The 70,665-nt window shown below is 48.0% G+C and overlaps 2 protein-coding genes and 1 long non-coding RNA gene across 4 annotated transcripts; 1 reads left to right on the top strand and 2 right to left on the bottom strand.

Moving 5' to 3' along the window:
* Nucleotides 1–42,443: 42,443 nt before the first annotated feature.
* Nucleotides 42,444–52,387, bottom strand: LOC111522340. Of its 2 annotated transcripts, XR_002725228.2 has the most exons (4): nucleotides 50,958–52,387; nucleotides 49,001–49,153; nucleotides 47,464–47,529; nucleotides 45,770–45,994 (listed from the first exon to the last, which is right to left on the bottom strand). It is a non-coding gene; the product is annotated as an uncharacterized LOC111522340 (long non-coding RNA). The 2 variants fall into 2 exon arrangements; XR_002725227.2 differs by lacking the exons at nucleotides 45,770–45,994; nucleotides 47,464–47,529 and adding an exon at nucleotides 42,444–43,414.
* Nucleotides 51,111–54,035, top strand: GSTP1 (glutathione S-transferase pi 1). Its single transcript, XM_023186337.3, has 7 exons — nucleotides 51,111–51,239; nucleotides 51,525–51,560; nucleotides 51,856–51,962; nucleotides 52,076–52,163; nucleotides 52,529–52,632; nucleotides 53,483–53,590; nucleotides 53,768–54,035. Coding segments are annotated over exons 1-7 (633 nt in total). The 5' UTR covers nucleotides 51,111–51,238; the 3' UTR covers nucleotides 53,957–54,035.
* A 14,097-nt stretch (nucleotides 54,036–68,132) lies between these two features.
* LOC111522227 (uncharacterized protein C11orf72-like) lies at nucleotides 68,133–68,889 on the bottom strand. Its single transcript, XM_023186097.1, is given in 2 exon segments — nucleotides 68,133–68,324; nucleotides 68,326–68,889. Coding segments are annotated over 2 exon segments (756 nt in total).
* Between the last annotated feature and the right edge of the window lie 1,776 nt (nucleotides 68,890–70,665).

Raw genomic sequence — 70,665 nt, 5'->3', positions numbered from 1 at the left:
GGAGGCAGAGGTTGCAGTGAGCCGACATTGCACTACCACACTCCAGCCTAGGAGACAGAGACTCCATCTAAAAAAACAAACAAACAAACAGAAAAAACAAAAAAAAAACAAAACCCCAAAAAACAATGAATGAGTAACCAAGGGTGGTCTATCACTACAATGGAATATTACTTGGCCATAAAAAGAAATGAAGTGCTGACACATTCTACAGCATAGATGAACCTTGAAAACATTATGCTAAGTGACAAACAGACACAAGAGGACAAATACTGTGTGATTTATGTGAAATGTCCAGCATAGGCAAATCCATAGTGACAGACAGTAAGATTAGTGGTTGCCAGGGGCTGGGGGGGTGGGGAGGAAAGAGGAGTGACTGCTAATGGGCATGGGGTGTCTTTTCGGCATGATGAACGTGTTCTGGAATTAGATAGGGTGATGACTGCACAACACTGAATATATGGAAAACTACAGAATGCAGGCTTTGCAAGGGTGAATCTTATATAACAATAAAGCTGTTTAGGCTGGATGCAGTGGTTTACAGATGTAATCCCAGCACTTTGGAAGGCCAGGGTGGGCGGATCGTTTGAGCTCAGGAGTTCAAGACCGGCCTGGGCAACATGGTGAAACCCCGTCTCTACTAAAAATACAAAAATGAGCTGGGCATGGTAGCATGTGCCTGTAGCCCCAGCTACTCGGGAGGCTGAGGTGGGAGGATCGCTTGAGCCCAGGAAATCGAGGCTGCAGTGATCCAAGATCGTACCACAGAACTCCAGCCTGGGTGACAATGCAAGACCTGGTCTCAAAACAAACCAAAATCTGTTTATATATACTCTAAAACCCACCAAAAAAGTGCTGATGTGCACATGCTGTGGAGGTGGGGGATGGACTGGGAAAAGCTGTGCTTCCGGGAGCAAGAGGAGGCAGCCCCAGGGTAGTCAGGGAGCTAGACCACAGGTAAGGCCCGTGGAGCCAGAGGGCTGTGGCTAAAAGCAGCCACCCGGAACACCACAGCACCCTGGCGGCAAGCTACCTGGAGGTTCAGCCCGTCTGGTGGCGGGAAACGGGCAGCCCGCTGGACAACAAGGGGTCCTCTCGCTCTCTCAGGTCTGTGATGCTTCTGCACGAAGGAGGAGCGGATGCTCCAGGCCAGAGCAGGTTCCTCTGAGCCTTGGTCTCCTCACCTGTATAATGGGAACAGGACTCCCTCCCTCCCAGGTTGCGTGGAGATGAAATGAGATAATTTTCTGTGAAAGCTCTTTGTAAGCTGCTACATGCTAGGCAGATGTTCCTCCAGCTGTGAGTCAGGGATGAGAGCCCAGCCCTGGCGCCACCTCCTCCTCCCCCCAGGCCCAGGCAGCTGGGAGCTCAAATGAGGAGGAGGGGAAGCGCGCCCAACCCTGAGCGCTCCGTGCAGGGGGTGCCCCTGATCAGGGAGATGTTTTTATTTTTTTCCCCAGGCTTTGGGTGGGCGGTTCTGCACCTGAGAAGGACACTTTCTTTCCTCCTTATGGCTCTGAGCCTTCCGGGGGAGGGGCAGCCAGGAGGAGACCCGGACTGGGGGCCAGGTGAGCTTGCAAGGAGGCAGCACTGGGCTCCGCCTGGTGAGACGCAGCCCTCCCGGGTCCAGGAAGCCCCGTCCATCCCAGCCCCTGGCCAGCCGCATTTGAAGGCTGCGTTTGCCTTCATACTCAGTCCAGAAATGGTTTGCAGACTATGGGGGGCGGAGGGAGGGGGGGAGAAAAATAACCTTTTCCTCAACATTCATGAGTTGTTAGTTGGAATGGACCCCTGTAACAGAAGACCAAAAGAAAAAACAACAATCATGCAGAAGAAACCTCAATGAAGAGTAACTCCAAGCAGTGATGAGATTTCACTCTCATGGTGTCTTCAACAAAGAGCAATACATTTTAGAGAAATGACAGGAAAAAAGAAAAAAGCAGCTTTAGGCTTCCAAGAGCGACTACTGTGGGAAGGTAAATCTATGGCAAGAAACTAATGGTGGGGAGTTTATTTGCAGGTTCTGAAAGCAGACAAGGAGGGTCTCCAGGGATTATAGGAATATTATCAACTTACATAATTGCGTGTTTTATAGCCTCCTGTCCTGCAGCCTGTTTTTCTCCAAACCCCATGTGGCAAGTGGTCACCTTGTTGGTTGGAACCAGCTTCTGATAGACCCCAGCAACTTATAGAAGTGAACTTGCCTCATGACCATGCTAAAGTCTCCAGCCTGGAAGGACCTATAGCTTCATGACCATAACATGTGGCCCATGGGCTGATGTTAGGGAGCCTCGGAGAGCCAGGGTGATACCATTTTTAAATCACATCCATCTTGGTATTTTATTTATTAAATTAGAGACGGAGTCTTTCTCTGTGGCCCAGGCTGGAGTGCAGTGGCGTGATCTCGGTTCACTGCCACCTCTGCCTCCCAGGTTCAAGAGATTCTTCTGCTTCAGCCTCCCGAGTAGCTGAGGTTACAGTTGCCTGCCACCACACCTGGCTAATTTTTGTATTTTTAGTAGAGACGGGGTTTCACCATGGCCAGGCTGGTGTTGAACTCCTGACCTCAAGTGATCTTCCTGCCTTGGCCTCCCAAAGTGCTGGGATTACAGGCATGAGCCACCACGCTGGCCGTTTTTGTTTTTGTTTTTAAATAGAGACGGGGTTTCACTGCATTGCCCAGGCTGGTCTCCAATCTATGGCATCCTGGGCTCAAGCAATTCTCATGCCTTGGCCTCCCAAAGTGAAATCGAGACTATCAAGACATTGGCTGAGCACAGTGGCTCACGCCTGTAATCCCAACACTTTGGGATAAATGTGCTTTGATAAAATAACACTTTAATGGAGTGTCAAGGATAGTTTTCTTCAAATCAATAAAATAATTTTTGTCATTCTGTCAGCCCATCTGCATGTAGGGACAGCTTAGTTTAGCCTTTGCATAGACAAGACATATACATATATATAAAACCTAAAACAAAGACGGTGCACCCTTACTGTTGCTTTCTGAGGATGCCCTACCCTGTAATGGAGTAGCTTTCAATAAACTCTCGCTTCTCACTGCACTCTTTGACTCATCTTGAATTCCTTCCTGTGTGAGATCCAAGAACGCTCTCTTGGAATCTGGATCAGAATGTCTTTTTCCGGTAGCATCTTCTGGTGACCACCACTAAGAGACTGATATGGTTTGGCTGTGTCCCCACCCAAATCTCATCTGGAATTGTAGTTCCCATAATCCCCACGTGTCATGGGAGGTCCCCGATGGGAGGTAATTGAATCATAGGGGTGGTTATCTTCATGTTGTTCTCATGATAGTGAGTGAGTTCTCACGAATCTGGTGGTTTTATAAGGGACTTTCCCCCCTTTTTGCTTGGGACTTCTCCTTGCTGCCACCATGTGAAGAAGGACATGTTTGCCTCTCCTTCCACCATGATTGTAGGTTTCCTGACACCTCCCCAGCCATGCAGAATTGTGAGTCAATTAAACCTCTTTCCTTTATTAATTACCCAATCTCAGGTGTGTCTTCATTAGCAGTATAAGAACAGACAAGACCCTATGCCAAGGAAATTCAGTCTGCAGCACTAATTGGCCACCTCTGGAAAGTGGGGTCTGTCTTGGTGTCATATTAGGCAAGGCTAATATTTAAGTTAGAGTCCTGGTCCATGGGGTTGGAGTCCTTGCCTAAGGGGTTAGAGTCCTTGGGGCATAATAAAAATAGAAGGAGCCCTGCAAGACATTTGCCAGTGTGTGCCGTGAACTAATCTACCTTGTCCCCTTTGCCGGGTGTGAGAAAGCTACAGTTCTTGTCATTTCCCAGCTTGTTGCCTTTACTTTACTGTGGACTTAGGGCAGCGCTGCATGGCTGGCCCACAGGTTCCCTCACCTCTGATTACCACTTCCAAAGCTGTTTCTCTCTTTTCTTTTCTGCCTGCTTTGAATCTGCTATTATTAGGCTACTGGTGTTGAGATAAAACTTGCTGTTCAAGGTTACACGGAGATTTTGTTCTGGCTAAAATGTAAACATGAGAAATGCCTTTGAATCTGAAGGAAAAAAAAGGTGAAAAGGGCTTTTTAAAAACCAAACTTGCGGCTGGGTGTGGTGGCTCATGCCTGTAATCCCAGCACTTTGGGAGGCCGAGGCGGGTGGATCACAAGGTCGGGAGATCGAGACCATGGTGAAACCCCGTCCCTACTAAAAATACAAAAAATTAGCTGGGTGCAGTGGCGGATGCCTGTAGTCCCAGCTACTCAGGAGGCTGAGGCAGGAGAATGGCATGAACCTGGGAGGCGGAGCTTGCAGTGAGCCGAGATCACACCACTGCACTCCAGCCTGGGCGACAGAGCAAGACTCCATCTCAAAAAAAAAAAAAAAAAAAACACCAAACTTCCATGAAGTCTGCTTTACCCAAAATGTTGGTCCACAGCTTTCTTTGGATAGCTTGTCAGATGTCTGGGTCATTCTCAGTTAAGAAAAGTTTATGATATGGGAAAATATGTTTCTACAGTTGTGGGATGGTTTTCTCTGTAAAATACTAACATCTGACAAACAGTTCACGGTTTCTTGCTTCCTAAGTTCTCGGAGTCACGGATGGGTGAGTGCTCTTTGTTGTCCCTTCCCTTTCCTTCATTGTCTCTTTTCGTGCTCAGCCTGCTGAGCCCCAGGGGACACAGGGATGCTTGTGTTCCTTTATATTCCCTGGGGACTGGGGGTTACAGGCTCCTCCCCACTCAGAGTTGTTGGATCCTGTGGGCTATGCCTGCCAGAGAGCCCAGAGTTGTAGGGTCCTCTGGCTTGGGTGCCACCCTGTTGCATGGGGCTTTTGGCCTTTATGGGTCCAGGGCTGCCATGTCACCCTGTCAGATAAACTGAGGCTCAGAGGGATGTGTGCCAGCACCTACTGATTCTCCATCCTCCTTGTCCCTTTTTTTGGCTACATGTTTGCTGTCTGTGCCTCACTAGTGCCACATGTTGCCCTGCACTTCCATACCCTGGAGCTTACACCTAGCATTTCCCTTCTGGTCTTGATGATTTTCGTTCTTTGGGTTGTTTAATATGGCATCTCTCTGGGTGGCACTGGAGACCAAAAGCCTCCCAGGAACTAGTCTCATTGAGAAAAAGAGTAATTTTGTCCAATTCAGAAGTTATCTAAAAGTCAATTAAGGCTTTTGTTAAACAAAGTAGAAAGGAACAGTAAGTAAGGGAGAGTGAAGTGCGAAGAAAGTTATGGACATGCAGATGTATTTTTGGTAAGGAAGATTATAAAGAAAAGAGAATAATTTTGTATGAGAAAGGATCTTGTATGGTAAATTTTTGTCCTAAAGTAAAATGACTGATTATTTAGGAGGTTTAGAACAAGGCAGAAAGTCCAAGCATGTTGTAGACGGTCTGTGTAAGTCATGATAAGCTTTGTGAAGGGGAATTTATGAAAGTGATTTCGGATGTAACTAAGTTGGTTATAATTAAAAGGAAATCATTTATAATAGTCCTTCTAAGATTGGTCCCCTATGTTACAACAAGGTGTTTTTTTTTTGTTTTAAGTATGGGTTTGCTCTCAATAAAATTGCAAGATATTTTACTTGTATTTTATAACCTATTTCTTTTGAAAACTCAGAATCATATCTCAGAAGTTCAGCTTTTGCTATGTCTCGTTTTTCTCTCCTTGAGCAGGATAACTTGGTTCTGTACTCTTGGCTTTTCTTGGTATGTCTAAGTTTCTAATGTAATCAGAAAACTTCTCACACTGTTTCTGAGAGTCAGGTATTCCCCTACTATATGCATAGTTTTGAACACACTCTTCCTATGTCCGGTTAAATTCAAACACTTTTTTCATTGAGTTTGAATTCCAGTTTTTGTAAATGGGCTTCCCAGAAGGAGAAACAGTCACTGCAGAAGGGTTTTATTTGCTTTTGTGGTAGCTGGCTTAAGAAACAAGATTTTGGCTGGGCATAGTGGCTCACGCCTGTAGCCCAGCACTTTGGGAGGCCGAGACAAGTGTATCACGAGGTTAGGAGTTCGAGACCAGCTTGGCCAATACAGTGAAACCCCATCTCTACTAAAAACTAAAAAAAATTCGTTGGGTGTGGTGGTGCATGCCTGTAGTCCCAGCTACTTGGGAGGCTGAGGCAGAAGAATTGCTTGAACCTGGGAGGTAAAGGTTGCAGTGAACTGAGATCACACCTCTGAATTCCAGCCTGGGTGACAGAGTGAGACTCCGTCTCAAGAAAAAAAAAAGGAAACAAGATTTTGTAATTCCTCTGTTGTCTTTATTAGGTTTTGGATTGCTAAAAAAAAAACCCTGAGATTTAAAAGGTTTTAGGTTTTATCCACTCTGTAATGGATAAAACCTTTACAATGTAGGTGTCAATATAGTGAGACCTATTGACAATGTAGTGGTCAATATAGTGAGACCCCATCTCATGTTTTTGTTACTGTTTTTTTTTGAGACAGAGTTTTGCTCTTGTTGCCCAAGCTGGAGTGCAATGGCATGATCTCAGCTCGCCACAACCTCTGCCTCCCAGGTTCAAGCGATTCTCCTGCCTCAGTCTCCTGAGTAGTTGGGATTACAGGCATGCACCACCACGCCTGGCTAATTTTTTGTATGTTTAGTAGAGACAGGGTTTCTCCATGTTGGTCAGGTTGGTCTTGAACTTCCAACCTCAGGTGATCTGCCCATCTCAGCCTCCCAAAGTGCTGGGATTACAGGCATGGGCCACCACGCCTGGCCAGTTACATGGTTTTTAATTACCACTTTGGTTAAATGAGTAACTATTTATTTAGCAATGACCTGTGCTTCTGTTTTGATCAAATGTTTTAACCTTTTAACATCTTTAACAAACATCCTCAAAATCAAAATCTTGTTAAGTCTCTAACTTAGTTTTATTGCTGGGGCTTATTAAAGCTATAAAAGTTAATTGCTGCAAGGTTGTAGAATTTTTTTAATACCTTCTAGTTAGACCATGAAGACCAGTATCACCACTTTCAGCCCCTTGAAAAAGGTCCTTATGAGGTGGTATTAACTAATCCTTGTACTGTTAAATTGTAGGGCTTTGACTTCTGGGTATACACATCTCATCTAAAGAAGGCATCAACTCCTGCCAAGTATCTGATGCCAAACTCAAGTTAACCAAAGCCTTGTCTTTAGAACTGGGCAAAGGTGACAAAGTAAACTGCTCTCATGAAACACAGGAACAGGCCTGTATTCAAAAACATTAAGATCCATTTAATAACTTTTCCTCTATCTGGAACAATCTAATTTATTATATGCCTTGATGCTAAAAAATTTAAATGTTTGGCTACTTGTGTACTTCCTTTCCTGCCATTCTCAAAACTAGGTAGGGCTGGCCAGGTGTGGTGGCTCCCGCCTGTAATCCCAGCACTTTGGGAGGCTGAGATGGGAAGATCACTTGAGGCCAGGAGTTTGAGACCAGCCTGGTCAATATAGTGAGACCCCATCTCATTAAAAAAACAAAAAGCAACTAGGCATGGCTTATGACCTTTTGTTTAAAATGTTGTTAATTTCTTATATTTTGTTTACCTCCAGAATTTGAAATGATTCAATCCCTCCAGGCCCAAAGACTATCATATGAGATTGTAAAAGCTGATTTTGAGGGATAAAATTAGTTCAGACCCTCCAAATCAAAGATGGAAACTTCAGGGAATCACTAGCTGGGTACACCTGTCCAAGATTAAACTGGTTTTTGTTTGTTTGTTTTTCTGGAGTTTTGCTTTTGTTGCCCAGGCTGGAGTGCAATGGCACAATCTCAGCTCACTGAAACATGAAGCTAATCAGGAACTAGTTCTCGGCTCACTGAAGTTATCAAAGATTAAACTTCAGGGAATCACTAGTGGAGTACACCTGTCCAAGATTAAACCTGTTTTTTGTTTGTTTGTTTGCTTTTTTTTTTTTTTTTCTGGGGATTGCCCAGGCTGGAGTGCAATGGCACAATCTCAGCTCACTGCAACCTCTGCCTCCTGTGTTCAAGCAATTCTCCTGCCTCAGCCTCCCGAGTAGCTGGGATTACAGGTGTGCACCACCTTCAAAGATGGGCACACAGCAGCTGAACAAAACGCTTGTTTTGTTTGTATAATTAATTGCTACAAACCAAGATTACAATGGCTCAATGCATGGAGTTTACAGATAAGTTAATTTTATAACCTTGCATTTTGGCTTTTGAGTTTTGGCTCTTACATTGCTTAAAGGGGGTCCTAAAGTTGATGAATGCCTGCCTACCTCCATTCCCACCTGACCTAGAATGTTTAATTGACTATATATCTTTTGACTCTAAGTCTCTTGGCCATAGAAGTCCTACCAAGGGACGTAATGGACCCAGGACAGGTAGCACACCACCCTGGCATCGATATAGGACAAAATAAAAGCTTGGCCAGGCCGGGTGTGGTAGCTTGCACCTGTAATCCCAGCACTTTGGGAGGCCGAGGCAGGCAGATCACCTGAGGTCAGGAGTTCGAGACCAACCTGGCCAACATGGTGAAACCAAGTCTGTACTAAAAATACAAAAACTAGCCAGACATGGTGGTGTGTACCTATAATCCCAGTTACTAGGGAGGCTGAGGCAGGATAATTGCTTGAACTCGGGAGGCAGAGATTGCAAGGAGCCAAGATCACACCATTGCACTCCAGCCTTGGTGACAGAGCAAGACTCTGTCTCAGAAATAAATAAATAAGAAATAATAAAACCTTGGCCATTGATGCTGCCTCTGGCATACCTTGACAAAAAAAGGGGATAGATACACTAAAGAAATAAATAAAACCCTAAAACCCTCAACAGAATGGACCCTTCTCTTGGTCAAAGGGAATTAAAAGAAACCTTTAAAAATGTAAAAATGACTGGGCATGGTGGCTCATGCCTGTAATCCCTGCACTTTGGAAGGCTGAGGTGGATGGATCACGAGGTCAGGAGATTGAGACCATCCTGGCTAACATGGTGAAACCTCGACTCTACTAAAAATACAAAAAAATTAGCCGGGCGTGGTGGCGGGCACCTGTAGTCCCAGCTACTTGGGAGGCTGAGACCTGGGAGGTGGAGCTTGCAGTTAGCTGAGATCATGCCACTGCACTTCAGCCTGGGTGACAGAGCGAGACCCCATCTCAAAAAAAAAAAAAAAAAAAAAGTAAAAATGATGTAGTTTAGGCCATGATGGGAAGCTGGGGTTCAGACCAGACTCGCTATACCTTTTTCCCTTGGAATTCAGGCACAGCTGACCAGCATTAACATTAAAACAGAGATTATAAGACTGACAGAACAGATTCTATTGAAATAAGATATCAAATTATAAACAGGATCTAAGACCATGCCAGGCAAGGGTTAAGTTTCTATCCCAAGGCAAACAGAGTCATATATTCCATGCATGTTTGTTCAATATACATGTGTCAGGACCACCTCCATAGACATTCATAACTTCCCTGTTCAATCATGAGGCCTCATCTTACTAAAAACTTAGAAAGAAGGCCCTAGGAGTGGTGGCTCATGCCTGTAATCCCAGCACTTTGGGAGGCCAAGGCAGGCAGATCACTTGAGGTCAGGAGTTCGAGACCAGCCTGGCCAACATGGTGAAACACTGTCTCTACTAAAAATGCAAAATTAGCTGGGCATGGTGGCACGCACCTGTAATCCCAGCTACTCGGGAGGCTGAAGCGGGGTACTTCAGCCGGAAGTGCAGATTGCAGTGAGTTGAGATCAAGCCACTACACTCCAGCCTGGGTGACAGAGCAAGACTCCATCTCAAAAACAAGACAAAACAAAACAAAACAAAACAAAACACCTTGGAAAGAAGGATTCTTCAAAGATCAGTTACAACCAAAATGGAGGGTCCCCTATTAGGTATTGTTAAGCGCTCCCTCTGCTGTTCAACTTCAGGGAATCACTGGCTGAGTACACCTGTCCAAGATGAAACCTGTTTTTGTTTGTTTGTTTGTTTCTTTTTGTTGTTTTGGGTATGGAGTTTTACTCTTGTTGCCCAGGCTGAAGTGCAATGGCACAGTGTCGGCTCACTGCAACCTCTGCCTCCTGGGTTCAAGCGATTCTCCTGCCTCAGCCTCCTGAGTAGCTGGGATTACAAGTGCGCACCACTACGTGCGGCTAATTTTTGTATTTTTAGTAGAAACAGGGTTTCACCATGTTGGCCAGGCTGATCTTAAACTTCTGACTTCAGGTGATCCACCCGCCTCAGCCTCCCCAAGTGCTGGGATTACAGGAGTTAGCCACTGCACCCGGCAGATTAAACCTGTTTCTTATGAGTCCCCACAGGTACCTGAGAAAGACGCCGCCACCTACACTTAAGGTCGGGTCTAGAAGATCTAAAGAAATAAACAGGTAAGTAACATCCTTCGTCCCTCCTACTTAACAACTCCCATCCCATACAGGTTTGCACCCCCAAGAGATACCTATGGCTATGTGGTCACCCATTTAATCAACCTACAAACAACTTGTGTCTTATTTGGGATCATGAAACCCATAGTTACCAGTGTATTGATAATGTTTTGTTCGGGGTCAATGCACCCTGGGACAAGCAAAGCCCTCAATATAAAATTATATAACATCACTGACCCGAGATCTAAGCAGGCAATTTGCTTTATATTGGCTGGGGTTGGGGTTGACATCAGCTTAATGGGCCCCTGGGAAAAATTTGCCTATCACCAGGCACCTCTTCAAAATTTTGCTTCTTCATTCTACACAGTCTCATAAAACAGGGGACACTTTAGATTAATCAAAATTCTCCCTTGATTCCCTCAAATATGTAGTAATGGATAATAGATTAGCACTAGATTACTTACTGCTTGAACAAGGGGCAGTGTGCACTATAACAAAAAATCTGACTGGGCATGATGGCTCACACCTGTAATCCCAGCACCTTGGGAGGCCAAGGCAGGTGGATCACTTGAGGTCAGGAGTTCAAGACCAGCCTGGTCAACATGGTGAAACCCCATCTCTGCTAAAAATTCAAAATTAGCCAGGCATGGTGGCGCATGCCTGTAATCTCAGCTACTTGGGAGGCTGAGGCAGGAGAATTGCTTGAACCCAGGAGGTGGAGGTTGCAGTTAGCCAAGATCGCACCATTGCACTCCGGCTTGCACAACAACAGTGAAACTTCATCTCAAATAATAAATAAATAAATAAATAAACCTCCTGCACTTATGTAAACACCTCAGGTCAGATAGAAGAAGATATACAGAAGATATATGAACAAGCTGCCTGGTTGCATAAATATAACAAGGCACCATTCCAGCTATCTGGTCAATCATTAAGATCGCCCTCTGGAGTCTCACTTGGTTTTTGCCCTTCCTAGGGCCTTTGATAGCTTATCTTGTTATTACTCATCTTTGGCCCTTTCTTGTTTAACCCCTTGGTAAAGTTCATGTCTTCTGTTAATAGATTACGACAGTTCCACATAAAGATGATGCTGGCACAAGGCTTCTGACCCATTCCATCTTTAAGCCAGGAAATAAACACATCCTACCTTTAGGCCTAGTAAATCAGGCATCCAGAGACTTTTCCTCCTCCAATACTATGGTGTCCACGTGAACGAGGACCTCCCCTGGCTCCTCAGAGGCCAACTGCAAACCCTTATGAGAGAATCCTGTTGCAAAGATCAAAACCCTCCATCAGCATGAAGAAGTTTCAGAGAACCATCTTCACTCCTCTCTCCTTTAGATTAAGGGTTCTCTCATAAGTAGGTAGGGGGAATGCTAGGGAAGCAGGAGCCTGGGAGAGCCCGAGTGACACCATTTTAAAATTAAATCCATCTTAAAACTAGCAAGGCACGGCCAGGCGTGGTGGCTCACACCTGTAATCCCAGCACTTTGGGAGGCCAAGGTGGTCGGATCACAAGCTGAGGAGATCGAGACCATCCTGGCTAACACAGTGAAACCCTATCTGTACTAAAAATACAAAAAATAGGCTGGGCATGGTGGCGGGTGCCTGTAGTCTCAGCTACTCGGGAGACTGAGGCAGGAGAATGGTGTGAACCCAGGAGGTGGAGCTTGCAGTAAGCCGAGATCCCGCCACTGCACTCCAGCATGGGTGACAGAGCAAGACTCCATCTCAACAACAACAACAACAACAAAAATTACTAGCAAGGCGCTTTCCACACTAGTCACGACCCATGGTTCTAAGACACTTACAGCTAAGGAATTGGCTTCGTACTGCCCGCAAGAACACATTCCTGCAGCCACAAAAAGTCCAGACGTCCCAATACCTGTAAACAACATATGCTTTCAAGATAATTAGTTATGCTTTGATGCACTCACGCACTAAAATGTCAAGGATAGTTTTCTTTAAATCAATAAAATAATATATTTTGTCGTGCTGTCAGCCCACTCACACTTAGGCTCAACTTAGTTTAGTCTTTATATGGATAAGAATCCTATATAAGAAGAACTTAAAACAAATATGGTGCATCCTTTCTCTTGCTTTCTGAGGACGCCCTACTCGGTAGTGGAGTGGCTTTCAATAGGCTCTCTCTTCTCACTGCACCCTGTGACTCGCCTTGAATTCCTCCCTGCGCAAGGTCCAAGAACCCTCTCTTGGGATCTGGATCTGGACTGCTTTTTCTGGGAACATAGGCATAATGACTCACTGCGTCTGCGCAGCTGGGACCTCTCCTCTGCATGTCATCATGCCCCCTCTCCCCTCTCCATCATCCCATAAAACCCTCCTGTCACTTTCCTGTGGGGAGATGCTGCTTTGGAGAATCCTGTCTGTGTTCTCCTTACTTATACCCAGTAATAAAACCCCTGTTCATCTAAACCTGCGTTCTTGAAGTCGTTTGTTACTCGCCAGGTGAAAGAACTACAGTTTTTCTCTGGTAACACATCCTTGGAGCTGAGAATCTAGAGTTGTCTTTAATTAAGGAGAATTTACATCCTGCCTTTAGGCAGGAGAGGAGAAGGATAGGTAGCGCTCTTTCTCTGTTCGTTGCTTCTTTTTCTTTTTCTTTTTCCTTTTTGAGACAGAGTCTCACTCTGGAGTCCAGTGGCCCGATCTCAGCTTACTGCAACCTCTGCCTCCCAGGTTCAGGTGATTCTCTGCCTCAGCCTCCCAAGTAGCTGGGATTACACGCATGAGCCACCACACCCAGCTAATTTTTGTGTTTTATTTATTTATTTATTTATTTTTTTCAGATGGAATTTCACTCTTGTTGCCCAGGCTGGAGTGTAATGGTGCGATCTCGGCTCACTGCAACATCGCCTCCCGAGTTCAAGAGATTCTCCTGCCTCAGCCTCCCAAGTAGCTGGTGGCACCTGCCACCACACCCAGCTAATTTTCATATTTTTAGTAGAGATGGGGTTTTCCCATGTTGGCCAGGCTGGTCGTGAACTCCTGACCTCAGATGATCCACCCGTCTGGGCCTCCCAAAGTGCTGGGATTACAGGCGTGAGCCACCGCGCCCAGTCAATTTTTGTATTTTTATTAGAGATGGGTTTCCCCATGTTGGCCAGGCTGGTCTCGAACTCCTGATCTTAGGTGATCTGCCCACCTCGGACTCCCAAAGTGCTGGGATTACAGGCGTGAGCCACAGTGCCTGGCCTGTTGGCTCCTTCTTAATTGCCTTCAGCTCAATAATTTTATGTCAAAGAGGCATATCTGGGGGTGACAAATTCTGGTTTTCTTCAACTACAAGTCCTCAAAGAGGAAAGAACAAGAGTGGAGCAGCACAGGCTCCTGGAGCCAGACCTGGGTTCATATCCTGTTCACTAGCTGTGTGACCTTGGGCATGTCATTTAACCTCTCTGTGCCTCAATTTCCTCTTCTACAAAATGAAGATCAGCTGGGCGCAGTGGCTCATGCCTGTAATCTCAGCACTTTGGGAGACCCAGGCAGGTAGATCACCTGAGGTCAGGGGTTCGAGACCAGCCTGGTCAACACGGCAAAACCCTGTCTCTACAAAAAATATGAAAATTAGCTGTCACCTGTAATCCCAGCGACTCGGGAGTCTGAGGCAGCAGAATCGCTTGAACCCAGGAGGCAGAAGTTGCAGTGCGCAGAGATCACGCCACTGCACTCCAGCCTGGACGACAGAGCAAGACTCTGTCTCAAAAAATAAATGAAGGTGGGGCGCGGTGGTTCACACCTGTAATCCCACCACTTTGGGAGGTCTAGGCAGGCAGATCACCTGAGGTCGGGAGTTTGAGAACAGCCTGACCAACATGGAGAAACTCCGTCTCTACTAAAAATACAAAAAATTAGCCAGACATGGTGGCGCATGCCTGTAATCCCAGCTGCTCAGGAGGCTGAGGCAGGAGAATCACTTGAACGTGGGAGGTGGAGGTTGCGGTGAGCTGATATTGTGCCATTGCACTCCAGCCTGGGCAACAAGAGCGAAACTCCGTCTCAAAAAATAAATTAATTAAATAAAAATGAAAATGAGCCTTAGGGTTGTTATACATGTAAAGCCCTCAACCTATTATTCAGGCCCTAAGAGTTTTTTGTTATTATCATCACAGAGAGAGGATGTGTAAATGGGTATGTCTATTTATTGGAACTGCATTCATCCATGCAATAAGCATTTTTGAGCACCTAGGGTGCACTGGTGCTGGGGACCCAGGAATGCGCGAAGTCCTCAGTCCTGGCCCTCTGTGTGGTTTGGGGGTGGGCATGGGAGTGCGTCAATGTGTGATGTTAGGTGTGGGTGCCTCTTGCAAAGCTACTGCCCTGCAGGCAGGGTACATCCATGCAGATGGGCAGGTGGCCCTTTCCCGGCCTTGTCCTCATCACGCCCGACGTCTCCTTGCCCTGACCTGCTCCCTGACTTGGCACATTCCTGGGGTGGGGCCGGGAGGGCTGTGGGGGCGGGGCAGAACAGTGAGTAGGAGGCCTCTGGGCGCCTCCCCACTTCCTGCTGCGCTTCCACTTCACTGCCTGCGAGTCAGTAGGGTCTGGACCGGGTAGGAGGCGGGGCCCAGGCTGAGTCAGCAGTCTAACCCAGTCTCTGGGGTCTGACCCCCTGGGCTGCCTGCCCCTGGGCTCCTTAGCTCCAGCGATGGGCGAAGCTCTTTCACGGTCTTCATCCTCTTGTCTGTCTCTCCTAGTGCCGCCCTACACCATCGTCCACTTCCCGACCCGAGGTACAGCCCCAGCTCCTTCAGGAGGACGAAGGGCACACGCCGCCGCCGGGCCGCTGAGCCCCTCCCTGGGCCAGTGCTGGGGCCGGAGGGGAGGGGGCGGGGCCAGGGCCGGAGGGGCGGGGATTGTGGGAGTGGGGCCTGGACCTGCCTTTCCCGCGTCGTCAGCCCCCGGAGTCATGTTTCGAAGGTGGCAGGAATCTGGCCCAGGGAAATTCTACCTCCTCTTTAGCGAACTTGGGGGTTCTAGGAAAGCCCAGGGTCCCAGGAGGGTGTGGCAACCAGGGAGGAGTGTAAGGGAACCCTGGGTGCTGCCAAGGCGCAGCCCACCCCAACTTCCGGAGGCAGCTGCATTGTCCCTCCGTGGGGCTGAGTTATCCGCCCGTGTCTCCCAGGCACTGTTGGGGCCATGGTCCCCTCCCTAAGAGGCACCCGAGCTAGGGTTTCTGTCCTGCCTCCGTGTCCTGCCCCCCACCCTTCTCGCCCCGTCCCAGGTTGCTGTGAGGATGGGTCTCTCCCTGTCCCCACATTCCCGTCCTGTCCACTCCCCCTGTCCCAGGGCGCCCCGAGGCCATGGCCTGCTGCTGGCAGGTCAGGACTAGAGTTGGAAGGAGGTGGTGACCAAGGAGATGAGGCTGCAGGTCCTACTCGAGGCCTCCTGTGTGAGTGACCATACCAAGAAGGGGCTGCGCCTTAGGGGTCAGGACTAGAGTGGAGGGCAACTGAACTCAATGCCCCTCATGGAGCCGTGCCACCCCCAGCTGGGCTTTGCCCTCCTCCTGTGAACCGGAGTGGTTCCAGTTGAGGGTGTGCGGTGAGCTGTGCACTTCCCCAAGTACCAGGAAGGATACCTCACCCTGTACCAGTCCAGGGCTATCCTGCGTCATCTTGGCTGCACCTTTGGTGAGTCCTGAGGCCTGGGGTGGCCCAGTTCAGAAAGGTACCTGACAGGCGCCTGGGGCCTGAGCTGCTGCACCTGCAGCCACCAAAGTCCTGCCCAGCTGAGAGGCAGGAAGGTGCAGGGCCTGCGTTCCAGAAGGACTCTGGGCTGTGGGGCTTGGGCTGTGGGTGCACATGAGCAGGGCAGGGGCTGTGCGGCTGGGCTAGCCCCCAACCAGGCAGCACCAGGTGGAGTCGCTGCGGCCATCTCCTAGACAACAGCTTACAGGAGTTTGGGTGCAGGCCAGAGGCCACTTTGGGTGGGGCCAGGGGCTTCCAAAAAGACCTTCCTGTCCATTTCTTCCCACTCTGGTCGTACCTAAATCTAGAAAGCCCCACACAAGGGTGGCAGGAGCCTGCCTGGCTCAAGAAGGTGCTCTCTCCCCTTTGGCCAGGTTGAGGGTCCAGGAAAGTCGGGTCCCAGGAGGGCATAGCAACCAGGAATGGGGGTGCAGAGGAACCGGGGGAGCAGCCAGGGTACAGGCCCATCCCAGCTTCTGCAGGACCCAGGAGAGAGAACAGAGGAGAACACCCCCGTTGGGTCTGCCACCTCTTTATGCCCTCATGTCCAAGTTCTCTTCTGGTCCCCACAAAAAGTCAGACTCAGGCCTAGGAAGACACAGAGCAGAGGCTTGGTCCTCTCTTTGGGGAGACAGATCTGGGGGGTGGGGAGGGTTTGGCATGTTTTGGGCAGGGAATTCCTGAGTGCCAGGGAGCCAGGGTGTGGCCCCAAAGACAGGTGTGGGCCTACGGCCTTTTCACCTTGTGCAGGTGGGAGTAGCAGAGGCTGGGAGAGAAGGCCCTCCAAAGCCAGGGTCAGAGAGAGGTCCTGGAGGCCCAGGTCTGACGCCTGTGGGCTTTGTGGGGAGAGGACAGAATCTCAGCCCACTGCCTGGCTGCTGACTAGGGCTCTACGACAAAGACCAGTGGGAGGAGGCACTGGTGGACACACAGTGAATGACAGGGTGGAGGACCGTCATGGGCGGGCGCTGCAGCCGCCTTATCCACCACGGTTCTGAGTGAGCTGGGGTGTGGCTGGTGCTCTGGGACAGTGTGGTCAGGGGCAGGAGGTCACCCTGGTCAGTCTCACCGCACACCTCCAACGGGAGTCACTCCTGTTCACAGGAGGAGGGCAAAGCTCAGGGTGTTTGGAAGCTGCCAGGCACCTGAAGCCTTTTGAGACCCTCTGGCCCAGAACCAGGGTTGACAGGCATTCATCATGGGCGACCAGGTGAGCGCTGGCTTCAGCCCCTCCCAGATCATTGTAGGTCCATTTCTTAGAAGGGCAAACTGAGGCCCAGAGTGGGCCAGTTCACTGCAGCAGAAGCAGCCAGGGTTCTGGCTCCTGAAGCTGCTCTCTCCTGATGCGGCTCAAGCTCCCTCATACCCCCTGCCCTGCAGGTTTCCTTCACCGACCACAACCTGCTGAACTTGCTGCTGGCCCACCAGGTCCTGGTGAGTCAGGAGAATAGGGTCTGGAGGCAGGGAACCTAAGGCTGTTTCATGCCAACTTCCTAGAACTAAATTGAAAGGAAAACCCTAACTTTCCAGCCTAAGTAACAAAAGGACCAGAGGCTACTCCATTTGACGTTTTCTGCACAGCAGGTGGGAAATTGGCTGTCCCCAACAAATCAGACTGGTTGTGAGTGGAGTCTTCGTTTGCAACTTTGTAACTTCACTCCAGCCTATGAATGGTTGCTGTCCACAACCAGACTGATTGCGGGTGAAGTCTTCGTTTTTATATAAGTATAACTTTGTAACATAACCCTAGCAAACGTCTCATCCAATCAGATGTTGGCACAGGAATGTGACCGTTGTAACTTCACGTCCTCTGATTGGCTGCTTTCTGCAACCAATCAGATTGTGGGCTACCACTTCATTTACATGAGGTGAGCATGAAGTGACCAATGGGAAACTTCTAGGGGGTATGTGGACCTAAGAAGATTCTGTATCCAGGCCCTGGAGCTGCTGCTGGGCCCACTATCACGCTGTGGAGTGTACTTTTGTTTTCAGTAAATCCCTGCTTTTAGGTCGGGCGTGGTGGCTCACTCCTGTAATCCCAGCACTCTGAGAGGCCAAGGCGGGTGGACCACCTGAGGTCAGGAGTTTGAGACCAGCTGGCCAACATGGAGAAACCCCGCCTCTACTAAACACACACACACACACACACACACACAGCTGAGTGTGGTGGCACACACCGGTGATCCCAGCTACTCGGGAGGCTGAAGCACAGGAATCACTTGAACTTGGGAGGCAGAGATTGTGTTAAGCAGAGATCACGCCACTGCCTGGGTGACAGAGCAAGACACCATCTCAAAAAAAAAAAAAAAAAAAAAAAAATTCCCTGCTTTCATTCTTTTGTTGCTTCGTTCTTTCTTTGCTTTGCTAGGTGTTTTGTCCAATTCTTGGTTCAAAACACCATGAACCTGGACAACAGAGACACAGAGAGGTAAAGTAACTGCCCAAGTTCACATAGCTGGTCAGAGGCCGACCCAGGATTTGAGCTAAGGCTTTCTGGCTCCGCGCCTGTGCTTAAATCACCTCTGCCACAGGTGGGGGCTGAAGCTGCTGGGTTTTTTCTTTTTTTGGTTGTTGTTGTTGTTTTTTGTTTTATTCTTAAATTCTGGCACAGAGTGAGTGCAGGAGGCCAGGAACTCTGTTTACTCCCCCTCATTATATGGGGGACAGGAAGCCCAAGAGAAAAGCTCGGCTTCAGCCAATCAGGATGGGGGTGGGAGGGGGACCGGCTTTGGTTTGAAGGTTGGAACATTTGGAACCAGTGGCTGGATTTGCTCCCTGGCTGGGGAGGGGGGCCATGCAGGTTACAGATAAAAAGCTGCTGTTCTCAGCTGGAGCCCCTGGCCCTGGCCAGCTACTGTTCAGGAGCAGGCAGAAGGGGCAGATCCAGGGGGCTGGCATCCATTCACCCAGGGATTTGCCCTTTGGTAGTAGCCCTGGGACTGAGAGGTCTGGGGTACCAGCATGGGGAGGGAGGGCTAAGGGGTGTAGAGGGTGACCCCAGACCTCAGGGGCAAAACGTGAGGATGCTTGCAGGCCTTGGCCCACAGGTCTGGTCCCCAGTAGCACCATCTGGGCAGGGCAGCTGCAGGAATTTGGCTCCATCCCTCCCTGCCCCTCCCCCTGCCTCCCCTGCTTGTTCCCTGCTTGGCCAAGGTCCCAGTTGGCTGTGGCTCAGACTTGGGCTCCATTTCTCTCCACCCTCATAAGTGGCCTGAGGACCCTTCCTAGCCCTGCTTGGGGACCTGCAGCTAGATATTGGGGCTCATGACTGCCTTTAGCCAGCTGTGTGACCCTGGAAAAGTGGTCAGCCTTCTCTGGGTCTGTTCTTTTTGTTTGTTTCCAGACAAGGTCTTGCTCTGTCACCCAGGCTGAAATGTGGTGGTGTCATCACGGCTCACTACAGCTTTGACCTCCTGGACTCAAGTGATCCTCCTGCCTCAGCCTCTGGAGGAACTGGAACTACAGGCGTGCACCACCATGCTTGGCTATTTTTAACATTTTTTTTGTAGAAAGCAGGAGGGTCTCCCTGTGTTGCTCAGGCTGGTCTCGAACTCCTGGGCTCAAGTGATCCTCCTACCTCACCTTTTCAAAGTACTGGGATTATAGTTGTGAGCATCTGCACTTGTGGGCCTGTTTCTTCCTCCAACAGCCTAATCCATCACAAAGTGCCATCCTGTTACCACATACCTCCTACATGCCAGACCCTTGGCGGGTCTGCAGACACCCATTTTACTGATGAAAAAACTGAGGTCAGAACTGGAATTTGTACCCAGGAGGCTGATTACCAAGCCTTCATCCTGTCCCAAACAGCCTCAGAAAATATTCTCAAAAGTGCTCTGGCTGGGTGCAGTGGCTGGCTCACGCCTGTAATCCCAGCACTTTGGGAGGCTGAGGCGGTGTATCACCAGAGATCAGGAGTTCAAGACCAGCCTGGCCAACATGGCGAAACCTTGTCTCTACTAAAAAAGTACAAAAATTAGCGGGGTGTGGTGGTGGGCGCCTATAATCCCAGCTACTCAGGAGGCTGAGGCAGGAGAGTCGCTTAAACCCGGGAGGTGGAGGTTGCGGTGAGCCGAGATCACGCCACTGCACTCTAATCTAGCCTGGGCGACAGAGCGAGACTCTGTTTTAAAAAAAACAAAAAACAAAAAACAACAACAAAAAAACACCCTCTGGATGAAGTGGCCGGAAGTGGTTATTTAAAAATTTAATGTTAGTTAAATGTTAACTATGACTGAAATTAAGTTGAAGCCCCAGGAATTTCAGAAGCAAAAGCAGGGTCACACACACCTCTGGCCCATTTTGCAGTTTGCCTTCACAGCCGGCACAGTGGGAAGCCAGCTCTGAAATATGTGGGGTGAAGTCGGGGTGCTCAAGTACAGCCGGAGGTCTCCTCTCCCTGCACCTGCAGAGACGGTTACCTCTGGGAACTGCTGGCTGCTTTTCTGGGAGTTGTTTTTGGCAATGAAACCACACTTGAACTCCAGACCTCCCCGCTGGAAGACTTTGGACAGGGTCAGGGTGGGACCTTTGCATTTCCAGATGGGATTTTCTGCTGCAAACAAGGTCAGGAACATGGCCCTGGATGATGCAGACGTGAGTGCTGTTTGCTTCCCCTTAAACTTAACGTCATGAGCCTTGTCCTTCCTTAGAAGCAGCATCTAGGACAGAAAATACGATAAAAGCCTTGGCCCACCTGCCTGGAGCGCCCGTCACAGGCTCCTGGCTTAAAGTGTGTCCCACCTTACAATGAGAAGATGGTGACCTCTCGGAGGTTCAGGCTCAGTAGGTTTAAGTCTTCAGGTAGCACCAGCGACTAGGCCACTCCTGTGGGGGACTGCCATTGCCAGAGTTTGAAGCAGTTGCTTTCTCCTGCTATTCCAAAAATAGGACAACTGCGACCTTTAGCTTATAAATCCAGCCAAAGCAACAGTTGCACACACAACTGGGATGGCCACTCAGCTCTCTTCCTCTACTGCTCTGGCCCAGCGTCCCCTGCTGGTACCAGGCCCTGCTCCCTAGATGCAGGGATTGACCCAAACCCTGCCAATCAAAGAGCCTCAGCTCCAGCAACAGCAATTGGTCCAGCAGGGAGAGCACGTGAGCAGAGTCAGGCTTATCAGAGTCCTGCCTGGCCCATCCCAAACACAGCTGGCCATGGGCCAGGAGCTCCCTCTGAACTGGGAGCTTCTATTCAGGTCAAGAGGCTGTGAGAAGGTGAATTCAGAGTGGACTGTGATGTTGGTTACAGCTGAGAGAGTGGAGCAGGTGTGTGTGTGTATGTGTGTGTGTGTGAGAAAGAGAGAGAGAGAGAGGTGGCAGTGCAGTTTTTAGGTGCCTGGTTCCATTCCGTGAAAGTCCAGTTCCACTTTCCCTGTTTAGGTCATGTGGAGCCCATAAATGGCTCCCTTTTGGAGTTGAGTTTCTGTACTTTCAGCTGAAAGAGATTGCAGCAGGTTCAAAATGAGTCCACAAATCCTTTTGACAATTTCTCCCTCAAAATTTGGAACCTGGCCAGGGCATTGGCTCGCACCTGTAAACCCAGCACTTTGGGAGGCCAAAGCAGGAGGATCTCTTGAGCTCAGGAGTTCAAGACCATCCTGGACAACATCATGAGGCCCCATCTCTAGAAACAATTAAAAAACAAAATTAGTCAAGTGTGGTGGCATGCACCTGTAGTCCCAGTACTCTGGAGACCGAGGCAGGAGGACCACTTGAGCCTGTCTGGGAGGTTGAGGCTTCAGTGAGCCGTGATTGTACCACTGCACAGCCTGGGTGACAGAGGGAAACCATGTCTCCGCACTCAAAAACGGAAGAAAAATAAACCCAATTCCCTACCCCTTGAGTACAGGCTGGACTTAGTGCATGGAAGTGATGGCGCACGACTTCCAAGACTAGGTCATAAAAGACGTTGTGGCTTCCGTCTTGCTCTCCTGAATCACATGCTCTGGGGAAGCCAGCTGCCATGTCATGAGGACACCCAAGCAGCCCTGTGGCGGTCCAGGTGGTGAGGATCTGAGGCGTTCTGACACTACATCACTCTCCATGTGAGTGCACCAGTATGAAAACAGATCCTGCAGCTGCACGTAAGCCCCAGGCACCATCTTCATGGCCCCCTCATTAGAGACCCCAGCAGAAACCTCTAGCTAAAGCACTCCCAAATTTGTGACTCAGAAACGAATATAATAAATGCGTGTTGTTTTAAGTGGCTAAGCTCTAGGGTAATTTGCTATGCAGCAACAGATAAGTAATACAGAGTTCAAACCAAGCCGATGCCATCAAGTCTCAGTAACAGAGGTGAGTGGCTGACGAGGCTCACCAGACAAGGCAGATGCGGAGATTTCATGAGCCGTTTTCCAGAGTCCAGTTTTTTGGGTTGGGGTTTTCAGTTGTTTCTGAGTTCTCTTGGCAAAGGTGTTTGTCAGTGTCTGGGATAAAAGCACATTCTTCAGACGGGAGTCTTTCCTTTGATGGTCCCTGATTCCTGATTGTGAGTCTGTGGCTGCAGCTCATTCACGCTGGAAAGGAAGGAAGGAGCAGGGTGTAAGACAGCAGGTGCTGGGCTTGGCTTCAGGTCCCAACTCTGCCCTGGACCTTGAGCTAGATGCCTAAATGAGATAATGCATCTGAAACATTTATCACAGTGTCTGGAACACAGTAGGTGCTCAATAAATGGCTGAAAACATATTTTGTAAAAAACCAGCTTCAGCTGGGCATGGTGGCTCACACCTGTAATCCCAGCACTTTGGGAGGCCGAGACGGGTGGATCATTTGAGGTCAGGAATTTGAGACCAACTGGCCAACACGGCGAAACCCTGTCTCTACTAAAAATACAAAAATTAGCTTGGCATAGTGGCTCACGTCTGTAGTCCCAGATACTCAGACACGGGTGTGAGCTACCTTGCCCAGTCCCCAATTTTTTTTATTTTTATTTTTGAGATGGAGTCTTGCTTTGTCTACTAGGCTGGAGTCCCGGTGCGGTGGCTCACGCCTGTAATCCCAGCCCTTTAGGAGGCTGAGGCGGGTGGATCACCTGAGGTCAGGAGTTCAAGACCAGCCTGGCCAACATGGTGAAACCCCATCTCTACTAAAAATACCAAAAACTTAGCCAGCTGTGGTGGCGGGTGCCTGTAATCTCAGCTACTGGAGAGGTTGAGGCAGAGAATTGTTTGAACCTGGGAGGCAGAAGTTGCAGTGAGCCAAGATCATGCCACTGAACTCCAGACTGGGCAACAGAGCGAAACTCTGTCTCAAAAAGAAAGAAAAGAAAAGAAAAGTAAATGGGGACATGTAGGTTGAGGGATGCAAAGGAGCACATCTGTAGGATGAATAAGTTCAGTGATCTCATGCACAGCATGAGGACTATGGTTAGTAATAGTATATGGTACACAGAATTCTTGGTGAGTAGATTAGAGCTGCTCTTGCCACAAGGGGGAAAATATGGGTAACAGTGAGATGAGGGATACGTTCATTTGTCCCACTAGAGTAACCATTTACTATATACATGTATCTTATAACATCATGTCGTATACCTCAATTATATATTAAAATTTATTCTTTTGGCCAGGCACAGTGGCTCACGCCTGTAATCCCAGCACTCTGTGAGGCCAAGGAGGGTGGGTCGAGAGGTCAGGAGATTGAGACCATCCTGGCTAACACGGTGAAACCCCGTCTCTACTAAAAATACAAAAAATTAGCCAGGCGTGGTGGCAGGCACCAGTAGTCCCAGCTACTTGAGAGGCTGAGGCAGGAGAATGGTGTGAACCCGGAAGGCGGAGCTTGCAGTGAGCAGAGATTGTGCCACTGCACTCCAGCCTGGGTGACAGAGCGAGATTCTGTCTCAAACAACAACAACAACAACTATATATATATATTGAGATGAAGTTTCACTCTTGTTGCCCAGCCTGGAGTCCAGTGGCACGATCTCGGCTCACTACAATCGGCTCGTGAGCCACCGTGCCCAGCCTATGTGTCCCCATTTTCTCACCATACCCAGCCCCAACCCTGGTAGTGTTGGGGGTAGTGTTAGGCCCCAAACACTGTTTGATTCTCTATCTCTCTACCGTTGACTTTTTAAAAAAGATTCCACATATAAGTGAGATCATGAAATATCTGTTTTTCTGTGTCTGGCTTGTTTCACTTAGCACAATGTTCTCTAGGCCCATCCATATTGTGGAAATAGCAGGAGCTCATACTATTTATTTATTTATTTGTTTGTTTATTTATATTTATTCTGAGACAGAGTCTCGCTCTGTTGCCCAGGCTGGAGTACAGTGACGTGATCTTGGCTCACTGCAAACTCTGCCTGTCGGGTTCAAGCGATTCTCCTGCCTCAGCCTCCTGAGTAGCTGGGACTACAGGCGCCTGCCACCATGCCCAACTAATTTTTGTACTTTTAGTAGAGGCGGAGTTTCACCACGTTGACCAGGCTGGTCTTAAACTCCTGACCTCAGGTGATCCATCCACCTTGGCCTCCCAAAGTGCTGGGATTACAGGCGTGAGTCACTGTGCTCAGCTGGAGCACATTCTTTCAAAAGGCTGAATAATATTCCATTGTGTATATGTACCAGTCTCCTTATCCATTCATCCACTGGGCTCCCAGGTGGTTTCCATGTCTTGTCTACTGTGAACAATGCTGCAATAAACATGGGAGCTCGGTTTCTGAGCGTGCTTATAAAGGTCTTTTGGTGATGCATATGCTCTTTCCCTTGAGCTTTGTATTAGTTTCCCTCAGAGAAATGGACCCAATGGGATGTGTGTGGAGAGAAAGAGAGGGAGAGGCAGAGACAGAGAGAGGGAGAGGCAGAGACAGAGACAGGGAGAGGCAGAGACAGAGACAGGGAGAGGCAGAGACAGAGACAGGGAGAGGCAGAGACAGAGAGAGGCTCCAAGGAATTGACTTATGTGCTTGGTGGAGGCTGGGTATGTTCAAAAAAGTCCAGTGCTACAGAATAGGCTGGCAGGCTGGAGACCCCGGGAAGAGGTGATGCTGTGGCTCGAGGCTGAGAGCCGTCTCTGCAGAATTCCTTCCTGTTCAGAGAACCTCAGTCGTCTCTCTGAAGGCCCTCAGCTGATTAGATGAGGCCCGCCCCCATTATGGAGGGTCATCTGCTTCACTCAAAATCTACTGATTTGTCAATCTCATCTAAAAAATGCCTTCAAAGAAACATCTAGAATAATGTTTGGCCAAATATTTGGTGTTGGGGCCTGACCAGGTTAACACATAAAATCACCCATGACTAGTATATACCTTGGAAGTTTTACAGCTGATAGTTTTTCAGTGTGGCTAAACAGTTTAACAGTCCCTCCCATTTGCAGTATGAAGAAGTTCCATTTGCTCTCACTCCTGTTGACACTTGGAATTGTTATTGTTGTTGTTGTGGTTGTTTTGTTTTGATTTTTGTTTTGAAACGGAGTCTCTCTCTGTCGCCCAGGCTGGAGTGCAGTGGTGTGATCTCTGTTCACTCCACCTCCCAGGTTCAAGCAATTCTCTGCCTCAGCTTTCTGGTAGCTGGGATTACAGGTGCCCACCACCACGCCCAGCTAAGTTTTGTATTTTTAGTAGAGACAGGGTTTCACCATCTTGGCCAGGGTGGTCTTGAACTCCTGACCTCGTGATCCACCCGCCTCGGCCTCCCAAAGTGCTGGGATCACAGGCGTGAGCCACTGTGCCTAGGCTGACAATTGGAATTGTTAATGTCCTGTGTGTGGTGCTATTTCACTGTGGCTTTAATATACATTTCTGGCCGGGTATGGTGGCTCATGCCTGTAATCCCAGCACTTTGGAAGGCTGAGGCAGGCAGATCACCTAAGGTCAGGAGTTGGAGACCAGCCTGGCCAACATGGTGAAACCTTGTCTATACTAAAAATACACAAATTAGCCGAGCATAGTGGCACATGCCTGTAATCCCAGCTACCTGGGAGGCTGAGGCAGGAGAATCACTTGAACTCTGGAGGTGGAGATTGCAGCAAGCAGAGATCACACCACTGCACTCTGGCCTTGGCAACAGAGTGAAACTCCATCTCAAAAAAAAAAAAAAAAATTGCATTTCCCTAACAACTAATGACACCGAGCATGTTTTCACCTTTGTATATGCTTAAAGGGTATATAATAATGGCACACAAATTGTCTTAAGGCTACTTTTTTTTAATATTAGGGACTTGACTATGAAATATGGACACAGATAGGCTAGTAATTTATTGTCCCTTTGAAGTGTGTGTTTTTTTTTTTTTTTTTTTTTGGTAGAGATGGGGTCTTTCCATGTTGCCCAAGCTGGTCTCGAACTCCTGGGCTCAAGTGATCCACCTGCCTTGGCCTTCCAAAGTGCTGGGATTACAGGCGTGAGCCACCACACCTGGCCCCCTTCAAAGTCTTTTTTTTTTTTTGAGACAGGGTCTCACTCTGTCACCCAGGCTGGAGTGCAGTGGTGCTATCTCGGCTCACTGCAACCTCTGCCTCCTGGTTCAAGTGATTCTCCTGCCTCAGCCTCCCAAGTAGCTGGGACTACAGGTGTGTGCCACCACACCTGGCTCTTTTTTTTTGGATTTTTAGTAGAGACAGGATTTCATCATGGTGGCCAGACTGGTCTCAGAAACTCCTGACCTCAAATGATCTGCCCGCCTCGGCCTCCCAAAATGCTGGGATTACAGGCATGAGCCACTGCGCCCAGCTCAAAGCCTTTACATATTTGCTCGACATGTATTTAGTTTGGCTGTGTTTCTTTATTTTAAAAGGCCGCTTTTTATTTAAAGAAAAACAAAAGATTGTTTTCAGAAATAGATTCACCTTCCGGGGCTAAAAAGTCCTAAGTCCTAACCATTTCCTACTTCTCTGTCATACTTGTTGTCGCTTCAGGTTGTATATTAATCAGATACAAATTCCACTGAGGTTACAAAGTCCCGCAATAGCAGCAGCTAAAACAAGCTAGCAGTATGTTTTCACTCAGCAACACGTCCGGTGTCCTCTGCGCAGAGCAATGGGCACTCCGTGGTGTTAGGGACCCAGGCTCCCCGCTGCTCTCTCTGCCATGCCAAGGATGCCTTCCCTGTCACCTCCATGTTCCAGCCCCGCAGGATGGGGGTGTTCTCTGAACAACACCTTTTGAAGAGGCATCTTCTAGGTTTGCAATGTAGATAAGTCACTTGTTGGCAACACGCAGCATACCCCATGCAGCACAGGGTTTCTAATTTGCAACTGGCCGTGACTTCTAGTGAATGTGCAGCACAGAAACACTCAACGGAGACTCCACTGTTAGCACGAAGCTGTTTTTTCTCCCTCTTGAGTATTTCAGTGGGGTGGGGCCAATTTATATTTAACCAGTTATTTCAGGAATCAAGGAGGGCGGGGAGGCACACTGACTGCTCCATTACTGGTTCATTCCGGGGAAGTCTGGGCCCAGCTCCAGCTTGCTGAGGCCACGCTACGGGGTCCACAGTGTCAATTGTCCCTGACTCTAACCAGCGTCTCCCAGAGCCTGCAAATGTGCCACACTCAGCAGCAGGGGCGGGGCTCACTCTTCATACTCACTCTTCGACTTGTATTGGGCTGATTTTGATTGAAAGCAACAGAAACCCAACTCAAAGGCGAATGTGCCGATTCAGTTAACTGGAAGATAAGGGAGGCTTCTGCTTTACGCACGTTGGATCCAGGAGCTCCATCAAATTCATCATCATTTCTCACTCTTCCTCCCCATCAAACATTCCTTTTCTCCCTCTCTCTCTCTGTCTCCCTTTTTTTTTTTTTTTTTTTTTTTTTTGAGACAGAGTCTCACTCTGTCGTCCAGGCTGGAGTACAGTGGTGCGATCTCGGCTCACTGCAACCTCCATCTCCCAGGTTCGAGCAATTCTTGTGCCTGAGCCTCCCGAGCGGTTGGGATTACAGGTGCCCGGCATCACGCCCGGCTAATTTTTGAATTTTTAGTAGGGACGGGGTTTCACTGTGTTGGCCAGGCTGGTGTCGAACTTCTGACCTCAAATAATCTGTCCGCCTCGGTCTCCCAAAGTGTTGGGATTACAGGCCTGAGCCACTGCATCCGGCCAGCACTATTTTTCTCTACACTGCTTACTTCTCTGTGGCTTCGTTCTCAGGCAGCCTGTTCCTGCAGGGTGGCAAATATGGCCAAGTCACTTTAAGGCTTTCTTGGATGCAAACGGAGAGCAACTCTTTCCTGACAGCATGAGTTCTGGGGTTGCCTTTCATCGGCCTGGCTCCCTGGGTCCTGCCCCTCCCTGAATAATTACTTTGGCTAGGAGAATGCAGTTCCTATCCCCTTGGCAGAAGTAGTCTCTTTCAGTTCAATCACATGGATTTGGTTCCTCCCAAGAAAGAGAATTACCAAAGGAAGGGGCAAAGGCTGCTTAGCTGACAAAGATGGCCTCTGTGCCTTCTTTGCTGTGCCCAGACGATGCCTTCGGCCAGCTTTTTCCTGTACTGCTCATTATAAAAACAATATGTAATGAAGTGGAGAAAACTTATTTCTCAAAAATTCCTGGCCAGGCACTGTGGCTCACGCCTATAATTTCAGCGCTTTGGGAAGCTGAGGTGGGAGGATCGCTTGAGGCCAGGAGTTTGAGACCGCCCTGGGCAACACACTGAGATCCCATCTCCATTTAAAATATGTATATAAAAAAAAAATCCTAAGGGAAGACTGGAGATAGGCTGGTGGGTGGTTTGGACAGAGAGGGGCCATCTCTATGCCTGGCGCCTGGATGTCCTATTGACAGCTTTTCCTGGGGCCAGGCAGGCAGGGGTGGAGGGCACCAGCAGGAGGAGATGGAGGGCTGGGCTATGCCAGGTGCTGCCTCCTCTCCATGCCCCACCCTGATCCTCCATCACGGGCTGATACCCTGCAATGCCCAGGAGGACTGGAGTGAGAAAGTGGGTTCTCCATGATGGAGATTGAAGAGGGGAGAAAGCTACAGGCTTGGTTTGCTCTGCGACAGAGGAGGGAAGTGGCCTTGAGCTGCCGAGGCCTGGGAATTGGGATTCAGACTGAACTCTAAGTAAATCTGCAATGGGCAGGAGGCCTAAGGGATCATTTATTTTCTGAAAATCAAAGATGCAGGCCAGGCGCGGTGGCTCACACCTGTAATCCCAGCATTTTGGGAGACCGAGGCGGGTGGATCACGAGGTCAGGAGATCGAGACCATCCTGGCTAACATGGTGAAACCCCGTCTCTACTAAAAATACAAAAAACGAGCCAGCCATCGTGGCGGGTGCCTGTAGTCCCAGCTACTTGGGAGGCTGAGGCAGGAGAATAGCGTGAACCTGGAAGGCGGAGCTTGCAGTGAGCCGAGATCATGCCACTGCATTCCAGCCTGGGTGACAGTGAGACTCTGTCTCAAAAGAAAAAAAAAAAAAGAAAAAGAAAATCAAAGATGCACTGGGGTGTTTTCCAATACCAGCAATCACTTCTCTGACTCTCCAAATACCAGCTTAGTGTTTGAGAAAAGAAAAATCCCTCGGAGCAGTCTGACCTACGTGAGGTGCACGAATGAATCAGGCCGGGAGAGACACTGATGTGGACTTCAGGAGCACACCCCCGGCCGGGAGGTAATCATTTAAAGCATTTGACTGACGAGCTGCCTCACCCATTATCTTCATGCTCGTGGAATTTGTGGTACAAAGCATGACGTATAGCCAATCAACAGCTTCTGTTAGTTTACTGATATAGGGTCTCACTATGTTGCCCAGGCTGGCCCCAAACTCCTGGCCTCAAGTGATCCTCCCACCTCAGCCTCCCGAGTAGCTTGGAATAAATCCTATTATTTTAATGTAAATTCCTGGTAAAGGGGCCGGGCCATGGTGGCTCATGCCTATAATCCCAGCACTTTGGGAGGCCGAGGCAGGTGGATCACTTGAGTCCAGGAATTCAAGATCAGCCTGGCCAACATGGCAAAACCCATCTCTACAAAAAATGCAAAAATTAGCCAGGCGTGGTGCTGTACACCTTAGTCCCAGCTACTGGGGAGGCTGAGGTGGGAGGATTGTTTGAACCTGGGAGGTGAAGGTTGCAGCAAGCCGATATAATGCTACTGCACTTCAGCCTGGGCAATAGAGTGAAACCGCCTCTAAAAAAAAAAAAAAAAATTCTTGTAAACAACTTAGGGATTGCCTCTTTTCTTTTTCCTTAAAAACCAGCTTCTAACTGCTGCTAATCAGAGTGTACATTTAGGGCAACTTGAGTCTGTGCTCCCAGGCAGCCATCCTCAGGCTTTAGACTCTATACTTAATAATATTTTTCAGTATCTTGTTTTTGTTATTGTTGTTGTTGTTGTTGTTTTGTTTGTTTGTTTTCAGACAGAGTCTTACTCGGATGCCCAGGTTGGAGTACAATAGTGCAATCTTGGCTCACTGCAACCTCTGCCTCCCGGATTCAAGCGATTCTCCTGCCTCAACCTCCCAAGTAACTGGGATTATAGGCACATGCCACTATCCTGGCTAATTTTTGTATTTTTAGTAGAGACAGGGTTTCATCATGTTGGCCAGGCTGGCCTCGAACTCCTGACCTCGTGATCCGCCCGCCTCAGCCTCCTAAAGTGCTGGTATTACAGGTGTGAGCCACCACGCCTGGCCCTATTTGTCTGGTCCTAAAACCAGCTTTTTCCAGTTGTGCATGCAGATGAACTCATGTAGGCATTTCAAAGTTCTCCATTTTTGGCCATTATAAGCTGGGTCACCACAAGTTATGCACGACCAGTTTTCTAAATATTTTCATGAGGAGGTGCCACAGTGTTAAACACAAATCCAGCCAATGTTTTCAATGTGGATCTTTACTTCAGGGGGAACAGTCAGTTTTAGACCATCAAACCGAGCCTCAGAACCTGGCCAGTTTAGAAGATTACAGATTTGACACTGAAGCCACAAAGATTTTACTTTCTCTTTTTGGAGAGAAACTATTTTCTCCCTGATCAAACTTTGAAATGAGAAAAAAAGGTTGCGAAGTCTAATGAGTAAGACAAACAAAATCTTCACCTCAGAGAAAACTGAAAATCATGAATATGTGATCAGCAGTCTCTAGAGAATAATAGATGAAACTCCCACCTCTCAGTAGAGTTTCAACTCCAACCCCCACTGAGCAAAGAATATGTGTAGCATATTCAGAAGCAAGTCTGAATTCACAACCAAGCCTGGGAGAAATTCCACCCTAATCAGAAATTAGGCCTTATCAGAAATCCTTGCTGGCTTCGGCAAGGTAGGGTGGGGAAGTTGTTCATGCTGGTACCAAGGCTCTGGTTGCTGGTGAAGTGGTGGGATCACTGGAGGCTCCCTTCAGGTTCCATCTGGGGTGCCAAAATGTGGACTTTAAGTAACAAGATTCAGGCCGTGTGTGGTGGCTCACACCTGTAATCCCAGCACTTTGGGAGGCCGAAGTGGGTGGATCACAAGGTCAGGAGATGGAGACCATCCTGGCCAACAAGGTGAAACCCCGTCTTTACTAAAATACACAAAAAAATTAGCCGGGCCTGGTGGCACATGCCTGTAGTCCCAGCTACTTGGGAGGGGAGGCAGGGGAATCGCTTGAACCTGGGAGGCAGAAGCTGCAGTGAGTGGAGCTTGTGCCACTACATGCCAGCCTGGTGACAAAGCGAGGCTCCGTCTCAAAAAACAAAAAAAAGAGACTTAAAATTTTAGTTAATACATGTAAGTAACAATACTAAATATAAGAGAAACAATTCAATCTACAGAGTGTATACAGAAAGTAAGACATATTTTTGGTTGGAAGGCTGAGGCAGGAGGATTGCTTGAGCCCAGGAGTTTCAGGTGCAGTGAGTTATGATCATGTCACTGCACTCCAGCTGAGGTGACAGAGTGAGAACTGGTCTAGAAAAAAAAAAAAAAAATGTGTTTTTGGTAAATAAGTTGAAAAGAGGGAATAAGTTTTAGTTTTTCTTTTGCATGAGAAAACTTTGTGTGGTTAAACTTGTAGGGTCCAGACTCACAGGGTTGGTGGGTTTTTTCCCCTGTGTGCGGAGACAAGAGATTGTAGAAATAAAGGCACAATACAAAGAGATAAAAGAAAAGACAGCTGGGCCCGGGGGACCACTACCACCAAGACGCGGAGACCGGTAGTGGCCCCGAATGCCAGGCTGTGCTGATATTTATTTGATACAAGACAAAGGGGCAGGGTAAGGAGTGTGAGTCATCTCCAATGATAGGTAAGGTCACGTGGGTCATGTGTCCACTGGACAGGGGACCCTTCCCTGCCTGGCACCCGAGGCAGAGAGAAAGGGGGGGGGGGAGAGAGAGAGAGAGAGAGACAGTTTATGCCATTATTTCTGCATATTAGAAACTTTTAGTACTTTCACTCGTTTGCTACTGTTATCTACAAGGCAGAGCCAGGTGTACAGGATGGAACATGAAGGCAAACTAGGAGCGTGACCGCTGAAGCACAGCATCACAGGGAGACGGTTTGGCCTCCTGACTGATGTCAGGCCCTCCACAATAGGTGGAGGAGTAGAGTCTTCTCTGAACTCCTCCAGGGAAAGGGAGACTCCTTTTCCCGTTCTGCTAAGTAGCGGGTGCTTTTCCCTGGCACTGATGCTACCGCTAGACCACGGTCCACGTGGCAATGGGCATCTTCCCAGATGCTGACGTTACTGCTAGACCAAGGAACCCTCTGGTGTCCCTGCCCGGGCATAACAGAAGGCTCACACTTGTCTTCTGGTCACTTCTCACTATGTCCCCTCAGCTCCTATCTCTGTATGGCCTGGTTTTTCCTAGGTTATGATTGTAGAGCAAAGATTATTATAATATTAAAGAGTAATTGCTACAAATTAATGATTAATGATATTCATATATAATCATGTCTATGATCTATATCTAGTATAGCTATTCTTATTTTATATATTTTATTACACTGGAACAGCTCGTGCCCTCAGTCTCTTGCCTTGGCACCTGGGTGGCTTGCCGCCCACATAAACTGACAAGGGGGAAAATAGGTCAGGCATGGTGGCTCACGCCTGTAATTCCAGCACTTTGGGAGGCCAAGGCAGGTGGGTCACTTGAGGTCAGGAGTTTGAGACCAGCCTGGCAAAAATAGTGAAATCCTGTCTCCACTAAAAATACAAAAATTAGCTAGGCGTGGTGGCACACGCCTGTAATCCCAGCTACTCAGGAGGGTGAGGCATGAGAATTGCTTGAACCCAGGAGGTGGAGGTTACAGTGAGCCAAGATTGTGCCACTGCACTCCAGCCTGGGAGACAGAGTGAGACTCCATCTCAAACAGAAAAACCAAAAACTGACAAGGGGAAAAGTAAAGTAAATTTTTGTTCTAAGTTTGAATGCCAACATAAAAAAGGAAGTATAGGATAAAACTGAAGGCTTAAGCAAGTCGTAGAAGATTGATGGAAGATTAATCTCGTGAGAGAAATTTTGTGTGTGATCAAGTTGGTTAAAATTAGCAGGGAATTATTTATAACTTGTTTTAAAAAGTGAGCATTAATATCAAAAGCACTGATGCAAGGCCAGAGGCTGAGCCTGTGTGGGAATAACAGGTTTTTCCCCTGCAGTGATCTGCTTTTTAATAGAAAATCCTAAGAGGTAATGAAAGATTTATGGAAATCTTACTTTGTGTGGTCAAAGCTAACTGAGATTTGTTGAATTTGTTTATAATATTTTATTAAAATTAGCTTTCATATTGATAATACATAAATATAAGGTAAAATTTGGGTTTCTCCTTTGAACAAGAATTTAGTGTTGTGTTAATAAGAGATAGTAGGCCAGGCGCAGTGGCTCACGCCTGTAATCCCAGCACTTGGGAAGGCTGAGGCTGGTGGATCACGAGATCAGGAGTTCGAGACCAGCCTGACCAACATGGTGAAATCCCACCTCTACTAAAAATACAAAAATTAGCCAGGCATGGTGGCGGTCACCTGTAATCCCAGCTACTCGGGAGGCTGAAGCAGGAGAATCGCTTGAACCTGGGAGGTGGAGCTTGCAGTGAGCCAGGATCATGCCACTGCAGTCCATCCTGGGTGACAGAGCAAGAGTCCATCTCGAATAAATAAATAAATAAATAAATAAATAAATAAATAAATAAATAAGAGATAGAAAAAGATTTATTTTTTAAATAAATTCCCAAAAAAAAAAAAAAAAAAAGAGTGGGAGAGTTTGCCTCAGGCTGTCTTTAGTGGGTATTTCAATTGTTTAGGAAACTGAGTCTCCTCTCTAATCCAAGAGTAAAGGTTTTTACTTTTTGAAATCTTTGAGTTATAATTTTGGCTAAATTAATAACTTTATAAAAGTTTTTTCTTAGAGGCCGGGTGTGGTGGCTCACGCCTGTAATCCCAGCACTTTGGGAGGCTAAGGTGGGTGTATCAGTTGAGGTCAGGAGTTCGAGACCAGCCTGACCAAAATGGTGAAACCTGGTCTCTACGAAAATTAGCTGGGAGTGCTGGTGCATGCCTGTAATCCCAGCTACTCAGGAAACTGAGGCAGGAGAATCACTTGAACCTGGGAGGTGCAGGTTGCAGTGAGCTGAGATTGCGCCATTGCACTCCAACCTGGTGACAGAGTGAGATGCCATCTCAAAAAAAAAAAAAATTTGTTAGAGATGGGTGCTCACTTTGTCACCAGGCTGGAGTGCAGTGGCATGATCATAGCTCACTGCAGCCTCAAGCTCCTGGGCTCAAGGGATCCTCCTCCCTCAGCTTCCTGAGTAGCTAATAATATTAGCCTGGGCAACATAGTGTGGCCCTGTCTCTATTTAAAAAAAAATTAAATATTAGCAAGGCTGGCTAATATTTGACATTTTTGTTTTTATAGAATCAGAGTCACACTATGTTGCCCAGGCTGGTCTCAAACTCCTAGGCTCAAGTGATCCTTCTGCCTTGGCCTCCCAAAGTCCTAGAATTACAGGCATGAGCTACTGTACCTGGCCTAAATTAATGACTTTTATTTTATATTAACCTGTATCCTATTTTGATCATGTGTTTTAAACCTTACTTATTTTAATATCAAGTGTTTTGAACCTTTAATATTTGTCATACTTCCCAAAATTAAATTTCAAATTTTAAAAAATATTTGACATGCTTCCCAAAATTAAATTTCAAAAAAAAATTTTTTTTTTTTTTTTGAGACAGTGTCTCGCTCTGTTGCCCAGGCTGGAGTGCAGTGGCGTGATCTCAGCTCACTGCTACCTCTGCCTCCCAGGTTCAAATTCTTCTGCCTCAGCCTCTCAAGTAGCTGGGACTACATGCCTGGCTAATTTTTGTATTTTTGGTAGAGGTGAGGTTTCATCATGTTGACCAGGCTGGTCTCAAACTCCTGACCTCAAGTGATCCACCCGCCTCAGCCTCCCAAGTTGCTGGGATTACAGGTGTGAGCCACCACACATAGACACCTAAATTAAATTTCAAATTAAAAAAAATTTTTGACATATTTCCCAAAATCAAATTTCAAATTTTAAAATTAAGTGTTTTTGATCTTATCTATCTTGGACACAAGAAATAGGAATCCCTGGAAGTCCGAGAGAGAAATATTGGGCTTATTTGGTATGTTAAAATCATATACGGAGCACTGTCAAATAAGAAATGGTGTTTAACTTTCTTTTTTTTTGAGATGGAGTCTCGTTCTGTTGCCCAGACTGGAGTGCGGTGGCACAATCTCGGCTCAATGCAACCTCCACCTCCCAGGTTCAAGCAATTCTCCTGCCTCAGCCTTCTGAATAGCTGGATTACAGGGCAGGGCCATCACACTCGGCTAATTTTTGTAGTTTTAGTAGAGATGGGGTTTTGCCATTTAGTCAGGCTGGTCTTGAACACCTGACCTTGTGATCTGCCTGCTTTGGCCTCCCAAAGTGCTGGGATTACAGGCATGAGCCACCATGTCCAGCCAGTGTTTAACTTTCTTTGAGTTATATTTGTATAAATGTGTTATTAATGTGTTCCAAAATTGTATGAGATTTTTAAAATGACATGTCTTGGTATATGTTTTCAGTGATAATGTTGTTAAATTTTTGTATGTCACAGAAATAACCAAGTTTCCTTGTCAGTTGCATCTTTAACCACGGCTAGTCTAAGTTTTTTGCCATCCACAGACAATTACTGTTTTTGTTTTTGTTTTTGTTTTTTTTTTTTTTTTTGAGGCGGAGTCTTGCTCTGTCGCCCAGGCTGGAGTGCAGTGGCCGGATCTCAGCTCACTGCAAGCTCCGCCTCCCGGGTTTACGCCATTCTCCTGCCTCAGCCTCCCGAGTAGCTGGGACTACAGGCGCCCACCACCTCGCCCGGCTAGTTTTTTGTATTTTTTAGTAGAGACGGGGTTTCACCGTGTTAGCCAGGATGGTCTCGATCTCCTGACCTCGTGATCCGCCCGTCTCGGCCTCCCAAAGTGCTGGGATTACAGGCTTGAGCCACCGCGCCCAGCCAAGACTATGTTTTCTTTTGTAACTGGGCACATTGAAGACACTGGTAATTTTACCAAGGCTTTGACTACAATGGCATATTTTCAGATATGACCAGACTGTTTTGAGGAGTTGAGGTTGACTGTATAGAGCCAGTAAAAAGCCCTTGGAAAGATTGGTCTGGTACCTGGTTTTTATGGCTCCCTTACAAGCTTCCTAACCTTGTGGTGTGGGCGGCAAGCTACGCAGGTGCGGAGGCAAGAGACCGAAACCACAAGCTGTTCCCGTATAATAAAGAAAACAATTAGGGCCGGGCGCGGTGGCTCAAGCCTGTAATCCCAGCACTTTGGGAGGCCGAGACGGGCGGATCACGAGGTCAGGAGATCGAGACCATCCTGACTAATGTGGTGAAACTCCGTCTCTACTAAAAAAATACAAAAAACTAGCCGGGTGAGGTGGCGGGCGCCTGTAGTCCCAGCTACTCAGGAGGCTGAGGCAGCAGAAAGGCGTAAACCCGGGAGGCGGAGCTTGCAGTGAGCTGAGATCCGGTCACCGCACTCCAGCCTGGGCAACAGAGCGAGACTCCGTCTCAAAAAAAAAAAAAAAAAAAGAAAGAAAGAAAACAACTAGAATAAGAATAGTTATATTAGAAATAGAATATAGACATGATTGTATATGAATATTATCAATCATTAGTTTGTAGCATTACTCTTTATTTAATTATTATATTAATCTCTGTTCTACAATTATTACCTGTTCTATACTTATTACCTATGGAAAACCAGGCCATACAGAATTAGGAGCTGAAGGGACACGGTGCGAAGTGACCGGAAGGCAAGAGTGTGAGCCCTCTATCAAGCCTGGACAAGGGCCACTAGAGGGCTCCTTGGTCTAGTGGTAACGCCAGTCAGTGCCTGGGAAGGCACCCATTACTTAGCAGACCTCGGTCTAGCTGTAGTGCCAGTGCCTGGGAAGGCGCCCATTACTTAGCAGACCGGGAAGGGGAGTCTCCCTTTCCCCAGGGAAGTTAGAGAACGCTCTGCTTCACCACCTCTTGTGGAAGGCCTGACATCAGCCAGGCCGCCCGCAGCTATCCGGAGGCCTAAATGTCTCCCTGTGATGCTGTGCTTCAGTGGTCACACTCCTGGTCCACTTTCATATTCCGCTCTGTGCACCTGGCCCTGCCTTCTAGATAGCAGTAGCAGAATTAGTGAAAGTATTAAAGTCTTTGATCTTTCTGAGAAATGCATAGAAGAAATAATGACATAAGCTGTCCCCCCTCTCTCTCTGCCTCAGCTACCAAATAGGTGAGGGCCTCCTGCCTGGTGGACACGTGACTCGCGTGACCTTACCTATCATTGGACATGACTCACGCTTCTTACCCTGCCCCCTTGTCTTGTATACAATAAACAGCAGTGCGGTCAGGCATTCGGAGCTACTACTGGTCTTCGCGTCTTGGTGGTAGTGGTCCCTCAGGCCCAGCTCTCTTTTCTTCTATCTTCTTGTCTTGTGCCTTTATTTCTTTCTTTTCTTTTTTTTTTTGAGACGGAGTCTCGCTCTGTCGCCCAAGCTGGAGTGCAGTGGCCAGATCTCAGCTCACTGCAAGCTCCGTCCCCCCGGTTTACGCCATTCTCCTGCCTCAGCCTCCCGAGTAGCTGGGACTACAGGCGCCCGCCACCTCGCCCGGCTAGTTTTTTGTATTTTTTAGTAGAGACGGGGTTTCACCGTATTAGCCAGGATGGTCTCGATCTCCTGACCTCGTGATCCGCCCATCTCAGCCTCCCAAAGTGCTGGGATTACAGGCTTGAGCCACCGCGCCCGGCTTGTGTCTTTATTTCTACAATCTCTCGACTCCGCATATGAAGAGAAAAACCCATAGGCCCTGTGGGACTGAACCCTACATTGTGGTAAGGAAAGAATGTCACTGTCTGACAGGCCCAGAAACCTCAAGATATTTGGGACCTTGAGAAGAGAGGAATTCACCCAATTCATACAGGTACTACAGGCACAGGCTGATCATGAATCCTTGGCTTGGCTTCAAAGCCTGGGGAGGTTTTCAAAAGTCCAACCTGAGATTCTTTATGAAAAAGCTCCAGCAAAGCCAATTAAAAAGAGCCTATATGGCCACTCACTATTCTTATTGCACTTTTTGCAAATAATCAGGCCAAGTATAATACTAAAACTTATTTAGCAAGAAAATCAGTCCTACTAAGATTTCTATTTGATAGAAATGCAGAACTGGAGAGAATTAATCTTTCAAAAGTAAACTGTGGCATACCTGTTATTAGATTCCAGCCCTGACCATTATTTTTCAGATTTTATTGTTTTCCTATAATTTTGACTAAATCTTGATTTATTTCCTGGCCACAAGTCTCTAAAGAAGGACTGGGTTTTAATTTCCTTCATGATGTTTTTAGTTGAGTCCCTGATGGAATAGGGTTTTTTTTGTTTTGTTTTTCGTTTTTGTCATTCTGACAAACTCTGGTTGTGATTCTTTTTTTGTTTTTTATTTGAGATGGAATTTCGCTCTATCACCCAGGCTGGAGTGCAGTGGTATGATCTCAGCTCACTGCAACCTCTGCTTCCCTGGTTCAAGCGCTTCTCCTGCCTCAGCCTCCTGAGTAGCTGGGACTACAGGTGCCCACCACCACACCTGGCTAATTTTTGTACTTTTAGTAGTGATGGGGTTTCACCACGTTGGCCAGACTGGTCTTGAATTCCTGACCTCAGGTGATCTGTCTGCCTCAGCCTCCCAAAGTGCTGGGATTACAGACATGAGCCACCGCGTCTGGCCAGTTGTGATTCTTATGTACACTTATATTTGGGCTATCGGTCTCTTGTTGTTTTACTCCTTTTTTTTTTTTTTTTTCTTTTTGAGACAGGGTCTGGCTCTGTCACCCAGGCTGGAGTGCAGTGGTGTGATCTTGGCTCACTGTAGCCTCTGCCTCCTGAGCTCAAGGGATCCTCCTACCTCAGCCTCCCGAGTAGCTGAAACTACAAGCACACATCATCACTCCCAACTAATTTTTGTACTTTTTTGTAAAGACAGGATTTTGCCATGTTGCCCAGGCTGGTCTCGAAATCCTGAGCTCAAACAATCCATCCACCTTGGCCTCCCTAAGTCCTGGGATTATAGGTGTGAGCCAGGGGTTGATGTTATTATTACTACTTTTTTTTTTAACTCGTAGGGCCAGGTGGTGGTGCCAAGGTTGTCTGGCTATTTATCTTACTTTTGTTTCTTTCTCTCTTTCCTCCTGTCTTGTGAACTAGGCAAGGTGGGCGGAGGAGGGCAGCAGGAGTAGTAGTGGTCTCCTTCCTTATACCCCTCTTTGCGAATTTTCACTAATTAGTGGGAGTTCTCACTTTTATTTTTACTTTCCGAGTCTCTCTGCGAGACGGAGTGTTAGCGTTTTATGTAGTATACTTGTGCTGAAGTTTTCTGATGAACCATGGTAGCTACAAAACCTTTTATCATTTGAAGGAATAAGTGTAATACACAGGGGAGCAGCAAGCAACTTTCTATTATCAGTAATATACTTGCAATGAGGGTTTTTTGTTTGTTTGTTTTTGTTTTTGAGACGGAGTCTTGCTCTGTCGCCTGGGCTGGAGTGCAGTGGCCGGATCTCAGCTCACTGCAAGCTCCGCCTCCCGGATTCAGGCCATTCTCCTGCCTCAGCCTCCGGAGTAACTGGGACTACAGGCGCCCACCACCTCGCCCGGCTAGTTTTTTGTATTTTTAGGAGAGACGAGGTTTCACCATGTTAGCCAGGATGGTCTCGATCTCCTGACCTCGTGATCCGCCTGTCTCAGCCTCCCAAAGTGCTGGGATTACAGGCTTGAGCCACCACGCCCGGCCATAATGAGGGTTTTAAATTTTTATAGCTGGAAAATATTTTCTAAATGAAGACCTAGGATTAAACCTGTGTTAAACCTGTACAGGCACATGTATCAACTTTGTCATGTCCTAAGCAGGTTAGTTTTTTACTAGGTCTGAAAACCTTTTTCCTAGCGAGTAACACAGTATTTTTTAGTAACAGAAGTTTTTAAGAGCCAGAAGCTTGAACTTGTGGCGTCTGTTTGGTGAAAGAGTTAAAGTAGTCTTGAGGCGTTAACTCTTTTGCTTCTCAAGGCCATTGGTCTCTTATGTCAGCCTAAACGTTACATGAAGAAACATCTAGGCTGCCAGCAATGTTTTCAGCCAACTGAGCAAATAGGTTTGTTCTGTTTTTGCTAAAGGAAAAGGTTCTGGTAACTTCTGGTTTGTATGTTTAAAGACTGACTGCAAGACTCGGAATTGTTGCTGGGCTGGATGAGTCTTGGGTTTCCTAAGTAGTATATGTGCAGCGGGGACACGTTATATAGCTGTTACTTCTAGCGTGGTGATGGGGGGTAACAACAACAAAACAATGTACAGCATATTCATCTCCAGCAAGGAAAAAGAGGTCCTTACCTGGGAAAAAGGTTGAATACAGCGACAGAACAATAGGAAAACAGTACTACAGGAAAACTATTAGTCATAAGATTTTTAACTATATTCACTTGCTTGACAAGTTCTCAAGCTTCGGCCATGTGTAGACTAGTCAGCTGCTGGTGTGTGACTAGAACAGGGCTTGTTGTCTCCTCTAGCTTCAGTCATGCATAGACTGGTCAGCCTCCAGAGTGACCACAGCAGGGCTGTCGTCCTCAGCAGCAGCTTGGTCTTGTCTCAAGATCAGCCGGGTTGGACGGTCTGTGTCCTGCTGGCTGGTCCACTTGTCCTGAGCTGCCGGTGTTATCTGACTGTGGTGGATCCAAGACACAACACCTGCAACTTTAACCGCAGTGGGACTGGACAAGGTTACAGTATAGGGCCCATCCTATATGGGTCCTAGAAAAATTAGATTTTACTTTAAACAGAGTCACTAGATTTAAAGGGGTTGTCAGGCTTATAGGCATTTTCATTTATTTAATTATGAACACTTTGTATGGCTATTTTTAAAGCCTACATTTGCTTTCTTAAGGTTAATTTCTTTAGTTTCTGGAGGTCACCCTTAATTTGACCTATGATTTGGGGGTGGCTGACCGAACACAATCTTATAGGGCAAATACCTAGTTTGTTTGGTGGGGGTGCACCTGACTCGGAGGAGGACTGTAGGCAAAAATCTGATTTTGTCTTAAATGAGCAAACAAGCACTAGCACGTACCAATAGTCTCCAGCACGGGACAGTTCTGTAAAGTCTATAAGCAAGTTTTCACAAGGTATGGCTCTTTTTACTGTTTAAGTTTCTTAGAGGAGGGGTTCTTCTCCCCCCCCCCCCCCCCCCCCCCCCCCCCTTGTAACTCTATTTAGTGGCTTAGCCTTCAGTGAGAAATTGGAATCCAGATACGGCAGAATCTTGCTGCTTTTAACTTCTAATGTGACCATGGGCTCCTGGGAGCCTAATGAGAAGGTGCCGGGTCTGCCCTAGTCTTTACATTCTTCAGCTCCTGTTAGTCTGCTCAGATCAGTATTTGGTTCCTCCAAGGTGCGGCAGCCCTTGGCCCATGGCCGCTTTGTCTGGTGACATTGGCCATTTCTTTTATTGCCTTTTGAACATTTACCTTTCTAGTGTCCTTTCTTTTTGCGTCTCGCACATTAATCTCTCTCTAGCCTTCTCCGGCTCTTGAATCCTTGCCTAACTTGACTTCTTTCACATGTACATCCATGTCCACATCCTCTCACGTTGCTAATTTTTTTTTTTTTTTTTTACACTTACTCTTAGTCTTTTTCTTTTGCTCTTTCCCAGTTTTGTTCCTTGGTTACAGTTAACATACACCTTGGTGGCCACTTTTATAGACTAGGTAGTATTCATACCTGCAGCTTCTGCTTGATGTTACCCTGGGCTTGCTTTACAAATGAAGTAATCATTATATACTGATTTTCTTTTCTTTTTTTTTTTGAGACGGAGTCTCGCTGTGTTGCCCGGGCTGGAGTGCAGTGGCCAGATCTCAGTTCACTGCAAGCTCCGCCTCCCGGGTTTACGCCATTCTCCTGCCTCAGCCTCCCGAGTAGCTGGGACTACAGGCGCCCGCCACCTCACCCGGCTAGCTTTTTGTATTTTTTAGTAGAGACAGGGTTTCACCGTGTTAGCCAGGATGGTCTCGATCTCCTGACCTTGTGATCTGCCCGTCTCGGCCTCCCAAAGTGCTGGGATTACAGCGGCCTCAGGGTTAAATGGGGTGTAAAGCCAGAACGCTTTAAGAGTCTCTTATAAAACTGACTTAGGCTTTTGTCAGCTCCTTGAAGCATTCCTGAAATCTTTTTAAATATTACTTGCTTTTTTCTACCAACTCTTAGCCTCTGCAGAAGTGCTTCTCAGTACCTCTGCAAACGCTGAAGCTGAGTTGCATTCTCTGGGTCTTTTTTTTCCCTTTTTCCTAGAGTTTAACAGGCTCTTTTCTTTATATAATGCTCCATGCACTTGGAGGGTTAAACAGGCATACCGAGAGTCAGTGTAAATGTTTACAGTCTTACCTTCGCTGAGTTCTAAGGCCCGAATTAAAGCAATGAGCTCAGCTTAACGACAGTGTCCAGGGTGACCGCCGCATATTCTGCACATCTCTCTCCTTGTGGGTTGATGAAGCTGTTCCCGTCCACGTATAGCTCCCAGTCTACTGATGCCCAAGGCTGGTCCCGGAGGTCAGGTCTGCCAGAGTAAACTGGAGTCCAACACCTCTACACAGTCATGCTCGACAGGGCTCTAGCTGCCGAGAGCAAGGTGGCGGGTTCACGGTGTTTCCAGTTTAGTAGATCAATGGTTGAAAAGGGCTGATAGATGAAAGTCTGTTGCCCCCGCGGATGTGGGCCTGGTCATTCTAACAGACAGGTCCTCGCGTCTCCCTGAGAGGCATTTACATAGCTCGAGCAAGAACAGCTCTGAGACGGCCCACTTGACTATCTTGACTTCCTTCCTTGGTCTCTCGAGATTCCGATCCTCCTCTTCGAGGTGAGACCTGGGGCGTGTTAGCTCCTGAATCTTGTTTCTGAGGGGGCTGTTGACCTCAATAAAGCGGGGTAGGCTGGGACATATGGAGAAAGAATTTCTATTATCTCTGGCGGCTCCTGCAAAACTGGCTTCTCTTGCTGTTTCTGGGACTCCCTTTTTTAACTCTGTGTCTGCTGGTGAAGCTGCTCTTACTTTTACTTTTGGCTTTTTTGCAATAAGCTGTTAAACAGGGCTAAATTTATGCTGGTTTTGTCTATATTATATTTAACCATGAGTCAATATAAAGGAACTTGATCTAGGTACACTGGCTGTCCTCCAACCCCTGTCACCACCTTAAACACATGGCCAATTGCTCCTTGTCTATAGTTCCTTCAATGGACCATCCAACACCAAAAGAAGGCAGTTCTAATTCACACAGAGATCTTAACCTCTAAGGGGTTAACTCTATAATCTCCTGCAAAACCTTTCTTAAGGTTCTGTAACATGCATTTTCATAGAGTAAGTTTTGATGATTTGATGACTTTCCTTTTTTCTTTTTGAAATTTTTCTTTTTGAAATGTTTTAACACAGTTCCTAGCGGAGTGGGCTTACTTTGTGTCTGACCTATTTTTCTCTTGAGACAAAACAACATTCATGTTACAAGAAGGAAAGGGTAAAAGGTCACTCACTCATCTAATTCACACTAAATCAAAATCAAAGCTAAAACCAAAGTGTTGTTAAAGACACACCTGTTCATCAAGCAATTTAAGCCAAGTCAAAATCAGAACCAAAACCAAAGTGCCAATAAAGGCATGACTGTTCATCAAGCAATTCAAGTCAAGTCAAAATCAACACTAAAACCAAAGTATCAAGCAATTAATTCAAGTCAAGTCAAAAACAAAAACCAAAGTGCCGGTAACAGGTACGCCGTGGGTGATCAGGCCACGCTTCCACTCAGATGGAGTGAGCAAGTTCCAAAGACCAGTCTTAACAAGTTTCAAATGTCCGGACTTAAAATGCCAGTTCCTTCCTGGTGTTCAGCCACTGTGTTGATCCTCCACGGGGCCTGCTGTGCACTGCTCTGACGAGGCATCCCACCAGGGCAATTGCCTTCCCGGGAGTGCTATCAGGATCTGCATCGCTCAAGCTGGCCAGAGTCCCCCGCAGGGATGCTCTACAGGGCAGGCATAAGCTGCCTAAGGGGCTGCCTCTACCGTCTGTTAATTACCTCGCTTCCCGGTCAGGGAACCAAGAAATGTAGCAGGCCGAGCTGCAGACAAAACTCCTCAGACACCGGGTTAAAGAAGGAAGAGGTTTTTTATTCGGCCAGGAGCATTGGCAGACTCGCGTCTTAAGAGCCGAGCTCCCCGAAAAAGAAATACTCGGCCTTTTTAAAGGCTTACAACTTTAAGGGGTCTACATGAAAGGGTCGTGATAAATCGAGCAAGCGTGGGAAACGTGACTGGGGCCTACATGCATCGGCTAACAGAACAAAAAGTTTTACAATGCTTTTTTCATACAGTGTCTGGAATTTACAGATAACACAAGTAGTTTAGGTCAGGGGCTGATGTTATTATTATTACTTTTTTTAACTCCTAGGGCCAGGTGGTGGTGCCAAGGTTGTCTGGCTATTTATCTTACTTTTTCTTTTTCCCTTTCCTCCTGTCTTGTGAACTAGGCAAGGTCGGGGGAGGAGGGTAGCAGGAGTAGTAGTGGTCTCCTTCCTTACCAGCCCTGAGATGGGCGTCCTCAACTCCTTTCAGGGAAGCACGAGCCCATGCCTGCAGCCCATCCACCCCTGTGCCTGGGCTCAGTGAGGCCACTGGGGCACCTTCCCCTTGGATAAGAGTTCAGAACTATGAAGATTAAGCTGGACCAGATCTGCTCATCCTCACGATACATTTCAGGAGCATCTCAATGGCTCCCACGCTGGCCTGGAACCCTCCTGTGCTGCCAGGATATCAGGGAGGCGCTGGGCACTGCAAGGGGAAGATGGCATTGCTATGGAGCCACTCTTGGTGAAGGTTGAATGCGTGACATTGGAAGTCTAGCTTTTCCTGAGGCTAGGGTCTGGACCTTGGTCTAGATCAGGGGTCAGCAAATTTTTCTTAAAAATGCAGATAGAAAATATCTTAAGCTGGCTGGGCACAGTGGCTCATGACTGTAATCCCAGCACTTCGGGAAGCCGAGGCAGGTGGATCACGAGGTCAGGAGATCAAGACCATCCTGGCTAACACGGTGAAACCCCGTCTCTACTAAAAATACAAAAAATTAGCCGGGCATGGTGGCGGGCGCCTGTAGTCCCAGCTGCTGGGGAGGCTGGGGCAGGAGAATGGCGTGAACCCAGGAGACAGAGATTGCAGTGAGCCAAGACCGCGCCACTGCACTCCAGCCTGGGCGACAGAGCAAGACGCCGTCTCAAAAAAAAAAAAAAAGAAAGAAAATCTCTTAGCTTTGAGGACCACATAGTCTCTGTTGCAATCGCTCATTTGGGCCATTGTAGCACAAAAACAAACATAGATAACACACACATGAGTGAGCATGGCTGGGGTCCAAGAAAACTTTATTTACAAAAGCAGGTGATGAACCAAGGCCTGCAGTGTCCCAACCCTTGATTTAGGTGGTGAACCATCATGAGCTTTCAGTTCCCTCTCTGGTAGGAATATGGGAGAAACTACAAAGAGAAACAGAGATTTCAGGAAAACAGTAAAATTAAACAAATAAAGTGAGATGTAGCCCCTCCTGCAGGCTGCAGGCTGTTGTGAACCTGTGTGTGTCTGGGTGTACACGGATGTGAGTAGATGTGGGTGGAGATGTGTGTGTGGGTGGAGGCTAAGCGTAGCTGGAGGTGGCCATGGTATGATGCCAGAAGGAAGGAGTTTGCATTCAGTTCCTTTCTTACTACTCTCTCAAGTTGTTGAGGGGATGTCACTGCTGAACACTGACCCTGGTGCAGGCTAAACTGAAGTTAGCCTCTGCTACCCTCTGCTGGGTGAGGCACTGGGGAGAACAGTGGAACTGACTGGGGCGGGCTTTCTCACTCCCTCCCACACTTCCCCTGGAAACACCAAACACCAGCACATTAGAATGTGGGGAGCCACCTCCCCCAGCGCTGCTTCCCAAGGTTGGGAAGGGGAAGGTCTGACCTCAAGCTCTGTTTGAAGAGTGATAGCAAAGGGAAGAGGTTGGCTGTGGTCTGGTGGCGCTTATCTCCTTCCTTAGCTTTGAAACCACAGGCTGGCATATTACCCGAGAGAATGACCAGTCCCACCAGGGGAAGGGCACAAGCTCACCGGCTCCAGGGGAGACATCTCAGGGGGCAAGGACATCACTGCAGTGATGCTGAATGAGTGGAGCACACAGACGGAGAATACACACAAGAGAAATGCATGAGGACATGAGAAAAGGCACTGGCAATAGGAAGTTACAAAAAACAACAAAAAGAAAGAGTAGATATAAAAAAAAATTGAAGAAAGTCAATGACAGATGGGATGAATCATACGAGGTATGAGACTTAAGGATGAAGAGTGACTTAAGGATGATGAGTGACGAGATCAGCTGGGGAACTCTCCCAGGAAAGATAAACCAGAAGAAATACAAATGACAGTGAAGTGGCCAGGTGCAGTGGCTCACGCCTATAATCCCAGCACTTTGGGAGCCCGAGGCAGGCGGATCACTTGAGGTCAGGAGTTTGAGACCAGCCTGGCCAACATAGTGAAACCCTGTCTCTACTAAAAAGATGAAAATTAGGTGGCCATGGTGGTGGGAGCCTGTGATCCCAGCTACTCAGGAGGCTGAGGCAGGAGAATTGCTTGAACCCGGGAGGCAGAGATTGCAGTGAGCTGAGATGGTGCCACTGTACTCCAGCCTGGGCAGTAGAGCAACACCCTGTCTAAAAAAAAAAAAAAGAAAAAAAAAAAAGGCAGTAAAGTGATAGGAGATAGATTAGAAGGGCTATTATCTAGATAGTGCAAGTCGAAGAGGAAGAAGAAGCAGCAGCAGCAGCAGAAGCGGTGGCGGCAGAGGCAGCAGCAGTGGAGGAGGAAGAGGAAGAGGACGAGGAGGAGGAGGAAGATGGAGAAGAGGGAATCTCATAATAAACAATGGAGATACATTTCTCAAAACTGAACAAAGATGACCAACCTCAGACTGAAGGGCCAAGAGGCCAAATCAGAGAGAGAGCTTGGCAAGCCAGGAAGAGCACCAAACCTAGACAATTAGAGTGAAATTAAAGAAAACCCAAGGTGACAAAAATTATAAAATATTCCTTGTGATCACAGTTCATTGGTGAAAATTAAATAATAATAATTAAAAAGAAGGACAGCCTGGGCAACATGGTGAAACCCCGTCTCTATAAAAAACACAAAAATTAGCTGGGTGTGGTGGCACACGCATGTAGTTCCAGCTACTTGGGAGGCTGAGGCAGGAGGATCACCTGAGCCTGGAAAGTTGAGGCTGCAGTGAGCCATGATCCCACCACTGCACTCCAGCCTGAGTGACACAGCAAGGTCCTGTCTCAAAAAACAAAAACAGGAAAAGAAAAAAGAAAAGAAAATAGGCTGGGCATGGTGATTCACACTTACAATCTCAGCACTTTGGGAGGGCCAAGACAGGAGAATTGCTTGAGCCCAGGAGTTCAAGATTAGCCTGGGTAACATAGTGAGACCCTGTCTCTCTTTTCTAAAAAAATTAAAAATGAAAAAACAAAAAAAGAGAAAATAATTTTTAAAAAGCTTCCGGAAAGAACAGATGACTCACAGAATAACAAGATTCCATGTGACATCAGACTTCTCAACAGACACAGTTGATGCAGGTAGATTAGAGACGATGTCTCGCTGTGTTGCCCGGGGTGGTCTCAAACTTCTGGGCTCAAGCAGTCCTCCTGCCTCAGCCTCTTGAGCAGCTGGGATTACAGGCATGAGCCACCTTGTCTGGGTTTTAACAGCATTTTTTTAAATGTTGGACTTTCTCAAGAAATTTGATACATTTACTATCACCTTTTTGTAGGTGAATAAAGATCCAAAAATAACTAAAAGAAAAAGTCAAAAAAAGAAAAGGAAAAAGAAGCTGGAGGGTGTGCTTTTCCCGACCAGATTTATAACACCATAGTGATTTACAAAAGAAAAAAATGTGGTACAGGCACCAGAGCAAATAGACCATGAATACAATGGCACAGAAAACCAACAGGCAGACCCAGTTACCTACAGCAACTCAACACAGGAGGCCGGGCGCGGTGGCTCACACCTATAATCCCAGCACTTTGGGAGGCCGAGGCAGGTGGATCATTTGAATCCAGGAGTTTGAGACCATCCTGGGCAACATGACAAAACCCTGTCTCTACAAAAAAAAAAAAAAAAAAAAAAAAAAAAAAAGGCTGGGTGCAGTGGCTCACGGGGGTAATTGCAGCACTTTGGGAGGCCGAGGTGATTGGATCACCTGAGGTCAAGAGTTCAGGACCAACCTGACCAACACACTGAAACCCTGTCTCTAATAACAATACAAAAATTAGCTGGGTGTGCTGGCACATGCCTGTAGTCCCAGTTACTTGGGAGGCTGAGGCAGGAGAATTGGCGGAACCCAGGAGGTGAGGGTTGCAATGAGCTGAGGTCATACCATTGCACTCAAGCCTGGGTGACAGAGTGAGACTCCATCTCAAAACAAACAAACAACAGAAATTCACCTGGGCGTGGTGGCATGCTGGGCCTGTAGTCTTGGCTACTCAGGGCGGGGCAGGGAGTGATGAGGTGGAAGGATCGCTTGTACCCAGGAGGTTGAGGCTGCAGTGAGCTGTCCTTGTGCCACTGCACTCCAGCCTGGGTGACAGAGTGAGACCCTGTCTCAAAAGACACACAAACAAAACAAAAACACGTAAGTCAGATCAGATTGTTCTGTAGATGGTGCTGGAGAAAATGGCTCTTTACTTAGAGAAAAATAAAAGTGGCAACAGCACATGCTAGAGTGGCCTCTAAATATGAAGAAAAAAATGTGAAGGTAAGAGACACAGTTACTAGAAGACAACATAGGAGAATATTGTTGTGACCCAGGGCAGTCAAAAAACACTTTGAAGGCCGGGGGCTGTGGCTCGCGCCTGTAGTGCCAATACTTTGGGACGCTGAGGCAGGAGGATCACTTGAGACCAAGAGTTTGAGAACAACCAGGGCAACATACAGCTCTTAAAAAAGAAAAAGACTTTAAAGGAAATTTCTTTATTTTCACTTTTATTTTAGTTTTGGGGGTACATGTGAAGGTTTGTTACATAAGTAAACTCGTGTCATGGGTGTTTGTTGTACAGAATATTTCATCACCCAGGTATTATGCCCAGTACCCAATAGTTCTCTTTTCTGCTCCTCTCCTTCCTCCCACCCTCCACCCTCGAGTAAACCACAGTGTCTGTTGTTTCCTTCTTTGTGACGTAAGTTCTCTTCATTTAGCTCCCACTTACAAGTGAGAACATGCAGTATTTGGTTTTCTGTTCCTGCATTAGTTTGCTAAGGATAATAGCCTCTAGCTCCGTCCGTGTTCCCACAAAAGACATGATCTTGGTTCTTTTTTATGGCTGCATTAAATGAAGTTTTAAAGGCACAAAACGTAAACACCAACCCCTTCCCCACCACAAAAATCCCTTGATGAATTTGATTCCACTTAAATTTAGGAGTTTTGTTTAATGAAAGACTCCTTGGACAAACTTGACAGTTGATGGAATAGGAGAAGCTGTCTGTCATATTGAAAGCCAACAAGAGATCAATATCTAGAATAAATGAAGATCTGCAAATCAACAGAAAGCAGGCATTAAAGCCAAAGAAAATAGCCTAAGGTGCAGCCACTAAAAGGAACGTGATCATGTCCTTTGCAGGGATATGGATGGAGCTGGAAGCCATTAGCCTCAGCAAGCTAACACAGGAACAGAAAACCAGTGAGACCACATGGTCTCACTTATAAGTGGCAGCTGAACAATGAGAACATATGGTCACATGGAGGGGATCAACACACACTGGTGCCTGTTGAGCGGGGTGCTGGGGAGGGAGAGTACCAGGAAGAATAGCTAAGGGATGCTGGGTTGAATACCTGGGTGATGGGATGATATGTGCAGCAAACCATCATGGCACACACTTACCTATGTAACACACCTGCACGTCCTGCACATGTACCCCAGAACTTTAAATAAAAGTTGAAGGAGCTCCAGGCGCGTTGGCTCACACCTGTAACCCCAGCACTTTGGGAGGCTAAGGCGGGCGAATCACCTGAGGTCAGGAGTTTGAGACCAGCCCAGCCAAGATGGTGAAACCCCGTCTCTACTAAAAATACAAAATCAGTCAGATGTGGCATGCACCAGCTAGTCGGGAGGCTGAGGCAGGAGAATTGATTGAATCCAGGAGGCAGAGGTTGCAGTGAGCCGAGATCGCGCCACTGCACTCCAGCCTGGGCGACAGAGTGAGACTACGTCTCAAAATAAATAAAATAAAATAAAATAAAATAAAATAAAATAAAATAAAATAAAAGCCATTTCCCCACCCCTAAGTGACCTCCACCCCCTCCCTCTCCCCTGCCCCGCGAATCGCGTGTACAAGCTCCGGGATCGCAGAGTTCTTAGGGAATCTCCCCCCGCGATGCCCCGACGCGCCAGTAGCTGTGCGCACTTCATTGCGGTCCTCTTCCTGCTGTCCGTTTACTCCCTGGCCCCCGCTGGGGACCTGGGGAAGAGGGAAAGGCTTCCCAGGCCAGCTGCGCTGCGACTCCGGGGGCTCCGAGGCGCCCCTCTGCAGCCGACGCCCGGGGTGCAGCGGCCGCCGGACCCTCCAGAGGCGCGGCCGGCGCCGTGACTCAGCACTGGGGCGGAGCTGGGCGGGACCACCCTTATAAGGCTCGGAGGCCGCAAGGCCTGCGCTGGAGTTTCGTCGCCGCCGCCGCGTGTGCCAGCAGTGAGTCCTCGCGGCCCGCGCCCCCGGGGGATGGGGCTCCGATCTCCCAGCATGGGGCCCAGGGCCAACCCACGGCATCAGGCTCGGGCTCCCGGCAGGGCCCCTCTCCCACCCCGAGACCCGGGACGGGGTCCCAGAGTACCCAGGAAGTCCCCAGTGCCGTTAGCGGCTCTCAGGGGTCCGCAGCGCCTCGGGCAGGGATGGGACCCCGGGAGGGCAGGCCGCGCGCACCGCGCCTTGGCGTCTTCCCCCGGGCTCCAGCAAACCTTTCTTTGTCCGCTGCAGTGCCGCCCTACACCGTGGTCTACTTCCCAGTTCGAGGTAGGAGCCTCTGGCAGGGAGGGGAGGCAGGGGCTAGGGCTGCAGCCCACTGTCCCTCGCCCACGCGGAGAGAACCGAACCCCGCCTTATCCCTCCGTCGTGTGACTTTTACCCCAGGCCTTCTTCCCTGTGCCCCGCCTCTCCCGCCATGCCTGCTCCCCTCCCCAGTGTTGTGTGAAAGCTTCGGAGGAATCTCTGTTCCCTGTTCCCTCCCTGCACTCCTGACCCCTCCTCCGGGTTGCTGCGAGGCGGGGTCTGCCCGGTCCCCACATCTCGTGCTTCTCCCTCCCCGCAGGCCGCTGCGCGGCCCTGCGCATGCTGCTGGCAGACCAGGGCCAGAGCTGGAAGGAGGAGGTGGTAACAATGGAGACCTGGCAAGAGGGCTCTCTCAAAGCCTCCTGCGTAAGTGACCATGCCCGGGCAAGGAAAGGGGTGCTGCGCCTTAGGGGGCTGTGACTAGGATCGGGGAACGGCCAAGCTCAGTGCCCCTCACTGAGCCATGCCTCCCCACACAGCTGTATGGGCAGCTCCCCAAGTTCCAGGACGGAGACCTCACCCTGTACCAGTCCAATACCTTCCTGCGTCACCTGGGCCGCACTCTTGGTGAGTCTTGAACCTCCAAGTCCAGGGCGGGAGTGGGCAAGCCTCTGCCCCCGGAGCCCTTTCATTTCAATCAGCTGCCCCGCAGCCCTCTGGAGTGGAGGAAACTGAGACCCACTGAGGTTACGTAGCTTGCCCAAGGTCAAGCCTGGGTGCCTGCAGTCCTTCCCCTGTGCCTGGCTGCCTCTCAGGTGCCAGTTGAGCTCTGAGCACCTCCTGTGTGGCAGTCTGCCATCCTTCCACGCACTTCCTCTTCCCCTTCTCCCAGGCTGGGGCTCACAGACAGCCCCGCGGTTGGCCCACCCCCGGTGACTATGTGTTGATCAGGCGCCCAGTCACACTACCTGCTCCCCCTTACCCAACCCCAGGGCTCTATGGGAAGGACCAGCGGGAGGCAGCCCTGGTGGACATGGTGAATGATGGCGTGGAGGACCTCCGCTGCAAATACCTCTCCCTCATCTACACCAACTATGTGAGCATCTGCACCAGGGCTGGGCACTGGGGGCTGAACAAGAAAGGAGCTGCTTTTGCCCTCACCCCCCTACCCCTCACGTGGCTCGGGCTGACCCCTTCTTGGGTCAGGGTGCAGGGGCTGGGTCAGCTCTGGGCCAGGGGCAAGACACAACCTGCACCCTCATTGCCCGGGACATGAACCAGTCAGGTAATGGGTTGTGGGGGAGAGTGCAAGCACAGAGACCTCCAGCAGCTGGTGGTTTCTCATCTCCTGGGGTGGCGAGGGCTTCCTGGAGTAGCCAGAGGCGGAGGAGGATCTGTCACCAGTTTCTGGATGGAGGTGCTGGCACTTTTAGCTAAGCAAAGTATGCAGACACAGAGCACATCTGGGGACCTGGGACCAGTTTAGCAGAGGTAGAGTGTGTATGTGTGTGCGTGCGTGTGTGTGTGTGTGTGTGTACACTTCCTTGTGTGTCGGGGGTGGGTAAAGAGATAGAGATGCGGGGAGCAGGCCCAGGTCCTGAAGGCCTTGAATCCACTGGTTTGGAGTCTCCTAAGGGCCATGGGGGCCATGGAGAAGTCTGAACAGGGCTGTGTCTGAATGTGAGGTCTGGAAGGATCCTCCAGAGAAGCCAGCTCTGAAGCTTTTGCAATCATCTGGTGAGAAATCCAGCAAGGATGGACAGGCAGAATGGAATAGAGATGAACTGGCAGCTGAAATGGACAGGATTTGGTACTAGCCTGGTTGTGGGGAGCGAGCAGGGGAGAATCTGAGACTCTGGTTTCTGGCCTGGGGCAGACAGAAAGGGGGCGTCTCAGGGGCTGGGAGGGATGAGAGTAGTAGGATGATACATGGTGGTGTCTGGCAGGAGGCGGGCAAGGATGGCTATGTGAAGGCATTGCCCGGGCAACTGAAGCCTTTTGAGACCCTGCTGTCCCAGAACCAGGGAGGCAAGACCTTCATTGTGGGAGACCAGGTGAGCATCTGGCCCCATCCTGTTCCTTCCTCGCCACCGTCTGCTTACAGATGGACACAGGTGTGAGCCATTTGTTCAAGCAAAGTGGGGCAGACCTAGGGGATGGGATTAGGCCCTCTGCCCCCAGTTTCCCCAGCCTGCTCCCGCTGGCTGAGTCCCCGGCCCCCCGTCCTGCAGATCTCCTTCGCTGACTACAACCTGCTGGACTTGCTGCTGATCCATGAGGTCCTGGCCCCCGGCTGCCTGGATGCGTTCCCCCTGCTCTCGGCCTATGTGGCGCGCCTCAGTGCCCGGCCCAAGCTCAAGGCTTTCCTGGCCTCCCCTGAGCACGCGAACCTCCCCATCAATGGCAACGGGAAACAGTGAGGGCTGGGGGCACTCTGAGCGGGAGGCAGGGGCTGCTTGCCTCCCTTTCTCCAGGACCAATACAATTTCTAAGAAAGCTGCTGTGAGCACTGTCTTTCCTGGGAAGGGGTTCTCGGCTCTCAGCCTCGAGGTCGGGGGGAGGGCAGAGCAGAGGGCTAGAAAACGGCTGCTCTAGCATAGTCAGTGGCTTCCTGGAGCCCTCAGCCTGGCTGTGTTTACTGAACCTCACAAACTGGAATTGGAAAAAAAAAAAAGAGAGAGAGAAACAAAGAGAAATAACCACGGTCACCGTCCTGGAGCATCACACTGTGCAGAGAAGGAGAAACGTCGCATAGAAACATGCTTTCTAGGCCCAGCAGATGCCTGTCAGAGGGACAGACTCCAGGAAGGAGGGCAATGAGGGGTTCTAGGAAGGAGAGATGTGAGGAGTTCCCCGTCCTGGGACTTTGGAGGATTAGCTGAGTAGCTCCAAGCAGCCCAAGTTGATGGGAGGGTCATTCTGCTTGGATGGGGGCTCTCCTGGCTTCCTGCTGAATTGTGAGTTTTGATGTGTCCTAGGCAAGCAATGACATTAGGATTATTAGCATTCTCCAGAGAAACAAAGCCAGTAAGATACTGTAGGGCAGGCAAAATTTTATCTCTGTCCTTTTAGGGTTTTTTGGCTGGGCCTGAGAACTAAAGACTTGAGCAGGAGAAAAGCATTGAAATTTATCTAGCCGGGCGCAATGGCTCAAGCCTGTAATCCCAGCACTTTGGGAGGCCGAGACAGGCAGATCACGAGGTCAGGAGATCGAGACCATCCTGGCTAACACGGTGAAACCCCGTCTCTACTAAAAAATACAAAAAACTAGCCAGGCGACGTGGCGGGCGCCTGTAGTCCCAGCTACTCGGGAGGCTGAGGCAGGAGAATGGCGTAAACGCAGGAGGCGGGGCTTGCAGTGAGCTGAGATCCGGCCACTGCACTCCAGCCTGGGCGGCAGAGCGAGACTCCGTCTCAAAAGAAAGAAAGAAAGAAAGAAATTTATCTAGGCTGGGCATTGTGGCTCATGCCTGTAATCCCAGCACTTTGGGAAGCTGAGGTAGATGGATCACTTGAGGTCAGGAGTTGGTCAAACCTCATCTCTACTAAAAATACAAAAAAAATAGCAAAGTGTGGTGGCGGGCGCCTGTAGTCCCAGCTACTTGGGAGGCTGAGGTAGGAGAATGGCATGAACCCGGGAGGTGGAGCTTACAGTGAGCCGAGATCGTGCCACTGCACTGTTTTTTATTTGTTTTGTTTAGTTTAGTTTTTTTGAGATGGAGTCTTGCTCTGTCGCCCAGGCTGGAGTGCAGTGGTGTGATCTCGGTTCACTGCAGCCTCAACCTTCCAGGCTCAAGGGATCCTCCCATCTTAGCCTCCTGAGTAGCTGGGACCATAAGCACACACCACCCTGCCAGGCTAGTTTTTTATTTTTTGTAGAGATAGGGATTCAAGCTGTCCTGAATATATGTTCTGATTATCAGCAGATACAAAGGTTTTTTGTTTTGTTTAGTTTTTTTGGTTGGTTATTTATTTATTTATTTATTTTTGAGATGGAGTCTCACTGTGTTGCCCAGGCTGGAGTGCAATGGTGTAATCTCGGCTCACTGCAACCTCTGCCTCCCGGGTTCAAACAATTCTCCTGCCTCAGCCTCCTGAGTAGCTGGGACTACAGGTGCCCGCTATCATGCCCGGCTAATTTTTGTATTTTCAGTAGAGATGGGGTTTCACCATATTGACCAGGCTGGTCTCGAACTCCTGACCTTGCGATCTGCCCACCTTGGCCTCCCAAAATGCTGGGATTACAGGTATGAGCCACCACACCTGGCCACAAAGGGGGTTTTAAAGAAACAAAGAATGGGTGGTTTCTTAGTTAAAAATTAACTATTGATTGGATATACATTGTTCTTCCTATCACAAATTTCAGGACTCAAACTCCTGGGCTCAAGCTATGCCCCTACTTTGGCCTCCCAAACTGCTGGGATTACAAGTGTGAGCCATTGCACCCAGCCACAAATAACTTTTTGAAAGCCATTCCTAAAGTGTTTTCATGGCCCATACTAACTGGTCAATCATCCAGACCTGCAGACGAAAGATGAATCTGTTACTAATTTCAAAGCCCGCTTGGAAGCTCTTTTCTTAGGACCTTCCAGTCAATCCAACCAGCCATACCCATCCTCTTTGTAAACGGACTCTTGCCTGAGACTAATGGGATTAAATCTCCCCTGAGATTAGTGAGAGAAAAAAGACAGGGAGGGAAGCTACCAGTTTCGCTAAGTGAGCAGAACACTTCAAAAGGACTTTAGAACAAGATAGGAAACAAAAGGCCAAATTAATGGCCTTGCAACCCCAGGGCAACCAAAAACCTAGAATGATCTTTGCACTTGTCCTAATAAGCAACTGGCAAACCAGCAGTTTGTTTGTTTGTTTTTGTTTTTGTTTTTCAATCTGTTTCAGTCTTTGTATTGTCACCCTAAAGAAATAAACTGAAGGTCAGACATGGTGGCTCACGCCTGTAATCCCAGCACTTTGAGCACTTTGGGAAGCCGAGGTGGGCTGATCACTTGAGGTTAGGAGCTAGAGACCAGTCTGGCCAACATGGTGAAACCCCGTCTCTATTAAAAATACAAAAATTACCCAGGCGTGGTGGCAGGTGCCTGTAATCCCAGCTACTTGGGAGGCTGAGGCAGGGGAATTGCTTGAACCTGGGAGGCAGAGGTTGCAGTGAGCCAAGGTCGCACCATTGCACTCCAGCCTGGGCGACAAGAGCGAGACTTCATCTCAAAAAAGAGAATTTAGTGAAGGCTCAAGGCCAAATTGATTAGAAACATAGAGGAACAAAGCAATGGGAACTCAGTTGAGCCATCTGCTTACAAAGGAGCCATGACATGTGAGAGCATTTCTAAGCATCTAGCTATCATGATTTTATTTTTTGTTGTTGACTTAAGACATCTAGAAATGTGGCCGGGCGCGGTGGCTCAAGCCTGTAATCCCAGCACTTTGGGAGGCCGAGACAGGCGGATCAAGAGGTCAGGAGATCGAGACCATCCTGGCTAACACTGTGAAACCCCGTCTCTACTAAAAATACAAAAAACTAGCCGGGCGAGGTGGCGGGCGCCTGTAGTCCCAGCTACTCGGGAGGCTGAGGCAGGAGAATGGCGTAAACCCGGGAGGCGGAGCTTACAGTGAGCTGAGATCCGGCCACTGCACTCCAGCCTGGGCAACAGAGCGAGACTCCGTCTCAAAAAAAAAAAAAAAAAAAAAAAGACATCTAGAAATGCAAAGCATAATCAATTTAAGAATAAAAAGTACTGGCCAGGCACGGTGGCTCATGCCTGTAATCCCAGCACTTTGGGAGGCCAAGGTGGGTGGATCACCTGAGGTTAGGAGTTCGAGACCAGCTTGGCCAACATGGTGAAACCTGCCTCTACTGAAAATACAAAAATTAGCCAGGTGTGGTGGCGCATGCCTGTAATCCCGGCTACTCAGGAGGCTGAGGCAGGAGAATCACTTGAACCCAGAGGCGGAGGTTGCAGTGAGTTGAGATGGCGCCACTGCACTCCAGCCTGGGTGACAAGAGTGAAACTATCAAAAAAAAAAAAAAAAAAAAAAGAACAAAAAATATGATGCAAATAAAGACAATTATTAACAAAACAAGTTGAAATCCAGATCTGAAAAGTGTTCTTATTTGTGAAGGTAACAAATCAAATAGATCATGTAACGGGTTTGGCTTTTTGACAGCTTGTAGCCATTTATCCTCTTGAGTGATCCTTCCAAACTGAGTTTCCACTTCTCATCCAGGTTTGAAGAACAAGGTGGGCTGGGCGCGGTGACTCACGCCTGTAATCCCAGCACTTTGGGAGGCCAAGGCAGGTGGATCACGAGGTCAGGTGATCGAGACCATCCTGGCTAACATGGTGAAACCGTCTCTAATAAAAACACAAAAAATTAGCTGGGTGTGGTGGCAGGAGCCTGTTGTCCCAGCTACTCGGGAAGCTGAGGCAGGAGAATGGTGTGAACCCAGGAGGCGGAGCTTGCAGTGAGCCGAGATCGCACCACTGTACTCCAGCCTGGATGACAGAGTGAGACACTGTCTCAGAAAAAAAAAGAAAAGAAAAAGAACAAGGTGACTGGTTGTGGTTAGCTTTGGCGCGAGATCTCTGGTGATGAAAGATGTCCACTCAGGTGGGGCTGCATTTTTAAAGTGAAAAAGAAATGTGAATCCATGAGTCAATGCCTCTGATGTTAGCTGCACAAGGATTGGTTAACAATACATGACATGATCCCTTTCAACATGGTTGGGGAGTACTTTATTTGATGATGTTTCCAATAAACAAAATCTCCAGGTTGGAAGCTGTGATCTTTGATGTCTGTCTCCAGGGAGATTGCTTTTTAAAAGAATTCTTCATTAATTAAAAAAAATTTTTTTTTTTAAGTGAGAAGCTTTATAAGGTCCTGGCAATCATGAAGTATAGCATTTTTAAGAAGAGCTGGCTCATAGACTCCTGCATTCAGGAACATGGACCTTCCTGTTATTTCAAAAAAAGAAAGCTGATGTTGTTGTACTGGAGTACAATGTGAATTAAGCAATAACAATGGAAGAGTCTTAAGTCAGAGAAGGTTCAAGTTTCTATAAGCTTGGCCGGGCATGGTGGCTCATGCCTGTAATCCCAGTACTTTGGGAGGCTGAGGCAGACGGATCACCTGAGGCCAGGAGTTCGAGATCAGCCTGGCCAACATGGCGAAACCCGTCTCTACTAAAAAGTACAAAAATTAGCTGGGCGTGGTGGCGGGCGCCTGTAATCCCAGCTACTCAGAAGGCTGAGGCAGGAGAATTGCTTGAACCTGGGAAGCGGAGCTTGCAGTGAGCCGAGATTGTGCCACTGCACTCCAGCCTGGGCGACAGAGCAAGACTCCGTCTCAAAAATAATAATAATAATAATAATTATTATTATTATTATTATGTATTATGCCTTAAAGGAAGTTTTAGAACATTCCAGGGATTAAGAGGGGGTGGAGAGAGGGAGAGAAATAGTACAGACAACAGTCTTTCATTATGAGGCAATAAAACGAAAAATAACAAAACCAGGAAACCAAATCTCCCTAACACCTGTACATTTATAAATCTTTCTTAAAATGACTCCTGTCAAAGAAGAAATCAAAACCCAAATTGCACAACATGTAGCAAGTGATGATAAAGATGCACTATATGTCAGAACCATTGGTCTACTTGACTGGATTGCTATGGCTTTAGAATCAGTCTTGCTATCTGCCAGGGCAAAACCCACCACCCACCCCATCTCCTTCTTCAAAACTGTCTTGGCTGTTCTTGGGCCTTTGTTGTTCTGTATACATTTTGGTGTCAGCTTTCCCACTTACGTGAAAAGCCCTGGTGGGATTTTGATGGGAATTTGCATGAATTTGTAGATTAATTTGAAAAGATGTGACACGTTTATGATATTAAGTCATCTATCTGGTGAAAGCCCTGTGAACCAGCCTGGCTCCCCCATCTTCCCAGCAGCTGAGGGGCTGACTGGAGGGGACTGTGGGTGCACAATAAAGGAAGGAAGCCATAAATACTGGCCATGGCCTCATGATCTGCTGCAGCCACAGAGGTCCCCTTCAATGTCCTTTGTGGCTTTGGGTTTTGCATCGTGGGAGGAAATTGTCTTTGCAAGGTGCAAAGTGGCCCCAGGAGGAAGAAAATGTAATAGAAGACAACGGCTCGACCTGTTTTGGATCATAAAAACTCAACAGTCTTTTTCTTTTTGCTGATTTATAAGATGAGGCCTGGCGTTTCTAAAACCTGAACCCTTGAGGAATGGGGAAGACGAGTTTCACATTTCTAACAGCTTAGAAGGGGCGTTGAAGGGGCGTGTAAGCTCTTCCTGGTGTCTGTCATCCCAAATAGCCATCAAGGACTATGAGGAGCGAAAAAGAAGAGACTAGAGCTTTTGTGTTAAGGGACAAAGAGGGTATAGGCAAGACTTCAGGTGACAACAGGGGGATGGGCAAAGGACCAATGCAGAAACAATCGTTACCTAGACCTGATCTTCTGGGTTTCCGGATGTGAGTTTGCTGCAGGGAGGCGCCAGCAGGACTGGACCCAGGGGACTGATACTGGTACCTGGGGTCTGTGCATGCCCAAGACCTCCCTGGTCCTCCCTGATGGAAACTGCAGACCATGCCCAATGTGTCAGGATGGTATATGCCGAAGAGGGACCCTGAGATCTTGGCTGAGTGATGGAGAGTGGCCACACCAGGACGGCAGTGCGGAGGGTATTCCACGGCCCCCGAGCTGGGCCAGCAGGGAGAGAGGCCTGGGTCAGATGCGTCATTCATTGTGCTGCTTGCCTTCAATACGTTCACCTCGTCCTTTGCATGCCCCGCTGGCCGTGATTGATCGACTTTACTCTTTCCAGTTTAAATTCATGGAAAAAAAGATTTCCAGATCAAGACAGGATGCAACCTGAAACCCACTATGTCTTTCTCAAACACATCAAGACCAGAGAAGAAAGACTGGAAAAACCTTTTTTTTTTTTTTTTTAAGACGGAGTCTTGCTCTGTCACCCAGGCTGGAGTGCAATGGCATGATCTCGGCCCACTGCAACCTCCGCCTCCCAGGTTCAAGCAATTCTCCTGCCTCAGCCTCCCGAGTAGTTGGGATTACAGGCATCTGCCACCACGCCCGGTTAATTTTTTGTATTTTTAGTAGAGATGGGGTTTCACTGTGTTAGCCAGGATGGTCTCAAATTCCTGGCCTCAAGTGATCCACCCGCCTCGGCCTCCCAAAGTGTTGGGATTACAGGCGTGAGCCACCGCACATGGCCTGTATTTCCTATTTAGCATTCTTTCCCTGTATTTCTTCTTTACTCTGTTTTCCTGTCTTCAGTTGAATTGAGTTTTTTTGTTCTAGTCTCTTCTCCCCATACTATTGGAAGTTACAAATTTTACTTTTATCTTTAGTGGTCACTCTTAAATTTTTAGATCATACCTAAATTTCATGTCCAAGCAAAAGCTAATTAATATCTTTATCCCCCTTCCTGAATATGAAGCGAAAACAAAAACAGAGTATATGTCCAGGCACAGTGGCTCATGCCTGTAATCCCAACACTTTGGGAGGCCAAGGTGAGCGGATCACCTGAGATCAGGAGTTCGAGACCAGCCTGGCCAACATGGAAAACCCCTGTGTCTACTAAAAAAAAAAAAAAAAAAAATTAGCTGGGCGTGGTGGCACATGAGTGAGCTGAGAGGTCACGAGTTTGAGAAAAAGTAACAATTTGGCCAGGTTCGGTGGCTTACGCCTGTTATCCCAGCACTTTGGGAGGCCAAGGCGGATGGATCACTTGAGGCCAAGAATTCAACACCAGCCTGGCTAACATGGCAAAACCCCATTTCTACTAAAAACACAAAAATTAGCCGGATGTGGTGGTGCACACCTGTAATCCCAGCTACTAAGGAGGTTGAGGCACGAGAATCACTTGAACCCAAGTAGTGGAGGTTGCAATGAGCCAAGATCGCACCACTGCACTCCAGCCTGTGTGATAGAGCAAAACTCTGTCTCAAAAAACTAAAAAAAAATCAAATCAAATACAAAAATTAACAATTCATCAAGAAAACTTTATTTATAAGTGATCAAAATTGGCTCAAGAAAATAGATAAATAACCATAAAAGAAATGGAGGCCAGGCATGGTGGCTCACGCCTGTAATCCCAACACTTTGGGAGGCTGAGGCGGGTGGATCATGAGGCAAGGAGATCGAGACCATCCTGGCTAACACGGTGAAACCCCATCTCTACCAAAAATACAAAATATTAGCTGGGTGTGGTGGCACCTGCCTGTAGTCCCAGCTACTCAGGAGGCTGAGGCAGGAGCATTGCTTGAACCTGGGAGGCGGAGGTTGCAGTGAGCCGAGACTGTGCCACTGCACTCAGTCTGGGCGACAGAGCGAGACTCCATCTCAAAAAAAAAAAAAAGAAGAAGAAGAAGAAGAAGAAAAAGAAATGGAAATAGTGTTTCGATCACCCCCAAGCAGAGGTCCCAGCTCCAGATAGCTTTACAATAAGTTATAGACATGCTTCAGGAAATAGATAATTTGTAACCTGAGCAAACTCTTCCAATATGTGGGAAAAGATGGGAAGTGGCCTACCTCATTTTAAGGGGCTAGCATAATCTTGAACAAAACTGAACAATATGCCCCAGAGAAAGTAAAACTAGAGGCTACTCTCTCTTGTGAGCACTGGTGTAAAAACTGAGTAAAATGTTAGCAAAACAAATGCAGCAGGATGGTGAAATCATATTACATCATGACCAATTGGTGTTTATACCCAGAATAAGAAAAAATAAGAATAGCAAGAACTTACACAGAGATGAAAACATGTAAGCGTCACACCACCACCTTGAAACAGAGAGGTCAAGGAACTTGCTCCATGACACGCAGCTGATTCAGTGGAAGAATCCAAAATTAAGTCCACAGAAGCCTCCTTCTGTGTTCTCAGACACTGCGCTCTGCCGCCCCGTTAGGTCAACAGATCAGAAAAATGATGGATGTGATTAACCACAGATGAAAGAAGAAAAGCAACATCATCTCAGATGCAGAAAAAGCCTTCCATGAAACTCAGCACACCTTCATGATAGAACTGTGTTCTCAAAGGGAGTTTTCTTTTATTTTTTCTTTTGTTTTACTTTATTTTTATTTTTTTCAAAGGGAGTTTTCATAACATAATCACGGTCTCTGCCAAAAGCCTCAGCAAACCTCTTACTTACTGGTTCCTATGAAGATTGTCACACACACTAATTGTTTAAAGGTAAATAGGCCAGAGTTCTCAGCATGTTTTACCTTCATGCCCAATAGGAGGAGAGGCCCGTTTCCAAGATGCCTCAGAGCAACCAGGCAAGCCACCCCCAGATCAGTTAGGGCAAATGGAATTTATAGCCCTGAACTGCAATTGCCCACAACTCAGTTTTGTTTTTTAAGAGGAGTCTTGCTCTGTCACCAGCCTGGGGTGCAGTGGCTCCATCTCGGCTCACTGCAACCTCCGACTCCCTGGTTCAAGTGATTCCTGCTTCAGCCTCCCGAGTAGCTGGGATTACAGGCACGCACCACCACACCCGGCTCATTTTTGTATTTTTAGTAGAGACGGGGTTTCCCCCATGTTGGCCAGGATGGTCTCAATCTCCTGACCTCGTGATCCACCCGCCTCGGCCTCTCAAAGTGCTGGGATTACAGGCATGAGCCACTGCGCCCAGCCTACAAACCCAGTTTTTAAGCAAGCCATTTGGAAGCTAAAGGTACTTTCTTAAGAATGCAGTGGGTGTCATGAAAGAAACCTCTGGGCGACGGGGGGAGAAGACATATAGCAGAAGAGGACAATAAAAGATGTCAGAGGTCAGGTATGGTGGCTCATGCCTGTAATTCCAACACTTTGGGAGGCCAAGGCAGGTGGATCACCTGAGGTCAGGTATTCAAGACCAGCCTGACTAATATGGTGAAACCCTGTCTCTACTAAAAATACAAAATTAGCCGGATGTGGTGGCATGCACCTATAATCCCAGCTACTTGGGAAGGTGAAAAAAAAAAAAAAATATGTCAGAGAAGAGAATAAACCAGAGACTGGTGGATGTTTCCAGCCGCCAGCTTTATCTAATAAGGTTTAAAGTGTTATTGTTGAGAATTTCTTGTCCCTTTGCACCTGGATTGACAGTTCTTTTCTGCAGTCACTCTGTCTTTATTTTATTTTTCACAAGTAGCTACTACTAGTTAGAGGGAATATAATCAGAAACACACTCACAGGAATTCTGTTTCTGAGCATCCAGTGAAAAACTTCTGGCCTAAGGCATTTGATATGAGAAGATATTAAAAAAAATTTTTTTAAGTAGAACTGAGGACCTTAATATTGTCAACAAAAAGAGTCAAACTCTGTACAATATTTGAAGAGACTTTTTTTTTTTTTTGACAGAGTTTTGCTCTGTTGTCCAGGCTGGAGTGCAATGGCATGATCTCGGCTCACTGCAACCTCTGCCTCCAGGTTCAAACAATTCTCCTGCCTCAGCCTCCCCAGTAGCTGAGATTACAGCCATGCACCACCACGCCTGGCTAATTTTTTGTATTTTTAGTAGAGACGGGGTTTCACGATGTTGGCCAGGCTGGTCTTGAACTCCTGACCTCAGGAGATCTGCCTGCCTCAGCTTCCCAAAGTGCTGGGATTATAGGCATGAGCCGCTGTGCCCGGCCAATATTTATTCTAAGTTGAATGTGAGTGAGTGGTGGTCTGTGACACAGCCCTCAGGAGATCCTGAGACCATGTGCCCAAGGTGGTTGGGCCACAACTTAATATCATACATTTTAGGGAGACATAAGACATCAATCAATACATGTAAGATTCCAAACATAGGAAGCAGGTTGGGGGCTGCTTCCAGGTACTAGGTGGATTCAAAGATTTTTCTGATTGGCAATCAGTTGAAAGAGTGATCAAAAGAAAGGAATGTCTAGGTTACAAAGGGGTTGTGGGGACCAAAGGTTTAGCATGTAGATAAAGCCTCTAGGTAGCAGGCTTCAGAGAGAATAGATCATCAATGTTCCTTGTCAGACGTAAGAGTCTGTTCTATCAGTAATTCCGAAAGAGAGGAGGGTGTAATGAGGCATGTCCAGCTCCCTTTTTCATTGTGGCCTGAACTAGCTTTTCAGGTTAACTTTGGAAAGCCCTTGCCGAGAGGAGGGGTCCACTCGGATGGGTGAGGGGTTAGAATTTTCCTTTTGGTTTATAATATCAAACCTTTACACATTCCCATTAAAGTCACACCCCAGATAAGGAAGCTTGCTATCACCACTATTCAGCTTTATCCTGAAGTTTTTAGTTGGTGCAATAATGAAAGGAAACGAGACACCAGATATTAGAAAGGAAGAGACACCGTCCTTACTATTTCTCAACAGTGGCTTACGCCTGTAATTCCAGCACTTTGGGAGGCCAACGCAGGTGGATCACCTGAGGTCAGGAATTCGAGACCAGCCTGATGAGACTCTGATCACCAGCAGAGAAAACAGAAAAGCAAGCCGGGCGCAGTGACTCAGGCTTATAGTCTCAGCACTTTGGGAGGCTGAGGTGGGAGAATCAGCTGAGCCTGGGAGGGCAAGGCTGTGGTGAGCTGTGATCATGCCACTGCACTCCAACCTATGTGATGGAGTGAGACCCTGTCTCAAAAAACAACAGCTACAACAAGAACAAAACAAGAAAAGCTTGACTGGGTACAATTTTATTTATTTTATTTTTTACTTCCCACACTACGCTGATGTAGCCTTTTAAAAATCATTTATTGGCCGGGCGCAGTGGCTCACGCCTGTAATCCCAGCACTTTGGGAGGCCGAGGCGGATGGATCATGAGGTCAGGAGATCGAGACCACCCTGGCTAACACGGTGAAACCCCGTCTCTACTAAAAATACAAAAAAAATTAGCCGGGTGTGGTGGCGGGCGCCTGTAGTCCCAGCTACTCGGGCAAGCCGAGATCGTGCCACTGCACTCCAGCCTGGGCGACAGAGCGAGACTCCACCTCCACTCCCCTCCTCCCCAAAAATAAATAAATAATAAATAAATAAAATAATTTTTTTTTTGTTTTGATTTTGAGACAGGGTCTCGCTGTCTCATACAAGCTGGAGCGCAGTGGTGCTGTCATGGCTTACTGCAGTCTCACCTTCCCAGGCTCAAACCATCTTCACGCCTTAGCATCCCAAGGAGCTGGGATTATAGGTGTGCACCACCACAGCTGGCTAAGTTTTCACTTTTTTTTTTTTTTTTTTTTTTTGTAGAGATGGGATCTCACTCTGTTGCCAGGGCTGGTCTTGTACTCCTGGGTTCAAGCAATCCTCCTGCCTCAGCCTCCCAAAGTGCTAGGGTTACAGGCGTGAGCTGCCACACCTGGCCTGGATAAACTTTTGCAATAGCAGAGTCCATTAAGTGATCTAGATACAATATCAAAAAGGCAAATCGATAGTATTCCATTCACAAGCAACAACCAATTAGAAATGTAATCAGAAAAGGGATTACAAAAACATAAAACCACAAAAATATCACAGAAAATTCCTGCACTAAAAAAGTACAGAATTAAAAAATAATTCTAAATCTTTAGGGAAGGAGCTAAAAGATCTGAAACAATGGGAGTGATCATTCCCTGGGTGGGAAGATGCATGATTGTAAAGACATGGTTCTTCTCTGAATTCATTTAGAATTCTGTGCACGGAGTTAAACACACTTGGGACATTTGCTGTGTGTCAGGCATGGCAAACAAGCACCTCATTCACCTTCTCCGTAACTCTAACAATCACTCCTTTAGGGTGTATGTTATCCTCACTTTCCACTTGAGGAAACTGAGGCAGGGGTCCTAAAATCTCACTGGTAGGAAGTGACAGAAGCAGGATTTTGAATCCAAGCCCTTAACCTTGAAGCTTTGATGTCACTTGCAGATAATCATGTTTCTAAATCTATTTGTGCCAGCGTGGACTAATCTCAAAAACATTGTGTTGAATGAAAAAAGCAAGGTGTAGACTCATTACGTCGAAATACTAGGCTGGGTGCAGCAGCTCATGCCTGTATTCCCAGTACTTTGGGAGGCAAAGACCAGAGGATCACTTAAGCCCAGGAGTTCGAGACCAGCCTGGGCAACATAGAGAGTCCTTGTATATACAAATTTTTAAAAAACTAACCCAGTATGGTGACGCACATCTTTGGCTCCAGCTACTCAGGAGGGTGAGGCAGGAGGATCACTTGAGGCTGGGGGGTCAAGGCTGCAGTGAGCCATGATCTTGCCACTGCACTCCAGCCTAGGTGACAGAGTGAGACCCGTCTCAGACCAAACGTACAAAATGCCATTACTGCAAATAAAAATCACCAAACACTCATATTTTCTGTGGGTAAATATATGGACAAGTAAAGTAATTTTTTGAAAGGATTGGAAGATTATATCAGATTCAACAGCATTTGGCTCCAAGATGGCAGGAGGGGACTCTATAGTTTTTTGGTAAAGGTCTAAACTTTTAAGAACCAGTATTTTAATATGCTACTGTGAAGTGTTTTAAAATCACCTAGAAAACCGGCCAGGCACAGTGGCTCATGCCTATAATCCCAGCACTTTGGGAGTTTGAGACCAGCCTGGTCAACATGGTGAAATCCTGTCTCTACTAAAAATACAAAAATTAGCCTGTGTGGTGGTGTGCACCTGTAATCCCAGCTACTTGGGAGGCTGAGGCAGGAGAATCGCTTGAACCCAGGAGGTGGAAGTTACAGCAAGCGGATTGTACCACTGCACTCTGGCCTGGGTGGCAAGAGCGAGACTCCATCTCAATAAATAAATATTTTTTTAAAAATCACGTAGAAACAGTAATGGGTATTGTCAGGATGGTCATAATATGTTATTACTTTCTTCTTGCTTTTTTGGTATTCAATTTCAAATGCAGGAAAAAAATTGATGTTTTTCATTTTCCAAATATAATATTTGATTACAATATTGAGTAAGTCCTTCCCTTGAGAAGCTCTGTGCTGGGGGTTGGGGAAGATCTGATCATGCCTTCCTCACACTGGGCCTGACAATAGATGCTCAAAATAGTTGCATGGGGTTGTTGTAGGACTAGCAGGTTTGTATGCCCATATGTATGCAGTAACAGACCATAATTGGTAATCACTGAGACAGCAGGGTTTGCAGCAGAGAAAGAGTTTAATGATTGCAGGGCACCAAGTTTGGAGATGGGAAGAGACCTTCAAATCCATCTCCCCAAGGAGTTTTGGGCTGGGTTTTTTAAGGAGATTGTGGAGGGCAAAGGGCTGGATATTTGGGATTGTTGATTATCCGAGCAAGGAGCATGAAATAATTGGGATTGGAAACCGCATACTTAGGTGAGCCAGCTCCTCATGGGGACCAGCTGAGTCAGTAGTTTTATCAGCATGCAGGACCTGGAGGAATATTTCAAAAGGAAAATTTAACATTTCATGTTCAAGTTGTTATTTATACAGCAGTTAAGGGCAGCTATAATCTAGGGTCTTTGTGACTCCAGGACAACAGGCACCCAACAGCCACGAGGAAGCAGGTTAGAGAGCAGCTGACCTCATGATGAATGCTGAGTGTGCTGAAGGCTTGGTTTATTTTCATCTTTCCCCCCTACTTCTTCCCTAATTGGTTTTATAAAGTTTATAGGGATGGTTGTAGGGTGGTTGCAGAAAGCTTCCTGGGGGAGGTGATGTCCAAAAGGCTCCTAGGAGGAGTAGGGCCAAGTAGGGAGGAAGACAGATCCTCTGGTGCAGATTCAGCTTGTATAGGCAAAACCAAAGGAGCTGGAACTGGGGAGGTCGACAGGTAGCAGCCACAAAGGACCTTGAATGCCAGGCCAACGGGTCTTGAGCTTTGTTCTGAGGGCAGTGGGGAACCACAAAAACTCTCAGGCAGGAAAGGGGCAAAACGGGTCTGAGATTTATAATAATCCCAGTGTTCCATGTTTGCAGAGAAGGGGCTGGAGAAGCCAAAATGTAAGCGTGGGAGACCCCAAGGACACATTGTTAATTTCAGGTGAGAGATGACAGGGCCACAGCCATCTCTCACTGTGCTGGGAATGTTTGGAAGGTAAAGTTGACCAGAGAGACACAGTGGATGTGGGGTTGGTGGAACAGGAACAAGCCCTTGATACCCTGTGGCTTGTGGCCTGGAGGCTGGTGGGGGAGGCTGATACACAGAGTGACACAGGATGGGATGGGTGCTGAGGAGGTGAGAGCCAGGACCTGAGACGCTGCAGAGGAGGCTCCTGGGAGACGACATCGGAGTGGATGTCCTTCGTCACTTGAGGAGCCTGGCAAGCAGGTGCTCCAGTGGGTGGGGACCAGTGGGGGATTTGTCATTAGGAGACCTCAGGCCGAGTTCTGGCAGTTGTGTCATCCTAGGCGGGCTACTCAGCCATGCTGACACTCTGCTTCTGAAAACAGGGTTCATCATTCCTGAGGCTGGAGTTTTGGAGGATGAAGGAGGTAACACATGGCAAGTGCTTGGCACAGAGCCTGCCACTGAATGAACAGAGGATCCTGCCCCTCACTCTCCATTTCCCATCCCCCCATGCCCAGCATCTCCTGTCCCCAGCATCCCCAACCTGCCTCTCCCTCAGCCTGTATTCCTTTGACCCAGTTAGAGAGAGATGAGGAAGGAATCCAGCCCCTGGCTCCAACCTGCCCCCCTTCTTCTGCCCCAAAGGGAGGGATCCGAGGACTCAGGTCTGAGCCCGGATTAGCTGTGTAATCCCCAGCTTTGCCTAGGCAACCTCTTTCCTTGCCCAAGAGAGGGGGCCTGGGGCTGGCAGCCAGGACTCCTGGGCTCTGGGCCTGATACTACCCTACCGGTCTGGGAAACCTCAGACAGGGGAGAGATGCTCTTGGTGCCTCTCTTGGGAACGTCACTGACGTCCACAGTGACTGTCACATGCGCGTCAGTGGTTCTATGGGTTTTTCTGTGCGGGGCACTGTGGGAGGGAAGAAAGGCCTAGATTCCAGTCCAGCTCCACCACTCAGCAGCTTCATGCCCACAGACAAAGGAGAAAATCCCCCTGAGCCTCAGTTTTTTCATGGACAACATGGAGTGAACACCTTGTGGGGCTGCTGTGGGGTATGTGAGAAAAATAGCTGCAAAGGAGTTTTGTGAATAGCACATTTTAGAGAGATCAGAAAGGATGATTACAGCACAGAAGAGCAGAGATGGTTCCTCCCATGAGGACTGGAAAACAGCTGGGGAGAACAGGCCAGAGAGGTCACTCTCATCATGACGACCAGAGCAGAGGGTTCCAGGAAACTGAAAAAGATGAGTTCATCAGGCTTCCAAGTCCTCCTGGGAAGGCAAAGGACAGAGGGACCTCCCCAGGTCAGGGGAAAACCGAGGGAGGGGGACAGCGACACAAACGCCCTAAAGTCTAATGACGGCAGGAAGGGGTCTTGGGGGACGGGGGTGGGGTTCACAGCAGTGGCCTGGGCGTGATGACCCTGGCGAAGGACGGGGTTGCAAACCCCTTAAGTCCTGGACCAGTGGCTGATTCCAAAGGCAGCAGGGACCCATGCCAGGATTTTGGGCAGAAGCACAAAGTGCCGGACTCTCCTGAAAAGGGCTGAGAGAACTCAGTGGTGTAGGGACCAGCCCCACAGGGTCGGTGGGTTTTTCTCTCCGTGTGCGGAGACGAGATGTTGTAGAAATGAAGACACAAGGCAAAGAGATGAAAGAAAAGACAGCTGGGCCCGGGGACCACTACCGCCAAGATGCGGAGACTGGCAGTGGCCCCGAATGCCAGGCTGCGCTGATATTTATTGGATACAAGACAAAGGGGCAGGGTAAGGAGCGTGAGCCATCTCCAAGGATAGGTGAGGTCACGTGGGTCACGTGTCCACTGGACAGGGGACCTTCCCTGCCTGGCAGCCAAGGCAGAGAGAGAGAGAGAGAGACAGCTTACGTCATTATTTCTGCATATTAGAGGCTTTTAGTACTTTCATTGATTTTGCTACTGCTAGCTAAAAGGCAGAGCCAGGTGTGCAGGATGGAACATGAAGGCGGACTAGGAGTGCGACCGCTGAAGCACAGCATCACAGGGAGACGGTTAGGCCTCCGGATAACTGCGGGCGGCCTGACTGATGTCAAGCCCTCCACAAGAGGTGGAGGAGTGGAGTCTTCTCTAAACTC

This window comes from Piliocolobus tephrosceles, chromosome 13, assembly GCF_002776525.5.
Source record: "Piliocolobus tephrosceles isolate RC106 chromosome 13, ASM277652v3, whole genome shotgun sequence".
Taxonomy (NCBI): domain Eukaryota; kingdom Metazoa; phylum Chordata; class Mammalia; order Primates; family Cercopithecidae; genus Piliocolobus; species Piliocolobus tephrosceles.
This window is presented reverse-complemented; position numbering and strand designations above follow the sequence as displayed.

What these genes read in the sequence shown, in the direction of transcription:
- GSTP1 (XM_023186337.3), top strand. An exon ending in GCTCTCTCAAAGCCTCCTGC is followed by an intron (nt 51,963 to 52,075) that starts GTAAGTGACCAT and finishes CTCCCCACACAG; the next exon opens with CTGTATGGGCAGCTCCCCAA. An exon ending in TCACCTGGGCCGCACTCTTG is followed by an intron (nt 52,164 to 52,528) that starts GTGAGTCTTGAA and finishes ACCCAACCCCAG; the next exon opens with GGCTCTATGGGAAGGACCAG.